Source organism: Oppia nitens, unplaced genomic scaffold (genome assembly GCF_028296485.1).
Source record: "Oppia nitens isolate AA-2021 unplaced genomic scaffold, nextdenovo-longstitch-racon4-pilon3 scaffold3_pilon_pilon_pilon, whole genome shotgun sequence".
NCBI classification, from domain to species: Eukaryota; Metazoa; Arthropoda; class Arachnida; order Sarcoptiformes; family Oppiidae; genus Oppia; species Oppia nitens.
In genome coordinates this window covers 1,181,299-1,251,418 of record NW_026533221.1, presented here as the reverse complement: position 1 = coordinate 1,251,418, position 70,120 = coordinate 1,181,299, and the positions used below count along the sequence as shown (strand labels likewise).

The following is a 70,120-nucleotide window of genomic DNA, read 5'->3' as shown; positions in this document are numbered from 1 at the left end:
TATTATTTAATGTAATAGTAATTATTATTATTATATAAAATGTGATTTTATATTATAATTTTTATAACAAAATTGTTTTATTAATAATTAAAGTTAACATAGTTAACAATAGTTTGTATTAAATAACATTAGATTTTCTTTAACAACATTTATTTTTTTCAGAAATAATAGTATAAGAAATAATGTAAAACTGAAAAAATAATTATTTTAAAGTGCTTATTAAATATTTACATTATTTTATCATATAATCTATTGATATATAAAATATTTGTATTTATGCCAACTATATACCAAATAGTTACTATAGTTGTATTAAATAATAGTATTATAAATAATATAATTTATATACATTAGTAAAAATAAGATTAAATTATTATAAAATTTTACATTTAGTAATAAATAATACAATATTGTTATAAATTATATTTCAATATAAATTTATTAAATATTTAATATTTTTACAATTTCTATAATAATTAACAATTTTATGTAAATATTTATATTAATGAAAAAATATACTCTATATTATAAAAATTTTATTGTAATTTAATAACTAGATTAAATGTATATTATTATTTTATTATATATAACTTAAAAATAACTAAAAATTGTAAAATAGTATTAATTTACGAGATTTAGATAAAATTATACACATACACATACACATACACATACACATACACATACACATACACATACACATACACATACACATACACATACAAATAAATAATTATAATTAATTTTTTACAAATAAATAATTATAATTAATTTTTTACAAATAAATAATTATAATTAATTTTTCACAAATAAATAGTTATAATTAATTTTTTACAAATAAATAATTATAATTAATTTTTCACAAATAAATAGTTATAATTAATTTTTTACAAATAAATAATTATAATTAATTTTTCACAAATAAATAATTATAATTAATTTTTTACAAATAAATAATTATAAATAATTATAATTAATTTTTTACAAATAAATAATTATAAATAATTATAATTAATTTTACCTGGTAATTTATCTGTTTCCTTTATATCTTCTGTTATGCAGACGTTAATAAAACAAATAAATAATAGATATTATATTAAATTTTATTAAAAATTTTCTATTATTTGTTAAATAATTTTAAATCAATATATTTTAGATATTAATAATTTTTATTATGTTTAAATTTATAATCAATTTAATATAATAATTATTAATAGTTTATTAGATTAGCAATAATATTGTAACGGGAATGGTATTATGGGTTTATAAAGGTTGGTCCCGTTAACACGGTCCGAATAACCGGATACCGTGAATATATAAAATAATTCGCGTAATTTATGGAAGGGTAGCTTATATGACACCTCACGGGCGTCACGGTATATATGGATGACCCTCTCGGGGCTCACTGGCTACTGGTCAATGCTTATAGTCTATTGAAAGCCTTTATCGGATCTCCAGGGGGCTCTCCGTGAAAACGGACTACCTTCCCCGTTAATACTCCTAGGCTGTATGCATATAATAATAGTAGACGTTATTTGTGTGTTCAAGTGCAGGCCCGTAGGCCCACAAGTTCAAACTTAACTTATTTTATTATAATATAATGCTTGGGTATCGATAAATCGTAAGTATAACATGTGTGAGTATATAATAACAATTAATTAACATTTAACTAATTTAACATAATTATAATTAATATTTAACCTTATATATTTGTTTAACTTAATATTCTTAATAATAATAATTATAAAAATCGGTATTTAAATATAACATAATTGAGTTATTAATGATAATCATAATTGATAATTACATGTATAATTTAACATAGAATTTTAACATTAGATACAGTATAACAAATAATACAGTATAACTTATTTAAAAATACGTAATAAAGATATTTTTATTATATTTCTCTGGAGGCGTCCGCCATTCTATCACAATATAATTGAATTTATACTATAATATATATTAATAATAATATTAATTATGTTTTAATTTAACTTTAACTACAATTTATAATATAATAAATTCTGTATTAAAATATATTTAAATTAAATTGTTTGTATTATTTGATAAAAATGTATCAAAAATTATGTGGAATAGTTGTTTATCAAATAAATAATATACATAACTATTGTTGGTTTGATTATTAATTATTGTTTTATATACTAAACTGTTTGTCCAAATTGTGGGTTTAGATTCAATTAGACAATTGGGTATATTTGACGACAAATCTCCGATACCTTCCTTACAATAACAGCTATTATTGCCTATCAATACTAACTGTGTATTACATTAATAGTTGTTAACCTTTGTCAATACTGAACTTATATTTGCATTTTAGGGCACTCCTAGTTTGGCCACTCATTGGTAGTTTAGCTACTAATTGGTGTTCATTGCTTGACCACCGATAATGACCAGTCATCAGATATCATGCAATTAATTTGTGTGTATTTCCAATCAATTTATAGTCTGTATTATAGGCTTTAATTATTTGAATTTTGCAAAAACATATATTTAAATTGTTTGCAAACAAAATTGATTTTAAATTATTGCCACTAAATTGTGTTTCATTGTTAATGTATTGATTAGGCATTTATTTTTTTTCATTTTAATATTTATTATTGAATTATTAATTGAGTAATTATTTTATATTATAATTTTTTTAACAAAATTATTTTATTAATAATTTGATACATAGTTACTATAGTTTATATTAAATAACAATTGATTGACTTTTTAAGCAGTTATTTCTTTAATTAGTTTAATAAATATTATAATTTATATATATTCGTAAAAATAATATTAAATTATTATAAAATTTTACATTTATTTATAAATAATTCAATATCGTTATATATTATATATCAGGGTTAAGCAAGGTTTTGGATTTTAGGGGGGGGGTAGACCGGGGTAAAATTTGCAAAATTCTCGAAAAATCTTGGGGGGGTATTGGGTGGGGTAAGATTTTTATTGCATGACCACCGATAATAACCAGTCATCAGATAATTAATTTGTGTGTATTTCCAATCAATTTATAGTCTTTATTATACTTGTATTTAAGTTATTTTAAATAATTGCCACTAAATTGTGTTTTATTTTTAATGTAATGTTTATGCATTATTTTTGTTTTTAATATTTATTATTGAATTTAATAGTTATTATTATTATTATTATTATATAAAATGTGATTTTATATTATAATTTTTATAACAAAATTGTTTTATTAATAATTAAATTAACATAGTTAACAATAGTTTGTATTAAATAACATTAGATTTTCTTTGAAAACATTTATTTTTTCAGAAATAATAGTATAAGAAATAATGTATTAATAAATTTATATTAAATTATTATAAAATATTTAATGCTTTTATTTTACATTAAGTAAAAAAATAATTCAATATTATATGCAATATATTATATATTATATAACAATATATTAAATATCAATATTTTAAATATCTATATTTATTGAATATTTGATATTTTACAATATCTATAATAATTAACAATTTTATGTAAATATGATAAAATAAAAATATTTCTATATTGTATATCATATAAATTTTATTGTAAATTAATAACTAGATTAAATGTATATTATTAGTATTTTATTTCATATTACTTAAAAATAACTAAAAGTTGTAAAAATAGTGATAATTTACGAGATTATAACTTAAATATAATTACATTTATTTATATTTTCGTATTAATATTAATATATATATAGATATCCAGTATATACTGTCTGTTATTATTATAATGTCTTGTTTAACAAATTCAGTCAATAGTATCAAACAATTATTGATTATATGGTATACATTATGTGCTATCATATCATCAATGGATAGTATAATATCACCGGAAGGGTGTGGTGTGGGCCGCGAGTCAGTGCTGATGAACGGCCAGTGTTTCCGCTGGTATGCAAACTATACACAACAACAGGACATACAGTTTGGACGATCGGCCAAACCGGGAGAAGTGCCGTTTGTGGCATATATTTTCAAATATATGAAATTATGGATATTTCCTTACGGGAGAAGGTATGTCAAAATAATATATATATATTTATATATATAATTCACATATTAAATAAATAATGTTTATTAAATGACAATTTATTTTATTTAATACAAATGTATAATTATAGATTATTATTTTGTTATACTAAATCATTTGATACCCCACATGACTATAGTTGTTTATTTTGTCATACTGAATCATTTGATACCATACATTACAATATTTATATTATGTATATTTGACCAGTTTTTAAATTTTTATGTTATTATATAGCCGCTATAATTATATAACTAATAGTTTTCAATGTTATTCAAGTTTTTTTTCTGAAAATGCTTTCTAGCATTCTTAACTGGTTTTTATTTTCGAAATTATATAGTTAATATTATAACTTACAATAACTTAATTTTATGATTTTTTTTGGTTTTAAAAATTTATTAATTTTCTTGACTTTTTGTTATTTGTTAAAAACAATTTATAGGGTGATTCTGGTGGTCCACTGTATCAGTATATTAACGGTAGGGCAGTGCTCATTGGTATCACTTCTGGCAGTGAAAAAAYATCTCAAATCAGTTGTTTGAATCCAAATGATTACAAAAAATTTATATTTTTTGTACGCATTTTACCGCATTTGGATTGGATTACAAACATTATCACTAATAATTAGCYAATTATGTCTGACTTTAACATTAGAAAAATGCAATTAATTAATTAATATTAGTTATAGAGAGCTAAATATTTTTAAAACTTTGTAAAATTATATTTTAAAGTATTAGTATTAAAGTATTAAAAGTGATTTTTTAAAAATATTTATAAGATTTAACTTGTTTAGACTATTTTGGATATACAGTATATCACATTATGATTACTTTCGAGTTAATATTAATTATTTATTATATATATATATATATAATAAAATATGCCATAATTTAGTTTAATTATATATTTAGATATAATAAATTTATTACAGAAGTAAAATATATTGTATAGCATATTGTATACAAAATTTATATTAAAGTATTATAAAATATTTATTGTATTAATATTTTACATTTAGTAATAAATAATTGAATATCTTTATATATATACTGTATATTTGATAATTTACAATATCTATAATTATTAACAATTTTATGTAAATATGATGAAATAAAAATATTTGTATTAATGAAACAATATACTGTATATCATAAAAATTTTATTGCAATTTAATAACTTGATGAAATGTATATTAAAATTATTTTATTATATATAACTTAAAAATAACTAAAAATTGTATAAATAGTGATAATTTACAAGATTATAAATATAATTATAATTATTTATATTTTTGAATAAATATAAATATATATTGATATCCAGTATATGCTGTTTGTTATTATTATAATGTCTTGTTTAACAAATACAGTCAATTGTATCAAACAATTATTGATTATATGKTATAYATTATGTGCTATCATATCATCAATGGATAGTATAATATCACCGGAAGGGTGTGGTGTGGGCCGCGAGTCAGTGCTGATGAACGGCCAGTGTTTCCGCTGGTATGCAAACTATACACAACAACAGGACATACAGTTTGGACGATCGGCCAAACCGGGAGAAGTGCCGTTTGTGGCATATATTTTCAAATATATGAAATTATGGATATTTCCTTACGGGAGAAAGTATGTCAAAATAATTTATATATATCAGGCTAAAGCAAGGTTTTGGATTTTAGGGGGGGTAGACCTGGGTAAAATTTACAAAATTCTCGAAAAATCTTGGTGGTATTGGGTACTTAAAAATAGTTGATAAAAGCTTTTAATGATACAATATTAGTATTTTAGTAATTTTTAACTTTTAAAAGTATTAATTTTAGTTTATAGATATATATTTTTATTTTTTAATGTTATTTTTATATTAATACTGACTGAATACTAATTATAAATTTTATAGTTAAAATTTTAAAAATAATTAATAAAAACCATGTAATTTAAGTATTTATTTTTTTATTAACTTCTTAAACTATCTTAAGCTTATATTTAAATTGTAATATGATTACTCTTTTCAACAAATAAGTAATTTTTAATTTTTTAGTTTAATATTTTAATTAAAATTATGTTATTTTTAGATGAGTTTTAACGTTATTTTAACTTTTTTACTTATTTTTAATCAATAATTAGATTCGTATAAATTTTAAAAACATAAAAACATATACTAAAATAGTTTAAATTAAAATTAAAATTTTTAAAAACTCCTCCTTTCTCCTCCTTTTTAAGCGACAATTTTTCCTATTTGGTCAAAAAAGTCTGGGGGTAAAATCCCAAAATCTCGATCTTAGGGTGGGTATTTTGACCTTACCCCCTTACTTAACCCTGATATATAAATATTCAATAAATATTTTATACTAAATGATAATTTAATTTATTTTATACTAAATGATAATTTAATTTATTTAAAACAAATACTATATAAAATACATTATTATAGTCACTGTTCGGGTTCAATATTAAATGATCGATGGATTATAACAGCAGCACATTGTATATATAAGTATGTAATTTATAAAAATTTATAAAATATACAAATTATAATCAATAATAAAATTTCATTTTTTGTTTGTAACTTGTTTTGTATAAATTTTAACACTTATTATTATATAGTACAGCTATATATATACCGTTATTTGGGTCTGTTCACATAGTACGTTTGCATGTCTTTAACCCTTAACCCCCCCTCCACAACAAAAAATAAAATATTATCTAAATGAGAACGTTTTTAATGTCTCTACCCCTCCCATCCCCTCGTTTGCAAAAATTCGCTTTGGCTAAACCCCCCCCCGCCCCTCAATTGCGAACGTATTATTATGAGAAACACTCATATACTTAAAAAGCAATATATCTGTAGATATGAAGTCTATTAAATTAATGAATGAATGAATGATTGTGTAAAAGATAATAAACAAACAAAAAATAAGTGATTAAAATGTATTTAAATAATTTAATCGATTAATTAAATAATAATTTTGTTTTCATGTAAAGTAATATCTTTGACAACATTTTATATATAACTTAATAAAATTTACAATAAATAATATTATAGTTTATTATAATTTAAGAAATGGTTATTACGATAAATCGGATTTTACTGTATATCCCGGCACACAATCACTCAAACACTTACCACTCGGTTATAGTGTGGACCAGTTGTACGCACATCCAGACTATATAAGTGGTAATGAAACCAAATCTGATATCGGATTAATAAAATTGAAACAATGGATACCACTTCCGACTAAACCAAATACAATCAGTCTTATGAATGCCATTTGTTTGCCCACTAATAGTAGTATTAAAAGTAGTAGTAGTGGTAAATATAAACCGTCTGAAAACCTTAATCAGTTGGCACTGGTAGCTGGTTTCGGTGATTATGGCAATCACTACCATACTATTAATCGGCTACATATTGGTTGGGTATATATTAGATATAATAACGATTTATTATCGTATTATATGAGACGTTATCCCAAATATAGTGGTACATCAATCTGTAATGTAAATATTTATTCATATTTTATATTTATATTTTATTTTAATAATTAGCTATAAAATACTTTAAGCACTCACTATAATATCATTACATATAAAAAATTAAAAAAATATAGAGTAAATAAAATACTAATAATATCGATATATAATATATATATAATTTATTGTATACTACACATACACATACACATACACATACACATACACATACACATACACATACACATACACATACACATACACATACACATACACATACACATACACATACACATACACATACACATACACATACACATACACATACACATACACATACACATACACATACACATACACATACACATACACATACACATACACATACACATACACATACACATACACATACACATACACATACACATACACATACACATACACATACACATACACATACACATACACATACACATACACATACACATACACATACACATACACATACACATACACATACACATACACATACACATACACATACACATACACATACACATACACATACACATACACATACACATACACATACACATACACATACACATACACATACACATACACATACACATACACATACACATACACATACACATACACATACACATACACATACACATACACATACACATACACATACACATACACATACACATACACATACACATACACATACATTTTATTTCATTATCATTTGTTTAAATATTAATTAAAAACAATTTATAGGGTGATTCTGGTGGTCCATTGTATCAGTATATTAACGGTAGGGCAGTGCTCATCGGTATAACCCGAAGCAGTGAAGCTATTGATTCTTGTTTGGATCCAAAAGATTATAAAGCAATGATGACTTTTGTACGCATTTTACCGCATTTGGATTGGATTACAAACATTGTATCTAATAATTAGCTTATTATATATGATTTTAACATTAGATAAATATATTGAGTAAAATTCTTAAAAATTAATTATAAAAAGCAAAATATTTTTATAACTGTTTTTTAATTTTTTAATCAATATTTTAAAGTGTTTTTTAAAAATTAACATTACTATATTTATATAATATATAAAATATATAAAGTATTTGTATTTATTCTAACTATAATTATTAAATACCTTATGTTTGTAAATTTGATTTTATTTATATATTAAAATAAAACAAAATAATAAACAAAATTGTTAAAAAACACAAATAACAATATTAAAGATTAATATCCATTTGACCGGAAGTTTACGTTTTTGATTATCACTTTTGTAATAATCTTTATAAAACAAATCCCTCGATAAACCAAAGTCTGCTATTTTGACTAATAATTTATCGTCGATAAGACAGTTACGTGCGGCCAAATCCCGGTGAATGATATGATGTTCCGATAGATAAGCCATACCTATTGTACATATAATAAATTTTAAATAATTTTAAATTAATTTTATTATATCTTTAGATAAAATAAATATTAGCAAAAAGTATTTACCTTTTGCTATATCGATGGCAAACATGAGTAGCATTCTTACGGTTAGATAATTGTTATCATTTCTAATATATGATAACAAATCTCCGTTTGCCATAAAAGGTAAAACAATTATCGGTTCACCGGTTGTTTCAAAGCAGACACCTATAAGTGTTAAGACATTCAAATGGTTGAAGTCTTTCATTATAAGGCCTTCCTTTAGAAATGCTTCGATAGTATTGACATCACTTATCTTTGCTATAAAAATATTTTAAAAACATTTAAAATTATATATTTTTTATACTATATATATATTACATACACTTTTTTATAGTTTTTGCGGCCACTTGTATCTCATTATGTATTTGTTGATCAAATAGTAATGCTTTATAAACTTTGCCGAACTCTCCCATTCCTAATACGGATTCAAGTTTTTTTATTTTTTCTTTCGATATAAATATTTTGAATCCGTATTGAATCCATAATTTCATCACTTATTTGGTATTTATTATCATTTGATGTCAGCATAATGTCTATAAATTAACGAATAAAATAATATTAATTTTATGTTTTAATTATATAATTTTAATAAAATATTACTTAATAGAATAAAAATAATTTAATTAGTTATTAATGAAATAAACTTATTATTATTTATAATAATTTTAAATAAATACCATTTGTTAACACTTGTCTATTGTTATCGTTAACATTGGACTCCTTTTTATAGATGACTTTAATTGATTTAACAGTATTTTTCTTATTATTTATATTTTTCCTAACTTTTATTATATGAATAATTCCACAAATAATTATTGCAAACAAACCAATAATCGCTATTTCTATAATTAAAAAATATTATAATTAATTTTTTACAAATAAATAATTATAATTAATTATAATTAAACTTACCTGGTAATTTATCTTTTGTTATTCAGACGTTAATAAAACAAATAAATAATAGATATTATATTAAATTTTATTAAAAATTTTCTATTATTTGTTAAATAATTTTAAATCAATATATTTTAGATATTAATAATTTTTATTATGTTTAAATTTATAATCAATTTAATATAATAATTATTAATAGTTGAATTTGTATAATCAATAATTGAATTTATACTATAATATATATTAATAATAATATTAATTATGTTTTAATTTAACTTTAACTACAATTTATAATATAATAAATTCTGTATTAAAATATATTTAAATTAAATTGTTTGTATTATTTGATAAAAATGTATCAAAAATTATGTGGAATAGTTGTTTATCAAATAAATAATATACATAACTATTGTTGGTTTGATTATTAATTATTGTTTTATATACTAAACTGTTTGTCCAAATTGTGTGTTTAGATTCAATTAGACATTTGGGTATATTTGACGACAAATCTCCGATACCTTCCTTACAATTTTACATTTATTTATAAATAATTCAATATCGTTATATATTATATATCTATATAAATTTAATAAATATTTGATATTTTTACAATACCTTTAATAATTAACAATTTTATGTAAATATGATAAACTAAAAATATCTGTAATAATGAAACATTATACTGTATATTACAAAAAAAAATTATTGTAATTTAATAACTAGATTAAATGTATAATATTATTATTTTATTATATATAACTTTAAAATAACTAAAAATTGTAAAAATAGTGTTAATTTACGATATTATAGCTTAAATTATAATCATTTATATTTTCGTTTATATATATACTGTATTTGATTATTATAATGTTTTGTTTAATAAATTCAGTCAATTGTATCAAACCATTAGTGATTATATGGTATATATTATGTGCTATCATATCATCAATGGATAGTATAATATCACCGGAAGGGTGTGGTGTGGGCCGCGAGTCAGTGTTGATGAACGGCCAGTGTTTCCGCTGGTATGCAAACTATACACAACAACAGGACATACAGTTTGGACGATCGGCCAAACCGGGAGAAGTGCCGTTTGCGGTATATATTCACAAATATAAGAAACTATGGATATTTCCTTACGGGGAAAGGTATATCAATATAATAATATTTATTAATAATTTTATAAATACTGTATATTTGATGACAATTTATATTATTTAAAACAAATAATATAAAAAATAAATTATTTTAGTATGTGTTCGGGTTCAATATTAAATGATCGATGGATTATAACAGCAGCACATTGTATATATAAGTATGTAATTTATAAAAATAAAAAATTATATACAAATTATAGTCAATATTTAAATTTCATGTTTTAGCCATTGTTTTTATTACAGTATATACCGTTTATATACACTTAGCAAACATTAATAATAATATTGATAAGTATAAAACTACTTAAAGTAAATAATTGTTTAAAAAAGATAAATCAAACAGATATTTTATGAAAGTTTCCAGAAAAGTTATTTGATAGTTAAACGAAAATATTTTTATAATTAAATAATAACCGTTGTTTACATATAAAGTAACGATTAAAACACTTTATATTATATTCTCGGAAAAAATCTAGTAATTAATTAACACCAAATCTAATACCTTTCATATGATTTTTATCCAATTGACATCATTTTATATATAACTTCATATAATAAATTATATTATATTTTATTATAATTTAAGAAATGGTTATTACGACAAATCGGCATTTACTGTATATCCTGGCGCTCAATCAATCAAACACTTACCACTCGGTTATAGTGTGGACCAGTTGTACGCACATCCAGACTATATAAGTGGTAATGAAACCAAATCTGATATCGGATTAATTAAATTGAAACAATGGATACCACTTCCAACTAAACGACAACCAATCAGTCGTATGAATGCCATTTGTTTGCCCACTAATAGTAGTATTAAAAGTAGTAATAGTATATATAAACCGTCTGAAAACCTTAATCAGTTGGCACTGGTAGCTGGTTTCGGTGATTATGGCAATCACTTGCATACTATTAATCGGCTACATTTTGGTTGGGTATATATTAAATATAATAACGATTTATTATCGTATTATATGAGACGTTATCCCAGATATAGTGGTACATCAATATGTAGTGTAAATTTCTATTTATTTTTTATAAATTAAAGAGAAAATTAAATATTAATTTTTTAAATATATTTAATTTATTGCTAATTGAATATAATATTCATTCATATTCTGTAAATCTCATTACTGTACACATGATTACACTACACTAACAAATATTTTTACACTATTATTAACTAACATGCACACACACACACACACACATACATACATACACACACACACACACACATACACACACACACACATACACACACATACATACATACACACACACACACACACATACACACACATACACACACATACACACACATACACACACATACACACACATACACACACATACACACACATACACACACATACACACACATACACACACATACACACACATACACACACATACACACACATACACACACATACACACACATACACACACATACACACACATACACACACATACACACACATACACACACATACACACACATACTACTGCATTACCATTTATTTAAATTTTAATTAAAAACAATTTATAGGGTGATTCTGGTGGTCCATTGTATCAGTATATTAACGGTAGGGCAGTGCTCATTGGTATCACACGAAGCAGTCAAGCTATTGATTCTTGTTTAGATCCAAAAGATTATAAATATCTAATATTTTTTGTACGCATTTTACCGCATTTGGATTGGATTACAAACATTGTATCTAATAATTAGCTAATTATATCTGACTTTAACATTAGAAAAATGCAATTAATTAATTATTTTAAATATTAGTTATAAAGAGCAAAATATTTTTAAAACTTTAAATTTTTATTCAATATTATATGCAATATATTGTATATTAAATATCAATATAATAAATATCCATATTTAGTGAATATTTGATATTTTACAATATATATAATAATTAACCATTTTATGTAAATATAATAAACTGAAAATATTCATATTAATGTAACAATATATATATATATATATATATATATATCAATATTACAAAAATTTATTGTAATTTAATAATCTGATTAAAGTTATATTATTATTTTATTAATTAATAATACTTTAAATAACTAAAAACATATATCTTAAACCAATTTTTATATTTTTATATATATAATAAATTGTTTAACAAATTCAGTCAATTGTTTGTAAAAAATTTATTGTAATTTAATAATTTGATTCAAAATAAAAATATTATTAACAATCGTAGTTTACTGCAGGGGGTAGACATTGGGGGTTTAGATTCAATTAGACAATAATTGCCAATAAATTGTGTTTTATTGTTAATGTATAGTTTAGACATTAATTTTGTTTTTAATATTTATTATTGAATGTAATAGTAATTATTATTATAAAAAATGTGATTTTATATTCTAATTTTTATAATAAAATTTTATTTTAAAGTGATTTTTAAAAATTGACATTATTTTATCATATAATCTATTGATATTTAAAGCATTTGAATTTATGCCCACAATAATTACTATGACTTTATGTTTGTAATTTTGATTTTATTTATATATTAAAATAATAAATAAAATTGTTAAAAAAACACAAATAACAATATTAAAAATTAATATAATTTAATTATTAGTTATATCGCTGCTATGGGGAAAGGTATATTAATATAATAATATTTATTAATAATTTTATAAATACTGTATATTAAATGACAATTTATTTAAAACAAATACTATGAATAATGTATTATTATAGTCACTGTTCGGGTTCAATATTAAATGATCGATGGATTATAACAGCAGCACATTGTATATATAAGTATGTAATTTATAAAAATAAAAAATTTTATACATATTATAATCAATACTTAAATATTAAGTTTTACCGATTATTATTATTAGATATACACCGTCTACTGGTATATATAAATCGTCTAAAAATCTTAATCAGTTGGCACTGGTAGCTGGTTTTGGTGATTATGGCAATCACTTGTATACTATTAATCGGCTACATATTGGTTGGATATATATTAAATATAATAACAATTTATTATACTATTATATGACACGTTATCCCAGATATAGTGGTACATCAATATGTAGTGTAAGTTTCTATTAATTTTTATTATAAATTTAAGAGAAAATAAAATATTAATTTTTTTTAAATATATATACAATTTTTTGTAAATTGAATATAATATTCATTTACCGGTATTTACTGTAAATCTCATTACTATACACTTGATTACACTAACCTAACAAATATTTTTAATTCCTATAAAAAAATTGCATTGAATTTACAATATTGTATATATTGTTAATATATTAACTTATAAACTAGTATCCCATAAATACCAGGGATAAGCAAGGGGGTCAAGCCACACATACACACATACACATACACATACACATACACATACACATACACATACACATACACATACACATACACATACACATACACATACACATACACATACACATACACATACACATACACATACACATACACATACACATACACATACACATACACATACACATACACATACACATACACATACACATACACATACACATACACATACACATACACATACACATACACATACACATACACATACACATACACATACACATACACATACACATACATATACACATAGAAAATTGATATTCATATAATCTATTGATATATAAAGTATTGTAATTATTCAAACTATAATTACTAAATACTAAAGAATAAGTTTGTAATTTTGATTTTATTTATTTATTAAAATACAAAATTAAAAACAAAAATAACAATATTAAATATTAATATAATTTAATTATTAGTTATAAATGAGTTATCAATTGGATAATTGATGTAAATATTGTCTACATTTTCTTGTGCATCGTTTACTAATTTTTCAATTATTGATTCAATTTCTACAACTAATTCATCAAATGTTGGTCTCAATTGCGAATCATAAGACCAACAGCGCATCAATACATTTGTATAAACAATTTGTGGACAATGGTATGGTTTTAGCAAACGTTGTCCTTGTTTTAAATATTTATCAATCTTACTGTTGGACACATTAGGATATGGTTTAACTCCGCGGGTCATCAGTTCCCATACGAGTACACCATAAGACCAGACATCAGTTTTGGTATCGTATACACCTCTTTCCAGACTCTCGGGTGACATCCATTTGACCGGAAGTTTACATTTTTGATTAATACTTTTGTAATAATCTTTATTAAACAAATCTCTTGATAAACCAAAGTCTGCTATTTTGACTAATAATTTATCGTCGATAAGACAGTTACGAGCGGCCAAATCCCGGTGAATGAAATGATGTTCCGATAGATAAGACATACCTATTGTATATAACATATAATATAAATAATTTTAAATTAATTTTATTATATTTTTAGATAAAATAAATATTAGTAAAAAGTATTTACCTTTTGCTATATCGATGGCAAACATGAGTAGCATTCTTGCTGTTAGATAATTGTTATCATTTCTAATATATGATAACAAATCTCCGTTTGACATAAAAGGTAAAACAATTATCGGTTCACCGGTTGTTTCAAAACAGACACCAATAAGTGTTAAGACATTCAAATGGTTGAAGTCTTTCATTATAAGGCCTTCCATTAGAAATGCTTCGATAGTATTGACATCATTTATTTTTGCTATAAAAATGTTTTAAAAATATTCAAAATTATATATTTTTGTTGTACTATATATTACATACACTTTTTTAAAGTTTTTGCGGCCACTTCTCTCTCATTATTTAACTGATTGTCAAATAGTAATGCTTTATAAACTTTGCCGAACTCTCCCATTCCTAATACGGATTCAAGTTTTATGTATTTTCTTTCGATATAAATATTTTGAATCCGTATTGAATCCATAATTTCATCACTTATTTTGTGTTTATTATCATTTGATGTCAACATAATGTCTATAAATGAAAGAATAAAATAATATTAATTTTACGTTTTCATTATATAATATTAATAAAATATTATGTAATACAAAAAAAAATAGTTATTAATGAGATAAACATATTATGATTTATAATGTAATTTTAAATAAATACCATTTATTATCACTTGTCTATTGTCTTCGTTAACATTGGACTCCTTTTTATAGATGACTTCAATTGATTTAACAGTATTTTTCTTACTGTTTTTATTAACTTTTATTATATAAATAATTCCACAAATAATTACTGCAAACATACCAACAATTGCTATTTCTATAATTAAAAAATATAATTAATTTTTTACAAATAAATAATATTAATTAATTATAATTAATTTTACCTGGTAATTTATCTTTATCCTTTCCTCTTTCTGAAATGCATACATTAATAAAACAAACAAATTAATTAGTTATTAAATTAATGTTAAAAAAAATTTATTGTTTATAATAATATTATATCATTAGTTAATTTTAGTAATAAAGTAGTAATAAACGATATAATAATGTTAATGATATTAATGGCTAATAATAATGTTGATTAATGTTTAAATTTAAATACAATTTAATATAATAATTATTAATAGCTTACCATTTGGTATACATTCCGATTGCATTGTTGTCCACTCATTATTTGTTACACAAATTATTGCTTTATTTCCATTTAAATGATAATTTTCCTTACATTTAAATTTTGCAATTGAATAATACATATTTGATTCAATATTAACAAAACCATTTGATGGCACATCAGGTGTTCCGCAGTTATTATTGTTTGATAACAATATTTGTATTTCACAAATATTTAATTGGAAATTGTTTTTAAAAAATATACTCAAATAATCTCCAGAAATATAATAATCGTTTTGAATGTATTGATAAACATTTACATAATTTTTGAAACTTTTTGTTAGTAAATGTAGTTTTGAAAAATTATTTTGATTTTTTAGACCATATTTTAAGTGATAATGTGGTAAATCTAGTTCACTGTTATCCATACTTACTAATTGAACGCCTTTAACATTAACTGTTGAATTAAAATATATTTCAATTAAATTGTTTGTTTGATTGGATGAAAATGTGTCCAAACATCTCGAGTAGTTGTTATCAAATAAATACTTAACATAACTATTGTTAGTTTGATTATTAATTACTGTTTTATTGATAAACTGTTTATCCAATTGTTTGAGACATTGAGGTACAGGTGAAGACCAACCATTGATGTCAGTATTGCAATAACGGCTAGCATTGCCTAACAGTATTGATTGTGTATTACATGAATATTGAACAATATTTTTTGATTTAAAACTAATAAATCCATTAAACGGCACACCTGGCTCTGCACAGGGGCTTACATTTGATTGATAAAATAAAATAAAATTTACAATTAAAATAAATTTACTTAAATAGTTAAACATTTTTATCACTTAATATAATAATCACTTTATCATTTAATATAAAAAAATTAATATTTTATAACTTTTTAATTTAATAGTTATCAATTAAGATTTTTTTGAAAAATAATATACTTATAAAAAATCTTATAATAATTTTTTTTGTATATTACTGTATTTTTTTGAAAAATTTATAACTTATATTTAAAATATTATGTATTATTTTATACTGTATATTTCATTTTAATATTTCATATATAATAAATTTTTTTGAAACAAAAATTAAACAATTATTTTTGATATCACAGTTTCAAATAATCTCAAATAATAAATATATCTCAATATATAAATAATTTTTCTAAACTTAACAGTCAGTATATATTGATATATATATATGATTTCAATTTACAATGATTTTGTGTCCAGGAAACTTATATATTTACATATGAATTTATTCTGTGTATAAATATTGTCATTTGTTTTTTAATTTTGAACTACAAAAACATATATTTATAAACATATTTATATAATATTGACATTTTTCAAAGATAAATCACAAACAGTTTTTCTATTAATCATATGTTATTGAATATATATATATATCTATTGTGTATTAAAAAATATCAATTATTTATGAATTGACTATCAAATTGATATTTTATAAAAAAAATTGTTATTGTTTTTAAAAAAAAATTATTAAATGTTATTGTTATTGGTTATTGTAATGGTAATAGTTATTGAAAATTGCAATTATATATATATATATTTGTGTAAAAATTGCAATCTTTAATAACATATAATAGATTAATGTATATATATATATATACAATAGTATATATTATTTTTTAAAAGTATTTTTAATTAAATTATAAACTAAACATTTATTCTGATTATTGAATTACAGTTAATGTTTTTTTAGTTTAACATATTTACATAAAACATTTAGTAAATATCATATATACTGGTTATACTGTATAAATAATAAAATAATAAAAACTTTCAATATATTGATATTATTGACATTTTTAAAGATAAATCAATATTTAGCAATTTAATTTTAATTAAAATCACGCAAACAATTTTTTTGTATTAATCTTATTGAATATATGATCCAAAAAATATTTTATAATAAAAAAAATAAATTTATTATAACTTTATCTTTTTATTATTGAAGTACATTATTTTGTATTAGTATTAATCTATAAATTATTATAATTTTATTTATTTTTTACTTACATTTACATAATTTTGCGGCTACTTTTTTGATGGTATATTTAATAATGAAAAATATTAATATAAGATTTCAGTTATAGCAAAAATAAAATATTTAAATATATTTTTTATTATTGTTATTTATTTATAAAAATAATAATTTACTCTACATTTTCTCAGATTATTGAATTACAGTTAAAAAATTTTGTTTAGTGTTTATTATATTTGCATAAAACTGTTATTCAGTTAGATATCAAATATACTGTTTATATAAATTTATTTAAATAATTAATAATAGATATTAAAATTTATTTATTGTATATTAATTGTATTAAAGTAGTTTTTCTAATTTTTATTTATCATTATTTTAAAAAAATAAAAATTACTAAATAATTAAATATCATTATTTTATTATCAAAACAAATATAATTTTTTATTATGTTTTAAACAAAAAAACAGATAATATTACTAATTTTATAGATTTAATTTTAATTCAATACTATATTTTTAATTAATAATTTTTTAAGAAAAATACTACTCTAAAAACAATTACTATTTAATATTATATATAACTATTTTAGTTGTATTTTAATTAAATATAAATATTTATTATATTACTATGATTTAAAATTTTACAAAACTGTTTATTGTTTATACTATAGATATAGATATGGGTATCAACAATAAAGTTAAATTTCTTTAGAAAATTTCCTGAAAATTTTTCTATTAACTTTATTATTGAAATTTATTATTGAAACTTTCTATTTGCTCATCTCTTACTGTAATTCAATAATCAGAAAAAAATGTATAAAATTATTATTTATCAATGACTGTATATTGTTTAATAAATGCTAATTCAAACATTTACAATACAAAATTTTAATATAGGATTATAGTTATTGCAAAAATAAAATATTTAAATATATTTTTTATTATTGTTATTTATTTATAAAAAAATAATATACTCTACACTCTCTCAGATTATTGAATTACAGTTAAAATTTTTTTATTGTTTATTATATCTAAATAAAACTGTTATTCAGTTAGATATCAAATATACTGTTATTTAAATAATTTATAATTTTTATATTTTAATTAATTAATATTTTAAGATATAAAAATAAATTTATTGTAAATTAATTGTATTAAAGTAGTTTTTTCTAATTATTATTATTTATATTATCATTTAGTTAAAAAAATTAAAATTATTACTAATTATTTAAATAACAATTTTTTTTATTTTCAAAACAAAAATAATTGTGTATTATGTTTTAAACAAAAAAAAACAGTTAATAATATTATTACCAATTTTATAGATTTAATTGTAATTTAATAATCCTAAATGTATAATATATTTTTTTAAATAATTTTTTTTAGAAAAAATACTACTCTAAAAACAATTAGTATTTAATATTATATATATATATAACTATTTTAGTAGTATTTTAATTAAATATAAATATTTATTATATTACTATGATTTAAAATTTTACAAAACTGTTTATTGTTTATACTATTATATGTATCCTATTTTGTATAGTAGTGTAAAACTGTAAATGTATTATGTTTCACCAATAATACTATTTCAATAGTTATAGATATGGGTATCAACAATAAAGTTAAATTTCTATAGTAAATTTCCTGAAATATTTTCTATAAACTTTTTCATTGAAATTTATTATTGTAACTTTTACTGTAACAAACTCTTAATGTAATTCAATAATCAGAAAAAATGTATAAAATTATTTTTATCAATGACTGTATATTGTTTAATAAATGCTAATTTAAATAAAAATAATAATCAAACATTTTATCATTAAAATGTGAAATGATATAATAATATATATAAACATTATATAATTTTAAAGATCTCAATAAATATTTATAATATTTAATTTGTTTAGACTATTTTGAACATACAGTATATTACATTATGATTACTTTCGAGTTGAAAATTAATTATTTATTATATATAAATAATAAAATATGCTAAAATTTAGTTTAATTTTCATTAAATTGTCAAATTAGAGATTTAGATACAATTAGATATTAGGATACTTATAATAGATTTATTATAGAAGTATATACAGTATACAAAATTTATATTAAAGTAATATTAAATATTTATTGTATTAATATTTTACATTTAGTAATAAATAATTTAATATCTTTATATATATATAGTGAATATTTGATATTTTAGCAATATTTATAAGAATTAACAATTTTATGTAAATAGGATAAACTAAAAAAATTTGTATTAATTGAAACAATATACTGTATATTACAAAAATTTTTATTGTAATTTAATAACTAGATTAAATGTATATTATTATAATTATTATTATTATTTTATTTTATATAACTTAAAAATAACTAAAAAATTGTAAAAATAGTGATAATTTACGAGATTATAGATATAATTATAATTATTTATATTTTCGTATAAATATTAATATATATTGATATCCAGTATATATGGTCTGTGTTTATTATAATGAATTGTTTAACAAATTCAGACAATTGTATCAAACAATTATTGATTATATGGTATACATTATGTGCTATCATATCATCAATGGATAGTATAATATCGCCGGAAGGGTGTGGTGTGGGCCGCGAGTCAGTGCTGATGAACGGCCAGTGTTTCCGCTGGTATGCAAACTATACACAACAACAGGACATACAGTTTGGACGATCGGCCAAACCGGGAGAAGTGCCGTTTGCTGTATATATTCACAAATATAAGAAACTATGGATATTTCCTTACGGGGAAAGGTATATCAATATAATAATATTTATTAATAATTTTATAAATACTTTATATTTGATTACAATTTATATTATTTAAAACAAATACTATGAAAAATAAATTATTTTAGTATGTGTTCGGGTTCAATATTAAATGATCGATGGATTATAACAGCAGCACATTGTATATATAAGTATGTAATTTATAAAAACAAAAAATTTAATATAAAATTTTCTCTTGACCCCCCCCTTGATTTTGGATTTTTTTAAAAAAATGCCGTTTAAAAATGCAATAAAAATCTTACCCCGCCCAATACACCCTCCCCAAGATTTTTCGAGAATTTTTGTTAATTTTCATCCCGGTCTACCCACCCCCTAAAATACAAAACCTTGCTTAACCCTGATTGTATTATAATTTAAGAAATGGTTATTACGACAAATCGGATTTTACTGTATATCCCGGCACTCAATCACGCAAACACTTACCACTCGGTTATAATGTGGACCAGTTGTACGCACATCCAGACTATATAAGTGGTAATGAAACCAAATCTGATATCGGATTAATTAAATTGAAACAATGGATACCACTTCCAACTAAACGACAACCAATAAGTCTTATGAATGCCATTTGTTTGCCCACTAATAGTAGTATTAAAAGTAGTAGTAGTGGTAGATATACACCGTCTACTGGTATATATACACCGTCTGAAAATCTTAATCAGTTGGCACTGGTAGCTGGTTTCGGTGCTTATGGCAATCACTTGCATACTGTTAATCGTCTACATATTGGTTGGGTATATATTAAATATAATAACGATTTATTATGGTATTATATGACACGTTATCCCAGATATAGTGGTACATCAATATGTAGTGTAAGTTTTTACTTATTTTTCAAAAATTTTTATTAATGCCTTTATTATAAATTAGCTATTAATTACCTTAATATTATAATTATACAATCAAAATAATATTACTGCAGATAATAAAATACTAAATTTTATATACATTGAATATAATATTCATCTACTTTACTTTTAAGTACACTAATCTAACAAAAATTTTTAAATTTCTATAAAAACATTTATTCCTATTGTATAATACAATAACTTATAAACTGGTATTACATGAATACATACTAATTTATAGGGTGATTCTGGTGGTCCACTGTATCAGTATATTAACGGTAGGGCAGTGCTCATTGGTATAGCTCAAGGCACTCATAAAACTCATACCTCGTGTTTGAATACAAAAGATTACAAAAATTATATGTTTTTTGTACGCATTTTACCGCATTTGGATTGGATTACAAACATTGTATCTAATAATTAGCTAATTATATATGACTTTAACATTAGAAAAATGCATTTAATCAATTTTTTTAAACTGAAAAAATAATTATTTTAAAGTGCTTATTAAATATTTACATTATTTTATCATATAATCTATTGATATATAAAATATTTGTATTTATGCCAACTATATACCAAATAGTTACTATAGTTGTATTAAATAATAGTATTATAAATAATATAATTTATATACATTAGTAAAAATAAGATTAAATTATTATAAAATTTTACATTTAGTAATAAATAATACAATATTGTTATAAATTATATTTCTATATAAATTTATTAAATATTTAATATTTTTACAATTTCTATAATAATTAACAATTTTATGTAAATATTTATATTAATGAAACAATATACTCTATATTATAAAAATTTTAGTATAATTTAATAACTAGATTAAATGTATATTATTATTTTATTATATATAACTTAAAAATAACTAAAAATTGTAAAATAGTGTTAATTTACGAGATTTAGATAAAATTATAATCATTTATATTTTCGTATATATATATATATATATATATGAATTGATATACAGTATACTATATATATATATTTTATTATAATGTCTTGTTTAACAAATTCAGACAATTGTATCAAACAATTATTGATTATATGGTATACATTATATGCTATCATATCATCAATGGATAGTATAATATCACCGGAAGGGTGTGGTTAGACTGACCAATTCTTAAATATCGATCTTAGATGGGTATTTTAACTTTACCCCCCCCCGTACTTAACTTTGATATGTATAGATAGAAATTTATTATTTTTTAGTTCGTGTTCGGGTTCAATATTAAATGATCGATGGATTATAACAGCAGCACATTGTATATATAAGTATGTGATTTGATAATAATATTTTAATACAATTATACAATTACAAGTTAAATAATTTAAAAAATACTTATAAATATAATATTACATTATATTTTAAGGAATGGCCACTACATTGATAAGTCATTTATTACTGTATATCCCGGCACACAATCACTCAAATACTTACCAATCGGTTATAGTGTGGACCAGTTGTACGCCTATCCAGACTATATCAGTGGTAAAGAACTTAAATCTGATATCGGATTAATTAAATTGAAACAATGGATACCACTTCCGACTAAACCAAATACAATCATATTTATGAATGCCATTTGTTTGCCCACTAATAATAGTATTAAAAGTAGTAATAGTATATACAAACCGTCTGAAAAGCTTAATCAGTTGGCACTGGTAGCTGGTTTCGGTGATTATGATAATGACGGGCATACTGTCGATCTGTTACATATGGGTTGGGTATATCTATTATACAATAATGATGAATTATGGTATTATATGAGACGTTATCCCAGATATAATGGTACACTAATATGTAGTGTAAGTTTTAATAACATTTTTTCAATGTTGCTAATGGTTTAATGGGGGACTCAAAAAAGATAATAAAATATTTACATTATTTTTTTTAATTAAAGAGAACATTTTAATAAACTATTCTTATAATTATTGTATTTAAAAAAAGTATAAGTATTTTATAAAACTATTAATTTACATATCTGTATGATTAGTATATATATATATATTAAAATAAGTATATATATATATTAAAATAAGTATATATATATATATATTAAAATAAGTATATATATATATATTAAAATAAGTATATATATATATATTAAAATAAGCATATATATATATATTAAAATAAGTATATATATATTAAAATAAGTATATATATATATATTAAAATAAGTATATATAGAATAATTTCTAGTTTATAAATAATTAATAAAATTTTTTTATAATAATAAAATTAATAAATTAAATAATTTAAATATTTGTTTTAAAAAACAATATATAGGGTGATTCTGGTGGTCCATTGTATCAGTATCTTAACGGTAGGGCAGTGCTTATTGGTATAACACAAGGCAGTCAAAGATCTGCTGATAAAAAATGTTTGGATCCAAACGATTACAATAATATTATATCTTTTGTACGCATTTTACCGCATTTGGTTTGGATTACAAATATTGTATCTAATAATTTAGATAATTATGAGTTTTTTTTTGGTTAATTAGAAATAGAAAACAAAATATTATTAAAACTTTAAATAGACAATATTTTTTTAAATTTATTATTATTTTGTTTACTGTATATCAATAAATTTAATAATATTTAGGATCTAATAACTAAATTATAATAACAAAAAAAACAATTTGTTTGCAATTTTGTTAATATTTATGATGTTAAAAACAATAACTGCTTAAAAATAAATTTTTACTGAACAAACAATATAAACAAACAAATAAAAATATAATATAATGAAATATAAATAGTTAATAAATATTAATTAATTAATTAATAGTTAAATCTCTGCTATCAATGGGATTATTAATATATATAAGTGTTGTCAATATCTACGATAATTCTTGTGAATTATTTACCAAATTTTTCTATTATTGTTTAAAAAACCAACGACTAGTTCCGGCAAATGTTGGTCTCAATTGCCGATTATCAGACCAATAGCTCAACAATACATTTGTATATAAACTATTTGCGGACAATTTTCAGTGGTTTTCGGCAAACGGTAGCCATGTTTTTATATAGTTTGCAACTTTCTATTAATAGTTCACAACTTTTTTTTTGGGTTTAGTGGATACAATTGGTGTGCATTTCGGTACCACCGATAATGACCAGTCAGTCATCAGATATCATGCAATTAATTTGTGTGTATTTCCAATCAATTTCATAGTCTTTATTATACTTGTATTTAATGTAATAATTGTCGAATTAATGTTAGAATAATTAGATAGACTAACGGTTCCATCAATTGGTAGATCAGTTGTATCACATGTTCGGCCATTTTTGTTGATTAGCTTTAATTACCTGTATTTTGCAAAAAACTTTTATTTAATTTTTTTTGCAAACAAAATGTTTTTAATAATTGTCTCTAATTTCTGTATATTAATTAGAAATTAATTTTGTTATTGATATTTATAATTGAATGCAATAATAATTATTTAATATTTTAATTTTTAAAACCAAATTGTTTTATTGATAATTTGATACAGAGTTTCAATAGTTTGTATTAAATAACATTTGTTTGTCTTTTAACACATTTATATTTTACTGAAATAATAGTAAAATAATTATTATTAATAGATTTATATACTGTATTCAAAATTAATATTAAGTATTAGAAAATATTTATTGCATTTATTTTACATTTAATAATAAATAATTTAATATCTTTTTATATATAATTTTACTGAATATTTGATATTTTACAATATCTATAATAATTAACAATTTTATGTAAATATGATAAACTAAAAAAATTGTATAATGAAACAATATACTATATATTACAAAAATTTTGTTGTAATTTAATTATCTGATTAAATGTATAATATTATTTTATTTTATAAAACTTAAAATAACTAAAAACATATTTTAATTTTATTGTAAAATAATGTTAATTTATAAGATTATAAATATAATTAAAATTATTTCTATTTTTTTATAATTATATAAATATAGGTATACTATATTTGTTTATTATAATGTCATGTTTAACAAATTCAGTCAATTATATCAAACAATTAGTGATTATATGGTATATATTATGTGCTATCATATCATCAATGGATAGTATAATATCACCGGAAGGGTGTGGTGTGGGCCGCGAGTCAGTGCTGATGAACGGCCAGTGTTTCCGCTGGTATGCAAACTATACACAACAACAGGACATACAGTTTGGACGATCGGCCAAACCGGGAGAAGTGCCGTTTGTGGCATATATTTACATTATAGAAAAAATTTGGATATTTGATAATGATTACAGGTTAGTCTATAAATTTTTATATTGTCTAATACTATATTCAGTATATATATATATACATGATATCATAAATATCAAAATCTATACTAAAATATATAATATATTTAGAAAATAAAAATCATATCAAACGTTGTATTAACAAACTATGCAATTACGGGTTTTTTTACAATTCATGAAGATTTCTATGTTTTAAAATATTATATATATATATATATATATATATAAAGAGGTCTTTCATTAATCTATAAAATGCGGTTTTTTATTAAAATTCAAAATTAAACAAAGTGAGTTTTGAGATATATTAATTTTTATAAAAGGAGTATTAATTTTTTAATTATTATAATTTATAAATTTATATATAATTATGAATTATTTATTTTTTTTAGTCAATGTTCGGGTTCAATATTAAATGATCGATGGATTATAACAGCAGCACATTGTATATATGAGTATGTAATTTGATAATAAAAAAATCATAACACAATTATATAATTTAACAATACTTAATAAATGTAATATTACATTACATTTTAAGGAATGGCCACTACATTGATAAGTCATTTATTACTGTATATCCCGGCACTCAATCACTCAAACACTTACCACTCGGTTATAGTGTGGACCAGTTGTACGCCTATCCAGACTATATGAGTGGTAAAGAACTTAAATCTGATATCGGATTAATAAAATTGAAACAATGGATACCACTTCCGACTAAACCAAATACAATCATATTTATGAATGCCATTTGTTTGCCAACTAATAATAGTATTAAAAGTAGTAATAGTATATACAAACCGTCTGAAAAGCTTAATCAGTTGGCACTGGTAGCTGGTTTCGGTGCTTATGATAATGACGGGCGTACTGTTGATCTGTTACATATGGGTTGGGTATATATAATATACAATAATGATGAATTATGGTATTATATGACACGTTATCCCAGAAATAATGGTACACTAATATGTAGTGTAAGTATAATAATTAGTTATTTATCAGTTTTGATAATGGTTTACGATTTCATGGGCGGGGGGGTGGAGGGGAGGATATGTGTGGTCCAAAATGTAAAAATCTCGAAAAAAAAACTTGAGTGTATAGTTTTGGTGAACTATTATTATTGTATTTTTTAGCAAAAATTTTTACCAAATTTTATTCTAATCATTAGTAATTTACTATAAATACACTATGAATTCTCTATAAATTCTCTATAAATTTTCTATAAATTTTCTATAAATTCTCTATAAATTCCCTATAAATTCTCTATAAATTCCCTATAAATACCCTATAAATTCTCTATAAATTCCCTATAAATTCTCTATAAATTCCCTATAAATTCTCTATAAATTCCCTATAAATTCTCTATAAATTCCCTATAAATTCTCTATAAATTCCATATAAATTCTCTATAAATTCAATATAAATTCTCTATAAATTCCATATAAATTCTCTATAAATTCCCTATAAATTCTCTATAAATTCCATATAAATTCTCTATAAATTCCATATAAATTCTCTATAAATTCCATATAAATTCTCTATAAATTCCATATAAATTCTCTATATATATTCCCTATAAATTCCATTTAACTCCCTATAAATTCCTTATAAATTTTCAAAAACTTCATGAACTTAAATATCCTATTAATTAATTAAAAAAATCTTTACTTGATTGCTCAATACTTCAAAATGAATTTGTCAAGCTATTAAAATTTCTATTATAAATAATAGTTTAGAAAAATGAAGTTTTTTGTAAAAATATATATAATCTCTCTCTTTCTCTCTCTCTCTCTCTCTCTCTCTCTCTCTCTCTCTCTCTCTCTCTCTCTCTCTCTCTCTCTCTCTCTCTCTCTCTCTCTGTATATACTGTATATATATTATATAATATATAATTGTTTCAAAAATTTGTTAAAAACAATTTATAGGGTGATTCTGGTGGTCCACTGTATCAGTATATTAACGGTAGGGCAGTGCTCATTGGTATCACTCAGGGCACTCAAAGATCTGATGATAAAAAATGTTTGGATCCAAAAGATAACTATAATACTATAACTTTTGTACGCATTTTACCGCATTTGGATTGGATTACAAACATTGTATCTAATAATTAGCTAATTATGATTTTTTTGTTGTAAATTTTTTGGTTAATTAGAAATAGAAAACAAAACTTTATTAAAACTTTAAATAGACAATAATTATTTTAAAATTCAATTTATTATTATATTAAATAATTATTATGCTAACAATTAAATTATAATTTGTATGTAATTTTGATTTTTTTACTTATAGTTTTTTTTGATATTATATTAATAAATTTATTTTTTTTTCATTTATATTTAGTCTAATAATTAAATTATAATTATAAAAAAACAATTTATTTACAATTTTGATTATATTTATGAAGCTATATTAATTAATTAATAGTTAAATCGCTGCTATCAATGGGATAATTAATATAAGTGTTGTCGATATTTACTGATTCTTGTGAATTATTTACCAATATTTCTATTATTCTTTCAAAACCAACGACTAGTTCAGCAAATGTTGGTCTCAGTAGCGGATCATCAGACCAACAGCTCAACAATACATTTGTATAAACTATTTGCGGACAATTCGGTGGTTTCGGCAAACGGTAGCCATGTTTTAAATAGTTTGCGATTTCCCAATTGGAAACATTAGGATATGGTGTCAGTCCTCGGGTTAACAGTTCCCATACGAGTACACCATAAGACCAGACATCAGTTTTGCTATCGTATATACCTTTTTCAAGACTCTCGGGTGACATCCATTTGACCGGAAGTTTACATTTTTGATTATTACTTCTGTAATAATCTTTATTAAACAAATCTCTTGATAAACCGAAATCTGCTATTTTAATCAATTGTTTATCATCAACAACACAGTTACGTGCGGCTAAATCCCGGTGCACGAAATGATGTTCCGATAGATAAGCCATTCCTATTGTATATAACATACAATATAAACAATTTTAAATTAGTTTATTATATTTTTTAAAAAAAGTATTTACCTTTTGCTGCGTCGATGGCAAACATCAGTAACAGTCTTACTGTTGGAGAAATGCTATCATTTCTAATATATGTTAACAGATCTCCATTTGCCATAAATGGTAATATAATAATTGGTTCACCGTTTGGTTCAAATGAGACACCAATAAGTGTTAAGACATTCAAATGATTGAAGTCTTTCATTATAAGGCCTTCTTTGAGAAAGGTTTCGATAGCATTAACATCGCTTATCTTAGCTATAAAATTGCAAAAATTAAAAGTTATATATATACAGTATATATATATATATATATATATATATATATATATATATATATACTGTATATATAGTTAAATAAATTTCTAAATTTTCCAAATAAATTATTAATAACATTTTATTTAGATTAAAAAAAAAGTTTTGTATTAATAATATGTTATTGAATATTTAATCTATTGGTAGTTAAAAAAAATAACAATTACTTATTAATTGATTATCAAATATTTTTCTAAACATAAATTATTTTATTTAATATTAATATTATTAAACATTAATCAATGCAAATCTGATTACATAATCTTATGGTTACTTATTTGATGGTATCTAATGAAACAATTTTTTTTATTTAAGATTACAATTATTACACAAAAAAAATATTTTTATTATTATTATTCTATAAATTATTTTATAATAAAATCTATTTAATTATACATTTAGTTTGAATATTGAATTACAGTTAATGTTTTTTTTGTACAGTTTAACATATTTACATAAAACTATTATTCATTAATATATCATATAGTATATATTGTTTATATAATAAATAATTAATAATCTCAACTAATATAGATTTATAATAATTTAATTGTTTTTAATGTAGTTTTTTTATTGCTGAACAGTACTGCTATTATTATTATTTTTAAAATAGTTAAAATAATTACCAATTAATTAAGTAACATTTTTTTAGGTAAAAAAATAATTTCGTAATAAATATTTTTTAAATTTATTGATTAACAGTGAAAATTAGTGATTTTATAGATTTAATTATATTTTGTAATATGTATTGAAGTTTTATTTGATTAATAATTAATTTATTATTTTTTTACATTAAAAACAATTAATATTTAATAAATTTTATTTTAGTATAAATATATTAATTGTATACAAAATATTTTACTGATTCACAGTTTTAAATAAATATAATATATATAATTTATATATATTACTAATTAAATAACTTTTGCATTAATACAACTATAATATATATATATATATTGTGTTTTAATATATTATATTTATTTTTATATATATTTATATAAATATACAAATTTTTAAAAACATATTTTGATGTCTCTAATAATTATCATTAAAACAAGAAAAATATTAATAATTTTATAGATTTTATTGTAATTGAATAATCATAAATGTATTATATATTTTTAGGTAATGTAGAAATATTTTTAGAAAAAATACTACTCTAAAAACAATTAGTGTTTAATAATATATAACTTTTTTAGTAGTATTTTAATTAAATATAAATATTTATTATACAGTATTACTATGATTTAAAATATTTACAAAACTTATTTTTGTTTATACTGTTGTATGTATCCTATTTTGTATAGTAGTGTAAAACTGTATATGTATTATGTTTCATTAATAATAGTATTACAATAGCTATAGAAATGGGGATCCAATAGTTTAACAAATAAAATTAAATTTCTTTAGAAAATTTCCTGAAAATTTTTCTATTAACTTTATTATTGAAATTTATTATTGAAACTTTCTATTTGCTCATCTCTTACTGTAATTCAATAATCAGAAAAATATGTATAAAATTATTTTTTATCAATGACTTTATATTGTTTAATAAATGCTAATTCAAACATTTTATAATTAAAGTGTGAAATGATTTATATATATATAAACATTATGTAATTTGAAAGATCTCAATATATATTTATAATATTTAATTTAATTTGTTTAGACTATGTTGGATATAAAGTATATCACATTATGATTACTTTGAGTTTAAATTAATTATTTATTATATATAAATAAAATATGTCAAAATTTAGTTTTATTATTATTAAATTTTCAAATTATATTAAAGTATTATAAAAATATTTTACATTTAGTAATAAATAATTTAATATCTTTATATACATATGCATATACTTTATATTTGATATTTTAACAATATCTATAATAATTAACCATTTTATGTAAATATGATAAACTAAAAATATTTGTATTAATGAAACAATATACTGTATATTACAAAAAAGTTAATTGTAATTTAATAACTAGATTAAATGTATATTGTTATTATTTTATTTAATATAACTTAAAAATAACTAAAAATTGTAAAAATAGTAATAATTAACGAGATTATAGATATAATTATAAATATATATTGATAACCAGTATATACTGTCTGTGTTTATTATAATGAATTGTTTAACAAATACAGTCAATTGTATAAAACAATTATTGATTATATGGTATACATTATATGCTATCATATCATCAATGGATAGTATAATATCACCGGAAGGGTGTGGTGTGGGCCGCGAGTCAGTGCTGATGAACGGCCAGTGTTTCCGCTGGTATGCAAACTATACACAACAACAGGACATACAGTTTGGACGATCGGCCAAACCGGGAGAAGTGCCGTTTGTGGCATATATTTTCAAATATATAAAATTATGGATAATTCCTTACGGGAGAAGGTATATCAAAATATTAATAGTATTAATAGTATTTAATAAATACTATATATTAAATGACAATTTATTTTATTTAATAAAAATACTATTAAAAAAATACATTATTATAGTATGTGTTCGGGTTCAATATTAAATGATCGATGGATTATAACAGCAGCACATTGTATATATAAGTAAGTAATTTATAAAAACAAAAAATTACATAAAAATTAAAATCAATACTAAAATTTTATTATTGTTAAACAATTTTTGATATTGTTAAATCATAAAATAATATAGATATAGATAAATCACTTAATAGTGAATAATTGTTTAAAAAATAATAATCTAAACCAAACAAAAAATAAGTTGATAGCAATTACAACACTTAATATTATATTCTTGTGATTGAAATCTAGTAATTAATTAACACAAAAAAAACAATATCTTTTATAAGATTTTTATCTAATTTGACACTATTTTATATATAACTTAATTATATTTACTTAATTAAATAAATTAAATTATATTGTATTATAATTTAAGAAATGGTTATTACGACAAATCGGATATTACTGTATATCCCGGCACTCAAACACTTACCACTCGGTTATAGTGTGGACCAGTTGTACGCACATCCAGACTATATCAGTGGTGAGGAAACTAAATCTGATATCGGATTAATTAAATTGAAACAATGGAAACCACTTCCGACTAAACCAAATACAATCAATCTTATGAATGCAATTTGTTTGCCCACTAATAGTAGTATTAAAAGTAGTAGTAGTGGTAGATATACACCGTCTAGTGATAGATATAAACCGTCTGAAAATCTTAATCAGTTGGCACTGGTAGCTGGTTTCGGTGATTATGATAATGACGGACCTACTGTTGATCTGTTACATATGGGTTGGGTATATCTAGTATACAATAATGATGAATTAAACTATTATATAAGACGTTATCCCAAATATAATGGTACATCAATATGTAGTGTAAGTTTAATACATTAATTAGTTATTTGTATATATATATATACATTCCTTATGTGAATAAATACACGATTTTACGGTAATGTAATTATAAAACTCATTTATTTTAAATGACCTATTATTGTACCGCTACAATATTATGCTATTATATATATATAATATTTATTATTATTATCACTTATAATTTAGTATTATATGAATACATTTACATTTATAGGGTGATTCTGGTGGTCCATTGTATCAGTATATTAACGGTAGGGCAGTGCTCATTGGTATAGCTCAAGGCACTCATAAAACTCATACCTCGTGTTTGAATACAAATGATTACAATAAACTAATATTATTTGTACGCATTTTACCGCATTTGGATTGGATTACAAACATTGTATCTAATAATTAGCTAATTATATGTTTTTATTTTGTTTTTAATTAGAAATAGAAGTTTTAATAATATTTTTTTATATAATAATAAAAAAAACAAAATATTATTAAAACTTTAAACTAAAAATTATTATTTTTAAATTCAATTTTACTATTCTATTATTTAATTATTATGCTAACAATTAAATTATAATTACAAAATAATAATAATAATAATTTGTTTGCAATTTTGATTATATTTATAAAGTTATTTAGAAAACATTAATTATTTAATTTTTACTTGTTTTACAAATACTTTAAACAAACAATCAATATTATAGAATATAATTAAATATAAATATTAATTAATTAACAGTTAAATCGCTGCTATCAATGGGATAATTAATATAAGTGTTGTCGATATTTACTGATTCTTGTGAATTATTTACCAATATTTCTATTATTGTTTCAAAACTAACGACTAGTTCAGCAAATGTTGGTCTCAGTAGCGGATCATCAGACCAACAGCGCATCAATACATTTGTATAAACTATTTGCGGACAATTCGGTGGTTTCGGCAAACGGTAGCCATGTTTTAAATAGTTTGTAATTTCCCAATTGGAAACATTAGGATATGGTGTCAGTCCTCGGGTTAACAGTTCCCATACGAGTACACCATAAGACCAGTGTTGTATTAATCTGACTACTTTGAGCCTATTGATTGATATTATAATAAAAAATTATATTTGAGTATATTCTGAGACAATAATATTCAACTCGATTTCAAATATAACATTCTTATAAGATTTTTAAATATAAATATGATACAATTTTTAGTTATTTTTAGTTATAAACATGAATTCTAACGGAAATGATATTTGTAATTGTTTGGAAAATTATAATTGTAGATTAAAATCTTATAAAGATTTTAAATGGACTGAAAGTATAACATTAAATAACTACCATCGATTTGCAGAAGCCGGATTTTACTCAATTGGGTTAGAAGATTATTTGAAATGTTTTAAATGCAAAGGAGGACTTTGTTTATGGTTACCAGGTGATGACCCATGGATAGAACATGCTAAATATTATCCACAATGTAGTTATTTAAAAGAAAAAGAAGTACTGTTTTTATTAATGAATGTGTTAAAATACAAAATGAAAAACTTTATTCTGAGAAATTAAAATGTTTTGAAATGAAAAATGTAATAAATGAAAAAATAGAAAGTAATTTATTGTGTAAAATTTGCTATACAAACGATTTTAATATTGTATTTTTACCATGTTCTCATTTATTAACTTGTTATTTATGTTCATTAAAAGTAGCTAATTGTCCAATATGTAATGCAGTTATAGTAATAAAACAAAAAATTTTTGTTTGTTAAAAAATAACTTTATTGTAAAATAAAAAATTATTACAAATTATTATTAAAACGTTCATTAAATATTTTTTCTCTAAATTTTTTTCTAAAACATGAAATATTTTCTCCAATAAGTTTACATTTAGTTTCATAAATAAGTCTTTCCCATATTATCCAATGCCAATTAGAAATTCTTGCTTGTTTTGAAGCATATGACCAAACATACATCGTTTTAACGTGTACATTTTCATCAAATGTTACTGACTTCATTTTTTAGTTTTTTAAATAATTTTATAATAATTTTATCATTTAATAATCTATTACTTAGAAAAAAATTAAAAATATTTTTTCTAGTATAATTTTTTATTCGCATTAATATATAAAAAATACAATAATATCCACAAGTAGTAGAAAAATAATGTTGTAGTGGAATTTGATTAAATATAAATTTGTTACCATTTAATTTAAAGAAAGAATATATTTCTTTATGATATGGTTTTCTACCAAAAGAATCAAAATATTCTATAGGTCCAGTGAGTGGTAAATAGATAGCAAACCAATGCTCACCAGGCTGAAATGATTTGTGTGTGTTAACAATAAATGCACAAGGCTTTTTAGTTTTTAAATAAGTTATTTGATTTAAAGCTATACACCACAAAACTGATTTTTAACTATTTTATCTCGTTTTATATAATTTAATATCTGATAAGTATTCATGTTTAGTAATCAGTTGTTATATTTCTATTTTCATCAATTTCAATAGTATTATCAAAAACAGCATAACAAATTAATTTAATAGCGTTAGCTAAATTTTCTGAAAATTTTAAATAAACATTAATATATCCACTTTTAGGTAAATTTATGTATTTGTCACTAAAACTAAAATCATTATTCAAGTTAAACGCATATAAACATAATCCATTTTTATAATTTTTAACATCTATAGGAGATGGATTATTAACAAAGCTATAGCCCAAATTTAACAATACCTAATATAATTTTACTAGGCAATTGACCAAGAAATAAATTATCTATATTAAAAGATGACTGTCCTTGTGTTAAGTTAATTACTTTAATATTAGGTCGTTTTACTGGATATAATGCATTAGATATTCGTAATGCTTGTGCATGTGCATTAAGTAAACTTGGAGTTACTTTTACTTTTCGAGCAAAAATACTCATATCAGTAATTTTTAATAATGGATATTGATCTGCTGTCATTGCTGCTTGTTGTGAAACTGTTGGCCATCTTTCATTTGCTTTTGTAAATTCTAATTTTATAGGAACACCACTTATAAGTAATTTGTTTGAAGTAAATATTGGTCCATGTAATCTCCCATAAAATTGCATTACTTTACTAGAATTACATAAAGTAACTAAATGTTCATTTGGATTTTCATAATTATAAGCAGGTGTCCAAAATGTTGTAACAAATCCCGATGGAGTAACACTACCGTTTGAAAAATTCGATTGTTTAGTAACAGCCTCAATAAATGCCATGTAATTATAATTTTGAGCAGCCTGACTAACTAAAGTCGATCCTAAATAAATAGCTAGTTGATCAAAAGATGTGTTCAAAATGTAATTAGTAGGTGCAAAATTATTTATTGCTGCAGCAAAATTTGTTCCATCTCTATTTGTTACTTTACATGTTAGCATTAAATAAATATTTTGCATATCAATATATTCGTCAGCTGATGCTTGAATTTCAAAATCAATTGTATTTGATTCAAGAACATTTGATTTTGGTTGGTATTCAAGTAATTGTTGACTTTCAATAGCTCCTTGAAATTTAACTTTTTCAAACAAATTTAATTCTTCTTTTAAAATTTCTGTTGCCATTTTTAATTAAAAATATTTAGTTTCCGCGTTTTCTTACGTTTTGTAAATTTTTTCTTTAATTTTCTTTGTGGTCGTTTTTGTATTGATTTACGATTTTTTTTATTTAAACGAAATTTATTAATGAATTTTTTATTTTTAACTTTTTTTATTTTTGAGGTAAAAAATCAATATTAGATGGTTCAATTTGATTAACACCTTGTATTGGTATTCCTTCACCTTTTTGATTACTTTTTGCTTGAGCACAATAATAAGAATTATAATCCATTATTTTAAACGTGTAATCATATTGAAGGCATGAACACAACTAAATCATATATAATAGTGTGGTCTAATAATAAGTGTACCAAAAAATTTTCCTTTTCTAAAAATTAAATCATTATTTTCTTCATCAGTAATTTTCAAATTTATAGTATTAAATTGATTATATTTCAAAGGAATAAAATTTTTAACATTAAAATCAAATTTTATAACTTCATCTTTTTCTGTATTATTTGTTGGAATTATTTTCAATATATTTGTTTTTTTATTTTGAAAATGTGAATCAATAATTAAATTACAATATACTATAAAATAATTTATATTTTTTGTAATACTTAAAGGCCGAATGTCACTTATTATTTCTTTTCTATCACTAAACAACTAAATTATGATACAAGTCAAATAGGATTCAACATAGTCTCCGGCGCTCCTTATATCAGGATATCAGGATGTTGTTGTATTAATCTGACTACTTTGAGCCTATTGATTGATTTTATAATAAATTGTTAATAATTTTAAAAAATAATTTTAAAAATAATTTTAAAAATAATTTAAAAAATAGCTTACCTATTTTAGAGATAATGGTTGAAAAAACCATATTTTTTCAATATATTTGGATATATTATTTAAAAAAACTTTTTTTTATGAACAATATTTATGTGTTCTAATAAAACCATATCATTTTCGTTTTTTTTAAAACACAATTTACACATGTAATATTTTTTATTATATACATGCCTCTTATCTGACCAAGTTAGTTTCTCCCGGTCCAATTTTTTTAACTTTGAAAAATATGGTTTACTTTTCATTTTTCAATTAAATAAATAAAAAAATTTAATAAAAATTAAATTAATACAACTTTTTGTATACAATATTTAGTTTTCAAGAGAGAGAGAGAGAGAGAGAGAGAGAGAGAGAGAGAGAGAGAGAGAGAGAGAGAAAACCAAATAAAATATACTTTTGTTTATTTATTATATTTTTAATTAATATTTTATTTTAATTTATTTTCTAATTATTTTATATAATGTCCTTAATTATATATATATATATATACTATATAAAAAAATAGAGAGATTAAGTGAAAGATACAGAGAGAGAGAGAGAGATAACAGAAATAAATTTTTTTGAATTTATTTTTAATAATAATTAGTTTAAATTATGAATAATATATATATATATATATATATATATTTACAGTAGAGAGAGAGAGAGAGAGAGAGAGATAAGAATAATAAAATATTTTATTTTTTAAAAATTAATTTTAATTTTTTTAAATATATATATATATATAACAAATATATAGTAAAAGAAAGAGATAGTGAGTGGTAGAGAGAGAGAGAGAGAGAGAGAGAGAGAGAGAGAGAGAGAGAGAGAGAGAGAGAGAGAGAGAGAGAGAGAGAGAGAGTCAGAGAGAGTTAACCCAAATAAAAATAATTTTTGATAATTTTTTTTAATTTTAATTACTTTATGTTAATTAAAATTATAGTAAAAGAGAAAGAGAGAGAGAGAAAAAAGAGAGAGAGAGATAGAGAGAGATAAAAATAATTAAATATTTTTATCTCTCTCTATGTTCCTTATATCAGGATTGATATCATGAGCGATCCTTATAGCAGTCTACATCAGTTTTGTTATCGTATATACCTTTTTCCAGACTCTCGGGTGACATCCATTTAACGGGTAATTTAGTCTTTTGATTATCACTTTTGTAATAATCTTTATTAAACAAATCCCTCGATAAACCAAAGTCTGCTATTTTGACTAATAATTTATCGTCGATAAGACAGTTACGAGCGGCCAAATCCCGGTGAATGATATGATGTTCCGATAGATAAGACATACCTATTATATTTAATATATGATAAATAATTTTTACATAAAAATTATTATTAATAAAAATTATGGACCTTTTGCTGCGTCGATGGCAAACATGAGTAACATTCTTACTGTTGGAGAAATGCTATCATTTCTAATATGAGTTAAAATTAATTATTTATTATATATAAATAATAAAAATGCCAAAATTTAGTTTAATTTTCATAAAATTGTCAAATTGGGGATTTATATAAAATTAGACATTAGGATACTTATAATAGATTTATTATAGAAGTTGCATACTGTTTACAAAATTTATATTAAATTTTTATAAAATATTAATGTTTTACATTTAGTAATAAATAATTTAATATCTGTATAAACTATACAGCATATTTGATATTTTACAATATCTATTATAATTATCAATTTTATGCAAATATGATAAAATAAAAATATTTGTATTAATGAAACAATATACATTATATCAAAAATTTTTTATTGTAAATTGATAACTAGAATAAATGTATATTATAATTATATTTTATAAAACTTAAAAATAACTAATAATTGTAAAAATATTGTTAATTTACAAGATTATTGATAAAATTATGATTATTATAATGTCTTGTTTAACAAATTCAGTCAATAATATCAAACAGTTTGTGATTATATTGTATACATTATGTGCTATCATATCATCAATGGATAGTATAATATCACCGGAAGGGTGTGGTGTGGGCCGCGAGTCAGTGCTGATGAACGGCCAGTGTTTCCGCTGGTATGCAAACTATACACAACAACAGGACATACAGTTTGGACGATCGGCCAAACCGGGAGAAGTGCCGTTTGTGGCATATATTTACAAAAGAAAAAAATGGTGGATATTTGATAATAGTTACAGGTTAGTTAATAAATTATTATATTGTCTAATAATATATTCAGTATATATACTGTATAATTAGAGAATAAAATAAATTTATAATATATATATATATATATAGAAAATATTTATAAATAATATATATATAGAAATTTTTTAGTTACTGTTCGGGTTCAATATTAAATGATCGATGGATTATAACAGCAGCACATTGTATATATATGTATGTAATTTGATAATAAAAAAATTATAATACAAAAGTTAAATATTTTTTTAAAAATACTTATAAATATAATAATTACATTACATTTTTTTTAAAGCAATGGCTACTACATTGACAAATCAGATATTACTGTATATCCCGGCATACAATCCATCCAACAATTACCGCGCGGTTATAGTGTGGACCAGTTGTACGCCTATCCAGACTATATGAGTGGCAAAGAAGTTAATTCTGATATCGGATTAATTAAATTGAAACAATGGATACCACTTTCAACCACAACTAGCCATACGTTGTTTAGACCTATTAATGCCATTTGTTTGCCCAGTAATAGTAGGAATAGTAGTAACGATAGATATTCAGGAAAATCTGTTATTATTAATCAGTTGGCACTGGTAGCTGGTTTCGGTGCTTATGATAATGACGGCCATATAGCGGTTGATCGGTTACATATGGGTTGGGTATATCTAGTCAACAATAATAATAATAATGATGATTTAAACTATTATGTGACACGTTATCCCAGATATAATGGTACAGTAATATGCAGTGTAAGTTATTAATTATTTTTATTATTATTATTTTAAAAAAATTAATATTTTTAATTTTTTTGTTTAATTAGAAATTAGCTAAAACTATCTTAATTTTTTTCAATATAATATCACTGAAAAATAATAAAATACAAGATTTTTAAAAAAAATAAAATATATATATTGAATATAATATTCATTCATGAAAATCACATCTACTGTACACTTAATTACACTAATCTAACAAACATTTTAAAATTTCTATTAAAAACAAGTGCTTTTAAATTGAATTTAAAATACAATAACTTATTATTATTACTAGTATAACATGATTGCATAGACATACATATTTATAGGATAATTTAAGGTTGTATTTAATTTTTAATTATTTTTATTATCAAAATTATCTAGTTAATATACTATACTGATACTAGTATTTTTATATTGATTCAGTATTAGATTCAGTCATATAATTTTTAATTTAAAAAATTTAATTTATATTAATATTAGACAATAAAATTTTATTATATGAAAGTTTAGTTTCGTTGGCAATGCTTTACAGTATTTTCATTGCAGGAAATTTTTACTGTACTATAAATGGCTCAATAATAATAATAATAAAATATTTATATTAATTTTTTTTAATTGGAGATAATATTTTAATAAACTATTCTTATAATTATTATATTTTAAAAAAATAGTATAAATATTTTATGAAACAATTAACAATTATATAGAATAATTTAAATATTAATTAAAAACAATTTATAGGGTGATTCTGGTGGTCCACTGTATCAGTATATTAACGGTAGGGCAGTGCTCATTGGTATAGCTCAAGGCACTGACAAACCTTATACCACTTGTTTGGATCCAAATGATAACAATAATATTATGTCTTTTGTACGCATTTTACCGCATTTGGATTGGATTACAAACATTGTATCTAATAATTAGCTAATTATATGTTGTTTTTTAAAAAATAATTTTTTGGTTAATTAGATATAGATAACAAAATATTATTAAAACTTTAAATAGACAATATTTTTTTTTAAAATTTAATTTATTATTATTATATAATTATTATTCTAACAATTAAACTATAATTACTAGATTAGAATTTGTTTATAATTTTATAATTTTGTTTACCGTATAACAATAAATTTAATTATATATATTTAGTCTAATAACTAAATAATAATATCAACAACAAAAAATACAATTTGTTTCAATTTTGATTATATTTATGAACTTTTGTTATAAAACAAAATTAATATATCCTTAATTAATACAAATAAATTTTTACTAATTAAATAATATAAATAAACACCAAATATAATATAATGAAATATAAATTGATTTAGATATTAATTAATTAATTAATAGTTAAATCGTTGCTATCAATGGTATAATTAATATGTCAAGTGTTGTCGATATCTACTGATTCTTGTGAATTATTTACCAAATTTTTCAAATTATTGTTTCAAAAAACCAACCACTAGTTCAGCAAAATGTTGGTCTCAGTTGTCCCGATTGTCAGACCAACAGCGCAACAATACATTTACGTATAGAGACTATTTGCGGACAATTTGCGGTAGTTTAGGCAAACGGTAGGTTTGCGATCTCCTAATTGGAAACATTAGGATATGGTGTCCATTCCTCGGGTAAACAGTTAACCCATACGATTACACCATAAGACTAGACATCAGTTTTGGTATCGTATATATCTTTTTCCAGACTCTCGGGTGACATCCATTTAACCGGTAGTTTACTCTTTTGATTATGACTTTTGTTTTTAATCCTTATTAAAATAAATCTATCGATAAACCAAAGTCACTGCTATTTTGACTAATAATTTATCGTCGATAAGACAGTTACGTAAAATAATAATTATTATTAAAAAAAATTAGATAATACTAATAAGTTATGATTAAATCAAAACAGTTAATACAAAAGATACAAAATGCTGATAATTGATTATTTTATTTTTATACTATATTACAAACTTTTTTTTAAAAAAATAGTTTTAATAAAAAAAACTTAATATTAATTTATAAACAAAAACATATCCAATACAAATTTGGATTTAATAATTAACATCATTATTATCAGTACATTATAATGTTCTACATTTAAATACATAATTTTTATCGAAAATTAATTAATTTAAAATAATAATAATATATTAAAATATAACCATTTTTTGTATAATCAAGTTTTTGAAATAACAGCAGCCTATAGAAATAAAATTAAATAATTAATAACTAAATTTAAATAAATAATTTATACCCCATATCCATAAAATTTATCCGGCATTGATTGTGTATAATACCATATATTTGAATTATAATCATATACTTCAACAGTTTCCGTAAAATTAGTTACTAAATTGATATTAAATATAATACCAAAAAAAAAAATAAATAAATAATAATAATGTTAATACACTGATGATATTAAAGTAATAAATTTTAATAATTAATTTTACAATACCAGTTCCTCCACCCAAAGCATATAATATATCATTGAAAACAATTAGCTTAAAAAATCGTCTACCAGTTATCATTGATGCTAAATTAATTAAGTTATTAAAATTATTTTTGTTGTCGATTTGTTTAGTTAAATATTTAAAAATATTTTGCTAAACCAATTGTTGTCCATTGATTTGTTTTGGGATCATATGTTTCGCACGATTCATATGTTGTAACATTTATATCCTCACCGCCGCAAACATATATATTGCCCATAAATGATGCCGAACCAAACATATATCTAGGTTAATTATTTTTTGTTTTTTTTTGTAAAAAATTAATACTAATAAAACCAATAATATATATATAAGGGTTAAGCTAGGTTTTGAATTTTAGGGTGGTAGGGGATAAGGCCAAATCAGGGTAAAATTAACAAAATACTCAAAAAAATCTTGGGGGGGGAGTATTGGGTGAGGTTAGATTTTTATAGCATTTATAAACAGCAATTTTTTCAAAAATCCAGAGTTAAGAGTGGGGTAAAGAGAAAATTCCCGAATATTCCAATGTAAATTCCATAAATTTCCCATAAGTTCACGTATAAATTCCCAGGAAAATAGGTAAAATTACTAAAAATATAAAAAAATAAGAGTTATAAAAATTATTACCTTTTTCTAAGCATAGGTTTTATTTGTGTCCATTTATTCGAATATGTATCATATCTTTCCACTGAATTTAAATAGTAATCCCTATCATTATAACCGCCGATAGCATATAATAAGCCTTCGTGTGCTACCAGTGCCAGACCACGCCTTTCCGTATTCATTGATACCATTTCATACCATTGATCGTTAATCGGTGAATAATATTCACAAAATTTAGAAACGTTTACTAAATTTAGAATTTAAAATTAGATTTTAATAATTATAAATATACTATTTATCAAATTATATTATTTATTTAAAATAATAATAATATGCTATAAAAAACTAATATAATGCCCAATAATTGTTAAATAAATTTAATTACCATTTAATCCTCCACATGCATAAATTGAATTATTCATTACTGTTGCATCAAATTGCCTATATAATTGTAAATATATAAAGTATAAAAAGTTAAAAACAATAATTCATACTTTAGATTAAAGATATAAATTTTAAAAAATTAAAGTAAAAATTTTTGTATACTCGCGTATTATTATCATCGATGCAACCGATTTCCATGTATTTGTTTGCATATCATACGCTTCAACGCTATTAAGCCTTCCGTGAATCTTCAATTAAGGTTTTTTTTTTAAAAAAAAATAATAAATCAATATATTTGTTAGATAACTTTAATTTCAATATTAAAACTAACAATTATATACATATACTGAATATATATATATATAATTTTAACTAAATTATTTGTATAATATTTAGATAGAATCTTAAACAGCATGACGATTCTATTAATTACAACAAACTTATCAACAATATGTTGACTTAAAAAATGACCAAGTGGCAAAGTGGTAGATAATTTTAATATGAATAAAATTGTAATTAGTCATTTATTAATTAATTGTATGATTTGTTAGTCTGATTGCAGTCGTCAAATGATTAATCAAATTTTTGTATATACATTTTGCAATTGCAAAATGTTGCATATACTACAATTAATTAAAAATAAATGACCAATTACAACTTTATTCAGATTTTATAAATTATCTACAACACTGCCATCACTTTTTTTTAATTCAAACGTATTGTTGACCAGATAATTGTAATTAATAGCATCGCCGCTATCATCGCCGCCGACGCCGCCGCTGTTTAAGACTCATTCTCTCAAATATTTACATACATTATAGCCGCCCATTGCATACAATTTTGAATCGTATGAAACTAAACCATAATAGTTGCGTTCAGTGGACATGGATTGTATGGTTTGCCAGACACTGGTGTGTTGGTTGTATTTATAACAATTTAATCTAATATTTGTACCATTATATCCCCCACATATATAGATTGAATTATCCGATAAATTAACGGTTTGCTAATTAACAAAAATAAATGTATTAAAATGTATTTATAATTAACTATTAATTTTAAAATAAAAACAATAATTAATTTACATTAAATGATTCAGTTAAGTTATTAGTTATAATTGATATGATTAGAATTGAATTGAGCAATATCAATTTATATATTAGATACATTTTTATTCAACAACAAAAAACAATTAATTATTTAAAATAATAGTAATTATAAATATATAAATAATTCAATTTGTGTTTTTAACTTAAAACTAACTTAATTAACTTTGAAAATATAATAAAAATTAAAATAAACTATTTATATACAGTATATATACTATTATTAAAGTAATTAAATATACAATGTTCAAGTATTTATTAATTAATTAATTAAAAATCTTGTTTGAAGTATTGATAAAATAATATTTCATTATTTTTTAAGTACTTTATCAAACATTTATAAGTGTTTTTTTTTGCATTATATTGTTATAATTATCTAATAATAATTATTATTATTTATAGTTTCAATAAAAGAAATTAATAATTATTAATTAAAAATATTAAAAATATATATTAATTAATTTTTTTTAAAAAGTTAAGCCTATTAAAGTTAAAATTTCCTATCTTTAAATACATTTTTTTGTTTGTTGAAGACATCCAACTGTCCTCAAATACCGATTATTTAGATTATAATTTTATATTTAATTCCTATTTTAATATCTATTTCATTGTAATTCACTAATCCTTATATTTACATTTGATATTACTTTTGACCGATTGTTAACCATTTACCTGTATATCCTGGTCAGTGACACCAATCACTGGCACCTCACTGTCCAACATATCACATACTCAACCGTTTTATATTCAAATAGTCCAATGACTACCTTTCCCTCCAATCCATTACCTGTATATTCACTCCACTATAAATACAGTACAACTACTGTATTCATTAGTCAGTACACTTCACAGTCTGTCAGTCAGTACATTTCATACCTCACAGTCAGTCACAGTCACTGCCACTGTATCTCATACCTGAGCCCAGTCTCATAGTCACTACTAATGTACATTATAACCTCTTTTACCGATTCATATACCGATTTATATCCATATCTTATACCATTGTTTAATTGATACCGTTTTGTAATAAAAGTCTTTAACTTAAACTTGTGTTCAACTTCATTGGCAATCTCTACCATCGTGTGCAAGGATTTGGATCATAATTGGCCACCACTTGGTTACCACAGCTGCACAGTGATCACACCTATCATCCGAGAAGTCCTCTAAAGACCTATTGGGTAATCTCACTCCGTGTATCGGGTATTAACAGTCAAGTATTGGTCTCATACTGACCCACGCTGCATACCTGACCGGCTAATCAGTACCGTGTATTGATTTACCGATAATTAATTAACGGTACACAACAACAACAGGCACAGACAATAGGATCAGCATCAGATCCCTGATCGTGTCACATGTTAATTATTTTTTTTAATTTAAATTATATTTTAAATATTGCAGTTTATAAAAAAATATTTATTTATTTTAGTTTTTAGTTTACAGGTAAATAAATTATTGGTTGAAAAAATGAATAATTTCTAATCAAATTGTTTCCATAATAAATAAATTCAAATGTTATATATATCGATATATATAAATGTACCTTGAACTTATTAATTAATAACTTTTAACGTTAAACAACATTTATCTAATTATTCTATTAATATCTGAATAAGCTATTTAGTACTTAATTTAATAATATATTGATAAAAATTATTTATAATTATTTTATTGATATAAATTCAATGCAGTTATTTTTTCTTTTATTAAATTGATAATTAACAACAACAAAATTATTTAATTATTATTTAACTATAATTATATATATAACTATACAGTTCTAAATTATAATACTATTTAAAGTTTTATTATCAAATATATTTAAGAATCATTTAATATTATTTAAGAAATATTATTTTTTTTWAAATTAATATTAGTTATTTATAACTTTGAAATTAAATTCTAAAATATAAAACTATAAAAATACCTTGAACATATGAAAAATGACAATAAAATTTATTATCTTTTATTATTAGTATTTTCAGCATTAAAATATTATATATTTGTTTTTTATCATCATGAATATAAAGCTATTAAATATTTCAATATGAAAACAAAATATTTATATACAATATATATAACAGAAGAAAATAAAAACTATTTTTTTAAAAATTATTTTTAATATTTTTTAACTTTATACACAATATTATCAAATAAAATAGCGTTAAACAAATTTTGCAAGTATTTATCGAAATTTTATAATATAGTTAAAATTAGTAATTTTTAAACATAAATAATTTTGTATTAAATTTTAAACAAAATATTGAATACCAGTTAATATTACAAATTTTATAGATTTAATTGTAATTGAATAATCCTAAATAAATACAGTAATATATTTTTTTAATTAATTAGTATTTAATATTATATATAACTATTCCAAACATAAATAAATTAAAAACATCCAATACAAATTTGATTTAATAATTAACATAGCTGATATCATTATTATTAATAACATAGTTAGTAGATAATTTTACTAAATTTTAACAAATGTCATGCATTTTTATTTTATTTTATATCTTAATAAACTTAATTTAAATACATTTTTTTGAAAAATAATTAATTTAATTAATAATAATATAGTAAAATATAACGATTTTTTTATATAATCAAATTTTTGTAATAACAGCAGCCTATAGAAATAAAATTAAATATTTAATAACTAAATTTAAATAAATAGTAATTATTACTCCATATCCCCAAAGTTTATCCGGCAATGATTGTGTATAATACCATTTATTTGAATTATAATCATAAACTTCAACAGTTTCCGTAATATTAGTTTCTAAATTTATATTAAAAATAATAATAATGTTAATACACTGATGATATTTAAGTAAATAATTAAATAATTAATTTTAACAATACCTGATATTAGTCCACCCAAAGCATACAATATATCATTGAAAACAATTAGTTTAAAATATCGTCTACCAGTTAACATTGATGCTAAATTAATTAAATTTAATTAATTAATTTTTTATTTGTTAAGTTTAGATATAATAAGTTTAGAATAGATATAAATTAAAAAATATTTTGCTAAACCAATTGTTGTCCATTGATTTGTTTTGGGATCATATGTTTCACACGATTCATATATTGTTGTATTTATACCCTCACCACCGCAAACATATATATTGCCCATAAATGAAGCCGAACCAAACATATATCTAGGTTAATTATTTTATTTGTTTGTTTGTAAAAAATTTAAAAAAAATTAATACTAATAAAGCCAATAAATAACCTATATATATATATATACTGTACTTTTAATTCTAATTAAGAACATTAAAAATTATTTTTTTAAATAAAAATAAATTATATTATTTAACAATTTTCGAAAAGTTTCTTAAATCTATCAAAAGTTTTTTACTACTTTATATATATATATATATATATATTTTTATGTGTGTTCATTGAGCACCGATAGGTATTTTTTTWAAAAAATAGAAACTATTACCTTGGTATAAGCATAGGTTTTATTTGTGTCCATTTATTTGAATATGTATCATATCTTTCTACTGAATTTAAATAGTAATCCCTATCATTATAACCGCCGATAGCATATAATAAGCCTTCGTGTGCTACCAGTGCCAGACCACGCCTTTCCGTATTCATTGATACCATTTCATACCATTGATCGTTAATCGTTGAATAATATTCACAAAATTTGAAAACGTTTACTAAATTAATAAATTATATATTAAATATATTATTTATTATTATTATTTATTTTTAAAAAAACCTAATAAATGCCTACTAATTATTAATCAAATTTAATTACCATTTAATCCTCCRCAWGCATAAATTGAATTATTCATTACTGTTGCATCAAATTGTCTTTATAATTAGATAGATATATACAATATATAAGAAGGCGGTCAATCGATCATGAGCGGCGTATTTTTTGAATAACTTTTAAACGGTTAGAGATAATTTAATTCTGTAAAATACATTTAAGAATATCATATCGACCACACTTAATATATACACAATCACAAAACTAGGATGACCAGATATACAAAATATCGGGACCAATGAAAGACACTATGCTACAGGTCAAACTACAACAGACTAATTTTTTATGACAATGTAAATTTGTAGTCAAGAAATAATAGTTTAATATAAAAAAAGAATCATCAAAATCGGATTGGTACTTTTATTTTTATACCTTGTTAAATTTGTCATAAATCACATTGTATAAAATTGTCTAAAATAAAATTGACGTTATTTGTAAATATTATATACTTATTAAATGAAGATTCTAATCACTATCACTAAATCTAAAAACAAAATTTTAATATGTCGACTAGTTTTCGAAATAATCGACTTTGAATATAAATTATAATATCAAATTACAATAGTGTAATTTATATTGAAAGTCGATTATTTCGTAAACTAGTCGACATAATAAAATTTTGTTTTTAGAAATAATAATATAATTGAAAATTTAATCTTCTAAATATATAATAGTCATAAATAACGTCAATTTTATTTTAGACAATTTTATACAATGTGATTTATGACAAATTTAACAAGGTATAAAAATAAAAGTATCAATCCGATTTTGATGATTCTTTTTTATATTAAACTATTATTTCTTGACTACAAATTTACATTGTCATAAAAAATTAGTCTGTTATAGTTTGACCTGTAGCATAGTGTCTTGCGTTGGTCCCGATATTTTGTATATCTAGTCATCTTAGTTTTGTGATTTCGTGTATATTAAGTGTGGTCGATATGATATTTTTAAATGTATTTTACAGATTTAAATTATGTCTTACCGTTCAAAAGTTATTCAAAAAATACGCCGCTCAAGATCGATTGACCGCCTTCTTATATATATATATATATATATATATATATATATATATAGTATATATATTAAGTTAAAAACAAAAAAAACAATTTAGATTTTTATTAAAGATATTTTTTTAAATACAGTAACAATATCTGTATACTCGCGTATTATTATCATCGATGCAACCGATTTCCATGTATTTGTTTGCGTATCATATGTTTCAACACTATTAAGACTTCCATGAATCTTAAATTATTGTATTTTTAAAAAATCATAAATTAATATGTAATTTAAAATTTTAAAAACAACAATTATTTACTAGATATATATAATTTTTTACTTAATTATTTGTATAATATTTAGATTGAATCTTAAACAATGGCGGCGGCGGGGGTGCTATTGATTACTATTATCTGGTTAAAAATACGTTGAATTAAAAAAAATGACAAAGGTGACAATGGTTGTAGATAATTTTAATCTGGATAAAATTGTAATTAGTCATTTTTTAATCAATTGTATGATTTGTTAGTTAATTGCAGTCGACTATCATTTTTATAAATTCATTTATAAACAGTCGACTGTAAATTATCTTGCATATAATACAATTAATTGATTAAAAAAATGACCTATTACAACTATCTATACAAAAAATTATCTACAACATTCCCCTTGGTCACTTTTTTTTTAATTCAAACGTATTGTTGACCAGATAATTGTAATTAATAGTATCGCCGCTATTATCGCCGTTTAAGACTCTCTCTCTCTCTCTCACAAATATTTACATACATTATTGCCGGCCATTGCATACAATCTTGAATCCAATGAAATTAAGCCATAAGTATTGCGTTCAGTGGACATGGATTCAATGGTTTGCCATACACTGGTGTGTTGGTTGTATTTATAACAATTTAATCTAATACCTGTACCATCACATCCACCACATATATAGATTGAATTATCAGATAAATTAACGGTTTGCTTTAAATTAACAAAAACAAATGTATTAAAATGTAATTTTAATTTATAAATTAACTATTAATTTTTTAAAATTAATAAAACAATTAAATTACATTAAATGATTCAGCTAAGTTATTAGTGGTTATAATTGATATGATTAGAATTAAATTGAGCAATAACAATTTATATATTAGATACATTTTTATTTAACAAAAAATAAAATTAGTTATTAATTATACTAATTATAAAACTTTATAAATAATTCAATTTGTGTTTTTTAAAAAAATAAATAAAATTAACTTTCTAAATATAATAAAAATTAAATAAGCTATTTATTTATATAAACCATTATTAAATATAAAATGTTCAAGTATTTATTAATTAATAATCTTATTTTAAGTATTGATAAAATAATATTTCATTATTTTTTAATTACTTTATCAAACATTTTATAAGTGTTTTTTTGCATTATATTGTTATCATTATCTATTATAATAATAATAATTGGTTTCAATAAAAAAAATTGATAATTATTTAGTAAAAATATTAACAATATTTATTTATTATTTAATTTTTTTAAAAAAAGTTATATTCAGGTAAGTTAAAAATTTCTACCTTTATCTAAATACTTTTTTTTGTTTATTATTTTTYTTATTTTAAATTATAATTTAAATATTGCAGTGTATAAAAAAATATTTAATCTAATTGTTACAATAATAATTAAATTAAAATGTTATTTATATCCAATAAATGTACCTTRAACTTATTAATTAATAACTTCTAACATTTTAATATTTATCTAATTATTCTATTAATATTGGTATATGTTATTTAGTACTTAATTAAATAATAATATATTAATAAAAAAATTTAATTAATTTATTGATAATTGATACACTGATACAAATTCAATGCAGTTATTTTTTCATTTATTAAATTATATAATAAACAAAAACAACAACAAAATTATTTAATTATTATTTATTAATATATTCAATATTAGTAATGTTTTATTACTATGTAATAAAACTTTTAAAATATAATCCAAAATATTATAAATCTTTAAATATACCTTCAACAAATTAAAAACCACAATAAATGTTATTATCATTTATTATTAGTATTTTCAGCATTAAAATATTACACATTTTTATTTTTTATCTTCATGAATATATAACTATTAAATATTTCAATATAAAAATAAAATATTTATATATATATATATATATTAAAGTAAAAAATAAAAACTTATTTTTATTAATTTTTAACTTTATACACATTATCATCAAATAAAATAGCGCTAAACAAATTTCGGAAATATCTATAGTGACTTTATTTATAAAGTTAAACTTAGTAATTAGTTTTTATTTTATAACAAAATAAACTAAATTTAAATACATTATTTTTCGATAAAAAATAATTAACTTAATTAATAATAATAATAATATAGTAAAATATAACCACATTTTTTGTATAATCAAGTTTTTGTAATGACAGCAGCCTAAAAAAATAAAATCCAATAATTAATAAATAAATTTCAATTAATAATTATTACCCCATATCCCCAAAGTTTATCCGGCAATGATTGTGTGTAATACCATTTATTTGAATTATAATCATATACTTCAACAGTTTCCGTAATATTAGTTGCTAAATTGAAATTAAAAATAATACCCCCCCCCCAAAATAAATAAATATATAAATATAATGTTAATACACTAATGATATTTATTAATTAATTAATTTTAATAATTAATTTTTATAATACCAGATATTTGTCCACCCAAAGCATACAATATATCATTGAAAACAATCAGTTTAAAATATCGTCTACCAGTTATCATTGATGCTAAATTAATTTTTTGATTTGTTAGGTTAAATATGTATATATATATAAATAATTTTAATTATTTGTTTTAAAAATAGTTTACTAAACCAATTGGTGTCCATTGGTTTGTTTTGGGATTATATGTTTCGCACGATTCATATACCACTGAACCATTTATACCCTCACCACCGCAAACATATATATTGCCCATAAATGATGCCGAACCAAACATATATCTAGGTTAATTAATTTTGATTTTTTTGTTTATAAAAAATTTTAAAAATTTAATACTAATAAAACCAATAATAAGTATATATATATATATATATATATATATATACTTTTAATTATAATTAAGAACATTAAAAATTATTTTTTTAAAAGAAAAACAAATTATACTATTTAGCAATGTTTCAAAAATCTATCAAATGTTACTACTGTATGTATAAATGATAGACAAAAGTGCTTGACACGTTTTTTTATATAGTTGCTCTTACTTTAAAAAGAATAAAATTAGTTAAAATAGTATAGATTTATTTTTTTTAGATTATCCAATACTGAGCATCCCTGACCCCGGAAACCCGGAGCCGTAATATACATAATGTGTAATTTATATAATGTGCTAATGCTATATCATCCGTCTCACGATTCTATAGTACCCACAAATATACTACTTTTACTTTTAAAGTTAGAGCCAACAAAAAACCGTGTCAAGGATTTTTTTTATAAATATTTATTGAGCACCGTTAGGTTTTAAAAAACTATTACCTTGTTTTAAGCATAGGTTTTATTTCTGTCCATTTATTTGAATATGTATCATATCTTTCTACTGAATTTAAATAACCATTTTTATCATTATAACCGCCGATAGCATATAATAAGCCTTCGTGTGCTACCAGTGCCAGACCACGCCTTTCCGTATTCATTGATACCATTTCATACCATTGATCGTTAAATGAATAATATTCACAAAATTTGAAAACGTTTACTAAATTTTGAATTTAAAATTAGATTTTAATATTATATATATATATATATATATTAAATATACTATTTATAAATTTATATTATTTATAATAATTATTAATCAAATTTAATTACCATTTATTCCTCCGCACGCATAAATTGAATTATTCATTAGTGCTGCATCAAATTGACTATATAATTATAAATATATAAAGTATAAAAAGTTAAAATCACAAATAACATAATTTATATTAAAGATATTTTTTTAAATATAGTAACAATATTTGTATACTCGCGTATTATTATCATCGATGCAACCGATTTCCATGTATTTGTTTGCGTATCATATGTTTCAGCGCTATTAAGTCTTCCATGAATCTTAAATAATTTATTTTTTTTTTGAAAAAATCACAAATCAATATATTTGTTAAATAACTTTAATTTGAATTTTAAAACTAACAATTATATACATATACTGAATATATATATATATATATATATATATATATATAACTAAATTATTTGAACAATATTTAGAGAGAATCTGAAATAGCGGCGGCGGCGATGCTGTCAATTACAATTATCTGATCAACAATACGTTGAATTAAAAAGTGACCATGGGCAATGTTGTAGATAATTACAGTCGTCTATCATCAATAATTTTTTTTAAACAGTCGACTATAAATTATCTTGGATATAATTAAATTGCAATTAATTTAAAAAAATGACCAATTACAACTTTATCCAAATTTTATAAAAATTATCTACATTTCAATTATTGGTCAMCTTTTAATTCAAACGTATTGTTGACCAGATAATTGTAATTAATAACATCGCCGCCGCCGCCGCTGTTTAAGACTCTCTCTATTTCTCTTTCAAATATTTACATACATTATAGCCGCCCATTGCATACAATTTTGAATCGTATGTTATTAAACCATAACTAACGCGTTCAGTGGACATGGATGGTATGGTTTGCCAGACACTGGTGTGTTGGTTGTATTTATAACAATTTAATCTAATATTTGTACCATTATATCCACCACATATATAGATTGAATTATCCGATAAATTTTCTGATAACTATAATTAAAAACAAAATAAATAAATAATTGTATTAAAATGTAATTATTATTTATAATTAAAACTATTAATTTTAAAAAAATAAATAAACAATTAATTTACATTAAATGATTCAGTTAAGTTATTAGTGATTATACTAGTAATTAGAATTGAATTGAGCAATAACAATTTATATATTAGATACATTTTTATTTAACAAAAAATTAAATTAGTTATTTATTATAGTAAATATAAATATATAAATAATTCAATTTGTGTTTTTTTTAAATATAATAAAATAAAAAATAAACTATTTATATAGACTATATATACTATTATTAAAGTTAATTAAATATACATTTTTCAAGTATTAGTTAATTAATTAATTAATAATTTTATTTGAAGTATTTATTAAATAATATTTCTTTATTTTTTAAGTACTTTATCAAACATTTTATAAGTGTTTTTTTATTATATTGTTATCATTATCTAATAATAATAATTAGTTTCAATAAAAGAAATTGATAATTATTTAGTAAAAATATTAAMAATATTTATTATTATTTAATTTTTTTAAAWGTTAWATTTAKKTAAGTTAAAAWTTTCTATCTTTAAATATTAATTAAATCTTTAATTACAAATTAAATATTGCAGTGTATAAAAAAATTAATCAAATTGTTTCTATAATAAATAAATTTAAATGGTATATACTATATATATTATATATATATATATATATATATATATATATATATATATWTAYATATATATATATATATATATGTACCTTKAACTTATTAATTAATAATTTTTAACATTTTAATGTTAAACAACATTAATCTAATTATTCTATTATAATCTGAATAAGTTATTTAGTACTTAATTTAATAATAATATATTGATAAAAAAAATTAATTAATTAATTGATAACTAAATATATATTGATATAAATTCAATGCAGTTATTAAATCGATAATCAACAACAAAAAACAACAAAATTATTTAATTATTATTTATTGATATATAATCAATATTAATACAGTTCTAAGTTTATAAAACTATTTAATGATTTTTATCAAATATATTTAGGAATTATTAATTATTATTTAAGAAATATTATTGAAAATAAATTATAACTTATTATTGGCTTTTATATATTAATATATATTTGTAATTTTGTAATTAAATTTTTAAAATAAAATCCGAAATATGATAAATCTATTATACAAAATGCTAGCTATATATTGATACCCTAAATAAAAATTATTGTATTTATTTAAAAAAAAATCAATATTAAATAAATATTTAAAAGTTTTCTCAATTAATTAGATTAATTAAAAATATATTTTTAGTTTAAAATATAAAAGTACTGTGTAAATAGTTAAATTATTAAATAAAAAAATAATCAATTTTATAATCAATTTGTTATTATAATAAATAAATTCTTATGTTATAAATTATAATGTACCTTGAACTTATTAATTAATAATTATCACAACAATTAAATAATTATTCTATTAATATCTAATAAATTATTTTTTAGTTAAAATATAATAACTTTTTTTATAACAAAATTTATTAATATAATTTCAATGCATATTTTTTTAATTTTTAATTAAATTCAATATGATTATATTGATAAAGTAAAATTAAAAAAAATTCAATTATAATTTATTTATTTATAAATCTAATAATACAGTATAATAATTATAATAATAATATAGTTTACACAACTATTGTATTTTAAATACTATATGACACACAAACAATCAAAAATTGCTTACAATACTAGAAAAAATAATAATTTAAAAATTAAAAAAAATTAATTTTTAATAGACATAGACTTCGCACAGAATAGCGCTAAACAAATGTCGCGAATGTTTGTCGACACCGAAGCCAATGATATAGACATATCGGGCGACAGCGTGTGTATCGCAGGTCACGTGAATACGAGACGATCGGCGCAATTGGTCGGCACCGATACGGGCGCATGTCTTTAGCGAATGATGGCCACCACCGCCACCACCACCACCAATACCTGTCGCCGATAGAGTCTGATTGACGGCACCGCCGCCGCCGCCGCCGGCAGTAGTAGTGGTGGTGGTTATAAATTTGGCGCTCTTATCGTAGGCAATGGTCAACCGTTCGATATTGTTATCAATGTAGTGGTGTGGCCACGAAACTATGACTACACCGTGAATCGGAACCGTTTCGGCCAAGTCGACCATCCAGACGGGTGTCTCAACAAAATAGTTGTCCAAAAGGGCACACTTTTGCATAGTTGTTGACTGTTGTTGGTGTTGTTGATCGTAGTCATCGGCGGAGGTGTCGGCGCCTCCACTGTTGCCGCTGATACCATCCACTGCATAGTTAGAGTTACCGAACTCCCAGTGCGTCCACGAGTGACGTTTATCATTGATCCAAGTGCTACGATGATAGGCCAAGTTGGGCACTGGTAGTTAGGAGCAGATAAATATATAGGATAGATATTACTGATCAATAAAACTATTTGTTTCATTGATTGATTGATTGATAGTATACCGCATTCGCTATAGTTGTTAACACGGAAAAACCCGTCGGGACACTGGCCGTCAAACAGACAGCCAATCACACCGACACGCATTGCTATACGCGTCCTCCATGTCAGTACATTGAAGCGAACATAGCGGGCAACAAACGGCTGACCAAAATAGTGCCACCGTTTGGTTTCCTTATCCATATTGGCGTCAAATTTCTTGGCGTTGCTGGTTGTAGTGGTCGTCAAATTGATGGTATCGGTATCATCCTTATAGTACGTCCAGCGTAACGAGTCATTGGAATAGGAGATAGAATAGGAGGTAACCCAATGTCGGCGAAACGGTGCACCAGTACCGCGGGTGACAACGCCTACGATTTTGGTCGGCGGTCCCAAATCGACGGCCAGCCACTGGTTCTGATTGTTCCATTTGGCGCACCAGCCGACCGATCCGTCGATGTAGGCATTTTCTGGCGCACAGTAGGCATCCTGAGGCCAGGTTCGGGAACTCGAAGCCTTATAGACAGTACGGGGCGGATAGTTGATGACAGTATCACATCGACGGCAACCGAGTAGTTCCACTCGCAGGCCCGGGTAGTTACTGTGCCACGTAAGGACTTCCAGGCGGACAAATCGGGTAACCTGTAGATCGGCCAACAAGTAATACTGTAGCGAATGCGAGTCCCTGTTGGCCAACACTGTCTGCTTCTGGTTATAGTAATGCCATTGGTTGGCATCGGTACTGAACATCAGCCTATAGGACCGGATCCACGATTTACCGTCGGCCCGGCCCTGAGTGACCAGACCGTTGATGGCCGTTTCGTAGCCCAAATCGATTTGCAAATAGTTGTATGTACTGTTCGGATTCGGACACCAGCCACGGCCGGGCCACTGATGAATGCGGGCGTAACGGGTATTACAGTTGGGATCTTTTTGATGGTGATTATTGCTGGAGCTGTCGCTCAGTTGCCAGTCGTGAATGCGGCCATCGATTAGACCCAGTGGTCGATTGCAGTCTATTTAGAGATATATAGTCGGGAATTGTTTCCCGTAATTTTCGGGACCAATCATTTAACTTTGATTTTTCAACAACAACAAAAATTATTTAAATAATTACATGCCTTTCAATTGAGACCAGTCATCATAGTAGCCTCTCTGAGCTTGGATTAGATTATTGATGGCCAACAGTTCAGCTACCAGTGCTATGATTAGCAATAGTATAGTATTTGCTAAAAAATTGATGAGTTTTATGATTATGTTTTTCATTGATGATAATTATATTTGAATAAATAATTTTTTTATAATAAATTAATTTTTTAATTTCAATGTTAAAACTGATTAATTAATTAATTTTTTTGGTTTTGTTTTTACATAATTTTGTTTTTGACAATACATAAGCTTATTATCACTGTTTTTATTATTATTATTATTATTACTATCATCTCATTTATTATTTATAATTATTGATGTTTTTTTGTATGTGTGTCTATAGATATAGATGTCTATGTGTTTTGTGTGTGTATGTGGTTTGGCATACAATAGATGATCAAAAAAAAAATTAAATATATATATTTTAAAAATAATAAAAAATGATTATTAAATCACATAATATCTTTTAGACTGAAAAAATTAATTATAATAATATAATAAATTTATCAAATATTTCAATAATTTATTGTTTTTAAGTAATTTTAGTATTGATTTTTTTTTTGGGTCTCTCTTTCTAATGTTAATTCAATTCAATTTTTCCAATTTACATATAATTATTTTTCTATATTTTTAAACAAAATAAAATAACAATAAAATTCATTCATTATAATTAGTATTAATTATAATAGTTTTATAATTTCATAGCATATATAATGTTTAAGTATTGTATAAATATATTTATATATATAAATATTTTATCACTTTTTTAAAAAAAAAATCATATAAATATAAATTTTATAATTTTTAATAAATATACACTTTTCTTATAAATTTAAATTTGTAATATATTTTTTTGTTTTGTTAAGTTTAAATAGTTATAATGTAATAATAATAATAATAATATAATTATAATATATATGATTATAACATTAAATTGCTAAAAGGGTTGTTTTACCGTAAATTTTTAAATAAAAATTAAACATTAAAAAAAATATATATATATATATATATATAGAAACTATAAATATATAATTATGTAAATAATATAGATATTTAAATATCAGATATACAATATATATATATATATGTATATATACAGTATATATGTATATATACAGTATATATGTATATATACAGTATATATGTATATATACAGTATATATGTATATATACAGTATATATGTATATATACAGTATATATGTATATATACAGTATATATGTATATATATATAAGTATATATATATGTATTGTTTAATAATGTTGTTTATGATGTTGTTGTTTAGGCAGTGATCGCCAATTGGTGTCCGACCGGTGGCTATTGTTGTGTTGCTGTTGGCTATCATCATACGATCGACGACTAGTGTTGTTGGACTCAGATCGCGGTGTCCACGATTTGCGACTATCATCGCCGCGTGTGATGGCGGCGCCAGCGACGGCGGTGGACGAGGAAGTGCTTGTAGTTGTGGAGGACATGTAGTTATTTCTAGGCGATGATGATGACGAAGACGACGACATATCGGTAGTCGTGGTGGTGTTGGCACCTCCTCTGGGCAAACGGCTATCGGCCGCCGTCGCAGTGGACACTACTTGACCGGCAGCGGTGTCGTCGACCTCTTTACTACGATAATACTTGCCATCATTTTTGTTGTTATTATAATTATTACTATAATAGTTATTATCATAACTATTATTATTATTATTATAACCTCCTCTTCCGTTATGTTGGTAATGATGATAACTACCGGTACTCTTGTTATTAAACTTATTATTATAATTACTACTACTATTGTAATGATTACTACTATTACTATTACTACTACTAGTGTTGTTATAGTTATAATTATTGTTGTATTGTTTTCTCGGCTGAAACGGTTGTCTTCGCTGCTGTTGCTGTGGCGGCGATCGGTATTGATTGTAATGATTATTCTGATGATGACTACCAGTAGTAGGTTTGCTATAATAATGGCTATCTTGTTGTTGTTCTTGTTGTTGTCGTCGTTGATGGTGATTATGTTGCTGTTGATGGTTGTGGTGCTGTTCCGACCAAATCCTATTGAACGCAGCCTTTCTGTTCAGTTCTTCTAAATATTTTTCGTTCGGTCCGGAAATCTGTGCCATATATGACAACATTTTCAGATAAATACCTAACAATACGTAGACATCGTAGGCGGCGTAATAGATCATCTCTTCGGTTAGCGGACGCGAACACCAGTAGTTACTGTTACCGACGTAACGTTTTTTGACCACCGCTTTCAACGGATTGCAACCGTAGCCGCCGTACAGTTCGAACAGTCCGTTCAGACCGATTGCCTCCGATGACGATTGTTGGCCACAACTACCGCCGCCACCACCACTGACTACCATATCTTTGCTAATCTCAGTGCTGCTGCTGATGACAGTGTGAACAGCTTGAGTATCGATAAAGTTATTCAAAACGACACCAAAATCCCGGTGCAGTGCATAGCTATCGTCTTCGCAGCCGTGAAACACTTTCTTAATACTGTTGGACTCTAGCAATCGTTTTAGACAATAGTCGACTAAATTAGGATTAGACCAGACATCGAATATGAAGATTTGCGGATAAACTTTACCACCGATACCACTACTGTCGCCACCATTGTTCAGGTCGACAGCGGTTGCGGCAGTCATCAGATGTTTGGGCAGATAAGCCAATTGAATTAGTGTAACAGTTCCGCGAACAGAGCCCAAGTTAACACCCTCTAAGTCAACGGTAACTACATCGGCCATTGAAAATATCTGGTCGACAATCTGTTTGCCGTGATATGTGTTGACAATAATACGAGTGTTTCGGTAGACTTCGGTGTCCAGTTCAATGGGTGCATCAATACGTGTGATAGTATGACCATTAATGGCCGCACGTTTCAGATGTTCGCTGAGTGCTACACAACCGTCTTCGGTAATGGAAAATCGATCCGAATGTGACCTCAGAAATTCGGTCAACTGATCCAGTGATTGGGCACAAACGGAGCGGACAGCGTTGGCCGCCTGCGAGCGCATATCGTAGAGACGTTGCAATGGTACCAAATAGGCGCCCAATCGACGCAATTGAAACTCATAGAAATCAATGGCCACAGCTATGCGCTGATGTGATCGGCGGTCATCATCAGCGTCGCTGTCGGCGTACAGATCGCTGGCAGCCGTCATCGATACCATACCCGATGCGACCGTAAAAATGGATGGATATTGCCATAAGAAGACTAAAATACCCTATTGTTTAATAAAAGAAAGAGAGAGACAGAGAGAGAGAGAGAGAGAGAGAGAGAGGTTAGTGATCGGCAGAGGTTGTGGTAATTGTGTGCACACAAAACATACGGGAAGACCGTCGACGCCGCGTCCAGTAATACGTCTGAGGCCACGGCTGACAGTACTATATTCGCTATAGAGACCCAATTTGCTGACCAACTCTTTCAGTGTTACCGGCTGTTCGCCGCTGGCGGTCAGTATGTCCAGCAAAAGCATTACAACATTGTGTCGAAGACTTTCGTCGTCCATGACTTCTTCGGGAACTGTTGTTTTCGGGAGAGAGAGAGAGAGAGAGATGTCGCGCGCGCGGACAGACTTTTGTTTTCTCTGTGGATCAGATGACTGACTGACTGATGAAGAAGAAGTTGTTGCTGTGAATGACTGAATGAATGAAGAAATATTGTCGTAGTCCGTAGTCTATCGGATGTGCTGTTGTTGTGGTTATCTTGAAATCTGGTGAATGTCTTCACCAAAAAAAAAACATCGGTTAATATAATAATAATAATAATAATAATGTGTTTTTATATACAGTATAAGTGTTTATGTGTTAAGTGTTTTTTGAAACCCTGTATTACACACACACACAGTGTGTATGTACTGTATGTATGTATGTGTGTATAACATAACGTATTTTGTGCGCACACGCAGTCAAAACATTTAAATCAAATCAACAAAAAAAATATAGTGAGAGACGATATTGTTGCGCTGCACGTGCATCAACTTATTATTATTATAACACACACATGCATGCACGTGATAAGTGCGTGCATACAAATTATTATAAAATTAATATACAATTAAACAATAATTATTAAATGATTAAATTAATTATTATTAATAAAAACAATATTAGAAATTTAATCTAGATTAAATTGTAATTATTATTTTTAACAAAAATTGTTATTTTAAAAGTTATAATTAAACACACACACACACACACACACATTGTATAGTCCAAAATAGACCCAAAATGTTTATGTTGATAATACCAAGATAATTTGGTACTATTTATAACTATAACGTACAGTATATTGTATACTAATGTTAGGCTAAACAGTATTAATGATTGTTTTTAGTGCATCAGTTCAATAGATATGAGACGCCCTCTCAACACACAAAACACACACACATTGTATAACTGATTGATTGACTGAAAAACTATAACTATTTAGTGATTATTAACTAATTATTAACTAAAATATTGTTAATAATAATAATAATTATTAACTAATAATAATAATAATAACCCGATTTCCCGACACAATGGCCGACCAAATCGGCGATCGTAATCCATTGATAACTCTGGTCTACTATTCGATAGCAATGGTCACCTGTCCTATCGGCGGCTATTTCCTGTCGCGGCCACTGTTCGAGTTGGTCACCAGCGGTCAATCGGTTAACATTTATTCGGCCATTACGGCCGTAATCATAGTCCACATTATATTGTTTATGTTTGTCTATATTGCCTACAACGAGGACAAAAAGTTGGCCACCACTACTAGCAGTATGCAGCCGACGGTTAAAGTGTCCAAAACTATGGCCCAGAAAGTCGACTAAAAAACGGCGATTAAATTTAGCCCAAAAAAAATTTTTTTTTTTGTTTTATTTGTTTTGATATTTATATGTATAATATTTAACTACAATATATATATATAACATTTGATTAATATGTGTATATAATTTATATTTTAATTAAATTAATTAATTATCGTATTTATATATATATATAAATATTTATGATAATAATAATTATTATTAATTAATTAATTACTAGTAATTAATTGATTTACAGGTATATATATATATATATAGGAGTGATATTTTATCATTTAAAAAAAATTTTAGTAGTAATTAGTAGTTTAATCAATAGTTATGATTTAATTTTTTTTAGATTTATAAATTATTAACTAAGTGACCCACCTCCAATAATTATATATATATATATATATATATATATATTGATTGATCTCAATTGATTGAATTGAGTTGACGAGGGTCACTTTATTTTTTTTTTGTATATTATAGTATTAATATATACAGTATATATGTAATATAAACAAGACACACACACATACATAAAATGTACTAGATTATTTTTGTTATTGTAGTAAATTATACATATAATTATTTATATATATATATATATATATATTATGATTCATAATCAAGTTTCACAAATTTCATTTGTTTTGTTTTTTTGTGATAAAACATTTTTTATACATATATTTTCGGTAATAATGTATGACTTTTTTTGTGCAAATATATTTTTTTTTGATAATGAAATAAAACTAAAAAAATAGGAAATTTTTTTCAAAAAAATAAAATTTTGCAATTGTTTATCAACAACAAAATTATTATATGATATATAAAAAAAATAGATTAGTAAACAATTTTACTTATAAAACTTAAAACTTAATTTTAAAATTATTAATAGTATTGAATATATTATTAGATTAATAATAATTGATAATCCATACAAAACATGATAAATCATCGAAAAATTATTTATAATTTAGTGTACAGGTAGTTTTTAAAACAAACAAACAAACATTCAAACCTACCCTATCCAGGCCTGTATAGGTCCAGTACAGTGGGTCAGTACAGTTGATAGCCACTGGTTAGTTATATATATATATACAGGTATACTACAGGTTGTACCACAATCTATACAGGTATATACCGGTGCAGTACAACCAACCACCCATTATATATGGTGTGCTTAACACTTAACACACACACACTTTTGCAGACTAACTAACCAACCAACAAAAAAATATCACATTTATTTGTTACACACTATTTGTGCCATCAATTATCATACACACACACACCATCCCATCCCATCCCATCCCATCCCATCAGCAATGACTAAGACTAGGAGTGGTCTGTGTACTGCATCCATGTCCACGGCTATCACTACCGGTAGCCGGTCGGCAAAGACAACACCGTCGGCAGTTGGCCGCAAACTACTGTTGCGCGACGGCGATGACGATACCATCAAACGTTCGCAGACTGACCACAAACAGCAGCAGCGGCAGTCGTCGGTAGCCGTCGACAGTCGCTGGACAGCTCAGAAGCGTATGCTGAAGACAATGTCGTCGTCGACGACGACCAGAAAAAAACTGAAACTTAGCGACGAAAACCTGGAAGACACAGATGAATGGACTGATGTAAAGACATTATCGTCGAAAGTGGCCATCAAGTTGTTGTTCGGTGACGACGACAACGACGGCGAAACTCAAGAGTCAGATAAAGAGCTATTACTACTACTAAATGGTGATCCGTCTGATGATAATAATAATACGTCTGGCAGTCATACGGGTGGTGGTGGTAGCGTAGGACAACCCCAGACCACCACAGGCGGCCGGTCCGTATCGGTTGGTCGCATGTTGTGGTTGGCATTGGTGGTCATAGTCGTGCCGGCTATGATCGGCAGTCTCTGGCTATGTTTGACAACGACTGATGACTATTACTACTACTACTACACCAAAAACATTGGTCCGATTGTCGATAGTTTACCGAAAGTTTTCGGCAATTTTTTCCAGTCAGTCACCGATTTTGCCGATAATTATAATAATATTACCATTGATTATATTAGTCTGTATTTTGCTAATGTATTTAATAATACTAATAATGTGATCAACAAATTGATGACATTTTTATCTAAAATCAATATTTTTAGTTTCTAAATAATAATTATGACAAAAATAGTAATAATAATAAATTATTGGATTTTTTTAAGCAATTTGTTTTTATTTATTAATAATAAATATTATTTATTTAGACGATTCAAAAAAAAATATTTTATATAATCATAAAATTAATACTAATATAAAAAAATTAATTGATGACAAACAAAATTATTCAGTGTAATTTTTGTTTTAAATTCAATGTTTTTATTTTTTATATACCGGTATATATCATATATATTCATTTAATTTATTTTATTTTAATTACAATTTATCAATATTTATCAATAGTTGCATACAATAATTAATTGAATGACATTATAGACAACGATAGTTGAAATTAAGATAAAATAATAGCAATTATCTAAAGTCGATATTTAACATAATTATTTTTGTTACTGAAAATTGAAAATTAGATAAAATTAGGTAATTTATATACTCATACACTATTATATAATTTATTTTTTAAAAAACTATAGTTAATCTGCACTAAAAATGGATTTTTTAAATAATTTAATAAAAATAATAATAATATGACAATAAAAAATATAATACTAGTAATAATTTTTATTTAAAAAAAATACTTTATATGTTTAATCTCAAATATATTTTTTTTTAATTTTTATGTAGATATTTAAAAAAATTATCTTAATAAATAATTAAAAATAAATTCTATTAATTATACTTAACATATAGTACAGTATATTAAACATTTAAAAAATACATAATTTTTTAATGTATTTATTTTAATTTAACTATTTTAAAAAAAACTATTAAATAAATTTAGTTTAAACATTTCTATTCAAATAATAATAATAATAATAACAACGACAACAAAAAATAATTATTTTATTCAAAAAAAATCTTGATAATAAAAAAACAATCATTAAGTCAATCATTGAGATTTAAATTTCAAAAAATTAAAGTTTCAATAAATTATAATTATTTTTAATTAATTAATTAATTAGTCAATCAATCAATTAATAGAAAAAATAACATAAAAATTAATGATTGAATATGGTATAGTATAATGTATATTAAATATTATTTTTAAAAATAACAAAATAATTTTTATTATTATTATTAAAATACTGTATTATATAATAATTAGTAGAAATATTATAACAATTATAAAATAAAAATTAATTAAAACAAAAAAAAACTGTTGAAATGTTTATGATTATTAATTAACCTTGATGCATTTATTATTATTAATTTGTTGTTGTTGATAATTATGACTTGATGGTGACAATGATGGTGATGATGATGACGATAATAATGATGTCGATGCTGATGATGGCGCTGATGATGGTGATAATGTTGATGATAATAGTTTACCATTACTACTACTACTACTACTATAGCAACAATTGATTGGTGCCGTCGGGACCACAACAGATCGGCGCTTATGATTAGGATGATTGTGGCCACTGGTCTCAGCCGATGTTACCGATGACCCGCATTTGTACGACAATTGTTTTTGTTTTTGTTGTTTCTTAACCAATAGATAGGTACGGATGAAAAAGTTGACAAACAATAGGAAAAACACATAGTATAGTACTAGACCAGTGGTAACTACCGATACGGACAGATCGCACGGCAGACCGTTTAGTTTGAACTGAAAGGCACGCAAATTGATGTATAAGCCGAACATCATTTGCAGTATCTGTAGTGATGTAATAAATTTGGCCACCAGTGGCGGTACGGCCAGCCGTACGGCTTTCATGGCGTAGTAGGTATACATGAGCGAATGGACCAGGAAGTTCATGTTGACCATCCAGCGGGCAGTGGCCGGTATGTCGGCGTAGACATACCACGAGTAGCACAGTGTTAGACAGTGGTGTATCCAGTGAAGTTTGATTAGGCGCTGCCGGCGCAATATGATGAATAGGGTGTCGCCCAGTTCGACCACTTTCGATATGACAAACAGCCAGTACCAGAATACTAGACGGATGTCCTTATTATTTAATATTTATAAAAAAAAATAAAAATATTTTAGTTTTTTTGTGTTAAATTTTGATAATAATGGTTTACCCAATAAATATATTAAATTAAAATATGTATGATAAAAAATAATTAAATTAAATAGGTTAGTTAATCAATAAACAAACAAACAAACATAAAAAATCAATTAAAGATATTTAGTTTAGTTTTATTTGTTTGTTTGTTTGCTATCTAATATCAATATTATTACTGTATATTAGATGTGTGTGTATTTAATTTATTTTACTAAATAATCATTTATTTTTTTTAACCTAATATATTAATTTTAATTTCGTATTTTTTTAAATAATTTAATTTATATTATTATTACTGTATTTGAGTGTATATATATATATATACAGTATTAGTTAATTTAATTTTTATAAATTTCAATATATATATATATATATATATATATAATTGACTTTTTTATACTCTATATATTGTATTACAGTAATTTAATATATAATTTAATAATTTATGAGTTAATAAATATAATTTGTTTATTTATTTATTTTTTTTGGTGGAGGTTTTAAATTTAATTATTACAACTAAAACTAATAGCACTTGTAATTTGATTTATAATTTGAAAAATATTAGTAATATTTACATTTAAACTATTCATTCAGTAATTAAAATATTTAGTTACAGCAAAGTTATTATTACATTATTACTTATATATCAATATATTGTTATATAATATTTATTTATTATTATAATTATAAAATATAACAAATTTTTTATTATGATAAAAATAATCATTATTTTTTTTGTCTATAAAACAGTATTACATATAACTTAAATATCTTAATTACCGGAAGGCAATACACACTACACTATAAAAAATAAATAAATAAATCGTATCATAAGTTATGATAAGTAAAATAGTAAAAAAAATAAATAAAATAAAAAACATTAAAAAACAACTTTAACTAATTTAAAAATATTTTGTATATATATATATTATAAATTATATACAAAAAAAAATAATAATAAATAAAGTCATTCAATATACTGTGTATATAAGTTTGAAAAAACAAGATTTTTTTGCCATCAATTTAACTATAACTAAAACGATTCATAACATGTGTGCCATTTTATATAAATTATATTTTATAATATATAGTATATATATACTTATATATTTATATAAATGAAAAACATTAAAATATATTTATTATTGTATGTGAAATCTTAATTAAATTTATTTTTAAAAAATGCGGTTAAGTTTTTATTTTTTTATTTTCTTCAGTGAAAACACATAATTTTTATATATATATTATATATTAATGTTATAAATATTATATTATTGCAAAATAAAAAATTATATGACTAGGATTAACAACTACTAGCATACTTGTATTATTATTATTATTATGAATATAAATACTCAAAAAATTTTAAATATAATAATAATAATAAACTTATAGATATTATTTGGCACAATTATTATATGCATATACAGTATATACATTATATAACATATATATATATATATAAATAATTTACTATATCTCTAGCTATATAGTTAGCAAATAAAAAACAAAACAAAAAAACTAAATTTAAAATTAAATTAAGCTAATTGTATAATTTATTGCATTTGTGTTTTTTGTTGGGTAATAAATAAAAAGCAATGTAATGTAAAATTAAAATTAAATTAATTTTTTTTTAAATACTAAAAGTTTACTATAAGTTATAACACACACACTATATGCAGATTAAAAAAACATAGTAACCACTAGTATATTATCTACCAAAAAAAACATATTAAAAATAAATTAAATTAATTTTTAAAAAAAAACCGTATGATATCATAATACTGTATATGATTATATAATATACAGTAAACTTTTTTTTAAAATCAAAAAAAATTTGTACTGTATATACTGTATAATTACACACTTTTTTTATGAAAAAATACATTATAAAATAATTTTTAAAAATAAATTAATTAAAAATAAATTAATTAAAAATAAATTAATTAATAATAAATAAAATCATAACAAACTTCATAATAACACGACTCGCAAAACGAGGCATAAATGCCTTTAGTTAGCAAAATGGCTATAAATTCCGGTAAACACTTGATTGTACCGCAAATTGAAAATAAGGCCAAACATGTACTCCATAGGGCCAGCGGTAGCCGTAAATTGAATGGCTTGTCGCGGGTGTTCATCCATGTTTGCAGTACATGTACAATGGTTACATAGACTATGCTTATGTAGATTGAATAGTGCCAGTGATCCCGGAGCCATTCCTGTTTGTATTCGTGTGTACGGCGAAAGTTATCTTCAAATTTAAAGGCAAACGGAAATCCCGAAAACTGGTGCCAATTGGTTGACCATTGTTTTGAACCGATTTTGGCTATTATATGATGATTATTATAGCGTGTATCGTTGAATAGCATGTTGTGTTGTGTTGTTATATGGTGTGTATAATGATAAATATATAGATGTTTGCTGTGTATGTATGTGTATGGATGAGGAACTGGATGTGATGGTGTTGAGGATGGAGTTGAGGCTGGAGTTGAGGAACGGTTGTTATTATTAATTTTTGGACAGTCGGGTCAGCTAATAGTTTTGATCATCAATGACTGTAATAACATTTTTTTCTCTGGTAATACTGATAATTATTATTAATATTATTATTATTATTATTACACTTCATTTACGGGGCACTAAAAAAAATATTTATCAAAAAATATTTATTTTCAAATTTTAAAA

At 23.2% G+C, this 70,120-nt stretch overlaps 15 protein-coding genes across 16 annotated transcripts; 4 read left to right on the top strand and 11 right to left on the bottom strand.

Annotated features, from left to right (window-relative positions):
* The first annotated feature begins 5,487 nt into the window (after positions 1-5,487).
* On the top strand, positions 5,488-8,495 carry LOC128957384 (clotting factor B-like). Its single transcript, XM_054303129.1, has 3 exons — positions 5,488-5,687; positions 7,121-7,556; positions 8,316-8,495. The coding sequence occupies exons 1-3, from the start codon at positions 5,488-5,490 to the stop codon at positions 8,493-8,495; spliced, it is 816 nt and encodes a 271-aa protein (XP_054159104.1).
* A 199-nt stretch (positions 8,496-8,694) lies between these two features.
* On the bottom strand, positions 8,695-9,450 carry LOC128957383 (hepatocyte growth factor receptor-like). The gene is made up of 4 exons (XM_054303128.1): positions 9,360-9,450; positions 9,062-9,295; positions 8,822-8,974; positions 8,695-8,702 (listed from the first exon to the last, which is right to left on the bottom strand). Exons 1-4 carry the CDS (start codon positions 9,448-9,450, stop codon positions 8,695-8,697), a joined length of 486 nt encoding a protein of 161 aa, XP_054159103.1.
* A 5,443-nt stretch (positions 9,451-14,893) lies between these two features.
* Positions 14,894-16,020, bottom strand: LOC128957381 (hepatocyte growth factor receptor-like). Its single transcript, XM_054303126.1, has 3 exons — positions 15,816-16,020; positions 15,520-15,753; positions 14,894-15,432 (listed from the first exon to the last, which is right to left on the bottom strand). Exons 1-3 carry the CDS (start codon positions 16,018-16,020, stop codon positions 14,894-14,896), a joined length of 978 nt encoding a protein of 325 aa, XP_054159101.1.
* Positions 16,021-29,020: 13,000 nt separating this feature from the next.
* LOC128957378 (hepatocyte growth factor receptor-like) lies at positions 29,021-29,816 on the bottom strand. The gene is made up of 2 exons (XM_054303124.1): positions 29,636-29,816; positions 29,021-29,565 (listed from the first exon to the last, which is right to left on the bottom strand). The coding sequence occupies exons 1-2, from the start codon at positions 29,814-29,816 to the stop codon at positions 29,021-29,023; spliced, it is 726 nt and encodes a 241-aa protein (XP_054159099.1).
* A 2,326-nt stretch (positions 29,817-32,142) lies between these two features.
* Positions 32,143-33,710, top strand: LOC128957377 (clotting factor B-like). The gene is made up of 3 exons (XM_054303123.1): positions 32,143-32,285; positions 32,935-33,313; positions 33,528-33,710. The coding sequence occupies exons 1-3, from the start codon at positions 32,143-32,145 to the stop codon at positions 33,708-33,710; spliced, it is 705 nt and encodes a 234-aa protein (XP_054159098.1).
* A 325-nt stretch (positions 33,711-34,035) lies between these two features.
* On the bottom strand, positions 34,036-35,301 carry LOC128957376 (tyrosine-protein kinase Src42A-like). The gene is made up of 2 exons (XM_054303122.1): positions 35,258-35,301; positions 34,036-34,384 (listed from the first exon to the last, which is right to left on the bottom strand). The coding sequence occupies exons 1-2, from the start codon at positions 35,299-35,301 to the stop codon at positions 34,036-34,038; spliced, it is 393 nt and encodes a 130-aa protein (XP_054159097.1).
* Positions 35,302-39,647: 4,346 nt separating this feature from the next.
* LOC128957375 (transmembrane protease serine 11D-like) lies at positions 39,648-41,533 on the top strand. Its single transcript, XM_054303121.1, has 3 exons — positions 39,648-39,790; positions 40,147-40,600; positions 41,351-41,533. The coding sequence occupies exons 1-3, from the start codon at positions 39,648-39,650 to the stop codon at positions 41,531-41,533; spliced, it is 780 nt and encodes a 259-aa protein (XP_054159096.1).
* Positions 41,534-42,202: 669 nt separating this feature from the next.
* LOC128957371 (kelch-like protein 12) lies at positions 42,203-45,960 on the bottom strand. The gene is made up of 9 exons (XM_054303117.1): positions 45,851-45,960; positions 44,887-45,078; positions 44,235-44,320; positions 44,074-44,129; positions 43,713-43,935; positions 43,224-43,348; positions 43,070-43,147; positions 42,866-42,960; positions 42,203-42,274 (listed from the first exon to the last, which is right to left on the bottom strand). The coding sequence occupies exons 1-9, from the start codon at positions 45,899-45,901 to the stop codon at positions 42,203-42,205; spliced, it is 978 nt and encodes a 325-aa protein (XP_054159092.1). The 5' UTR covers positions 45,902-45,960.
* A 277-nt stretch (positions 45,961-46,237) lies between these two features.
* Positions 46,238-51,073, bottom strand: LOC128957370 (kelch-like protein 8). The gene is made up of 10 exons (XM_054303116.1): positions 51,053-51,073; positions 50,769-50,960; positions 50,143-50,228; positions 48,966-49,021; positions 48,642-48,864; positions 48,227-48,351; positions 48,050-48,130; positions 47,872-47,966; positions 46,425-46,432; positions 46,238-46,349 (listed from the first exon to the last, which is right to left on the bottom strand). The coding sequence occupies exons 2-10, from the start codon at positions 50,838-50,840 to the stop codon at positions 46,238-46,240; spliced, it is 858 nt and encodes a 285-aa protein (XP_054159091.1). The 5' UTR covers positions 50,841-50,960; positions 51,053-51,073.
* A 1,297-nt stretch (positions 51,074-52,370) lies between these two features.
* LOC128958005 (kelch-like protein 17) lies at positions 52,371-54,995 on the bottom strand. The gene is made up of 9 exons (XM_054303819.1): positions 54,919-54,995; positions 54,625-54,816; positions 54,026-54,111; positions 53,869-53,924; positions 53,536-53,755; positions 52,876-53,003; positions 52,708-52,788; positions 52,495-52,589; positions 52,371-52,440 (listed from the first exon to the last, which is right to left on the bottom strand). Exons 2-9 carry the CDS (start codon positions 54,694-54,696, stop codon positions 52,417-52,419), a joined length of 762 nt encoding a protein of 253 aa, XP_054159794.1. The 5' UTR covers positions 54,697-54,816; positions 54,919-54,995; the 3' UTR covers positions 52,371-52,416.
* Positions 54,996-56,624: 1,629 nt separating this feature from the next.
* LOC128957369 (uncharacterized) lies at positions 56,625-57,514 on the bottom strand. The gene is made up of 2 exons (XM_054303115.1): positions 57,337-57,514; positions 56,625-57,247 (listed from the first exon to the last, which is right to left on the bottom strand). The coding sequence occupies exons 1-2, from the start codon at positions 57,512-57,514 to the stop codon at positions 56,625-56,627; spliced, it is 801 nt and encodes a 266-aa protein (XP_054159090.1).
* A 7-nt stretch (positions 57,515-57,521) lies between these two features.
* Positions 57,522-58,576, bottom strand: LOC128957367 (neuropilin-2-like). The gene is made up of 3 exons (XM_054303113.1): positions 58,432-58,576; positions 57,638-58,326; positions 57,522-57,539 (listed from the first exon to the last, which is right to left on the bottom strand). The coding sequence occupies exons 1-3, from the start codon at positions 58,574-58,576 to the stop codon at positions 57,522-57,524; spliced, it is 852 nt and encodes a 283-aa protein (XP_054159088.1).
* Positions 58,577-59,692: 1,116 nt separating this feature from the next.
* Positions 59,693-62,353, bottom strand: LOC128957995 (uncharacterized). Of its 2 annotated transcripts, XM_054303807.1 has the most exons (3): positions 62,255-62,353; positions 61,795-62,189; positions 59,693-61,689 (listed from the first exon to the last, which is right to left on the bottom strand). In XM_054303807.1, the coding sequence occupies exons 2-3, from the start codon at positions 61,972-61,974 to the stop codon at positions 59,713-59,715; spliced, it is 2,157 nt and encodes a 718-aa protein (XP_054159782.1). In that variant the 5' UTR covers positions 61,975-62,189; positions 62,255-62,353; the 3' UTR covers positions 59,693-59,712. The 2 variants fall into 2 exon arrangements, with proteins under 2 accessions (XP_054159782.1, XP_054159783.1); XM_054303808.1 differs by lacking the exon at positions 62,255-62,353 and having other exon boundaries at positions 61,795-62,213.
* Positions 62,354-62,832: 479 nt separating this feature from the next.
* LOC128958017 (vacuolar ATPase assembly integral membrane protein vma21-like) lies at positions 62,833-63,367 on the top strand. Its single transcript, XM_054303831.1, has one exon. The coding sequence runs from the start codon at positions 62,989-62,991 to the stop codon at positions 63,280-63,282; it is 294 nt and encodes a 97-aa protein (XP_054159806.1). The 5' UTR covers positions 62,833-62,988; the 3' UTR covers positions 63,283-63,367.
* A 2,407-nt stretch (positions 63,368-65,774) lies between these two features.
* On the bottom strand, positions 65,775-69,804 carry LOC128957366 (elongation of very long chain fatty acids protein 6-like). The gene is made up of 3 exons (XM_054303112.1): positions 69,406-69,804; positions 66,665-67,371; positions 65,775-65,778 (listed from the first exon to the last, which is right to left on the bottom strand). Exons 1-3 carry the CDS (start codon positions 69,802-69,804, stop codon positions 65,775-65,777), a joined length of 1,110 nt encoding a protein of 369 aa, XP_054159087.1.
* Positions 69,805-70,120: the final 316 nt, after the last annotated feature.

Coding starts and splice junctions, on each gene's coding strand:
- LOC128957384 (XM_054303129.1), top strand. CDS start 5,488: ATGGATAGTATAATATCACCGGAAGGGTGTGGTGTGGGCCGCGAGTCA. Junction 5,688..7,120: donor ATATTTCCTTACGGGAGAAA/GTATGTCAAAAT, acceptor TTATAATTTAAG/AAATGGTTATTACGATAAAT. Junction 7,557..8,315: donor GTGGTACATCAATCTGTAAT/GTAAATATTTAT, acceptor AACAATTTATAG/GGTGATTCTGGTGGTCCATT.
- LOC128957383 (XM_054303128.1), bottom strand. CDS start 9,450: ATGGGAGAGTTCGGCAAAGTTTATAAAGCATTACTATTTGATCAACAA. Junction 9,296..9,359: donor CGCAAAAACTATAAAAAAGT/GTATGTAATATA, acceptor ATATTTTTATAG/CAAAGATAAGTGATGTCAAT. Junction 8,975..9,061: donor TGCCATCGATATAGCAAAAG/GTAAATACTTTT, acceptor TATGTACAATAG/GTATGGCTTATCTATCGGAA.
- LOC128957381 (XM_054303126.1), bottom strand. CDS start 16,020: ATGTTGACATCAAATGATAATAAACACAAAATAAGTGATGAAATTATG. Junction 15,754..15,815: donor CGCAAAAACTTTAAAAAAGT/GTATGTAATATA, acceptor ACATTTTTATAG/CAAAAATAAATGATGTCAAT. Junction 15,433..15,519: donor TGCCATCGATATAGCAAAAG/GTAAATACTTTT, acceptor TATATACAATAG/GTATGTCTTATCTATCGGAA.
- LOC128957378 (XM_054303124.1), bottom strand. CDS start 29,816: ATGAAAGACTTCAATCATTTGAATGTCTTAACACTTATTGGTGTCTCA. Junction 29,566..29,635: donor TGCCATCGACGCAGCAAAAG/GTAAATACTTTT, acceptor TATATACAATAG/GAATGGCTTATCTATCGGAA.
- LOC128957377 (XM_054303123.1), top strand. CDS start 32,143: ATGGATAGTATAATATCACCGGAAGGGTGTGGTGTGGGCCGCGAGTCA. Junction 32,286..32,934: donor GCCAAACCGGGAGAAGTGCC/GTTTGTGGCATA, acceptor ACTCGGTTATAG/TGTGGACCAGTTGTACGCAC. Junction 33,314..33,527: donor ATGGTACATCAATATGTAGT/GTAAGTTTAATA, acceptor TTACATTTATAG/GGTGATTCTGGTGGTCCATT.
- LOC128957376 (XM_054303122.1), bottom strand. CDS start 35,301: ATGAAGTCAGTAACATTTGATGAAAATGTACACGTTAAAACGAT. Junction 34,385..35,257: donor AATGTACACGTTAAAACGAT/GTATGTTTGGTC, acceptor ATCAATCAATAG/GCTCAAAGTAGTCAGATTAA.
- LOC128957375 (XM_054303121.1), top strand. CDS start 39,648: ATGGATAGTATAATATCACCGGAAGGGTGTGGTGTGGGCCGCGAGTCA. Junction 39,791..40,146: donor GCCAAACCGGGAGAAGTGCC/GTTTGTGGCATA, acceptor TTTTTTTTAAAG/CAATGGCTACTACATTGACA. Junction 40,601..41,350: donor ATGGTACAGTAATATGCAGT/GTAAGTTATTAA, acceptor AACAATTTATAG/GGTGATTCTGGTGGTCCACT.
- LOC128957371 (XM_054303117.1), bottom strand. CDS start 45,901: ATGTTGGACAGTGAGGTGCCAGTGATTGGTGTCACTGACCAGGATATA. Junction 43,349..43,712: donor AAACCTATGCTTAGAAAAAG/GTAATAATTTTT, acceptor TAATTAACCTAG/ATATATGTTTGGTTCGGCAT. Junction 42,961..43,069: donor TGCTTTGGGTGGAGGAACTG/GTATTGTAAAAT, acceptor ATATCAATTTAG/TAACTAATTTTACGGAAACT.
- LOC128958005 (XM_054303819.1), bottom strand. CDS start 54,696: ATGTCCACTGAACGCGTTAGTTATGGTTTAATAACATACGATTCAAAA. Junction 53,004..53,535: donor AAACCTATGCTTAAAACAAG/GTAATAGTTTTT, acceptor TAATTAACCTAG/ATATATGTTTGGTTCGGCAT. Junction 52,590..52,707: donor TTTGGGTGGACAAATATCTG/GTATTATAAAAA, acceptor ATTTCAATTTAG/CAACTAATATTACGGAAACT.
- LOC128957369 (XM_054303115.1), bottom strand. CDS start 57,514: ATGGATAAGGAAACCAAACGGTGGCACTATTTTGGTCAGCCGTTTGTT. Junction 57,248..57,336: donor TAACAACTATAGCGAATGCG/GTATACTATCAA, acceptor CCTAACTACCAG/TGCCCAACTTGGCCTATCAT.
- LOC128957367 (XM_054303113.1), bottom strand. CDS start 58,576: ATGAAAAACATAATCATAAAACTCATCAATTTTTTAGCAAATACTATA. Junction 58,327..58,431: donor TGACTGGTCTCAATTGAAAG/GCATGTAATTAT, acceptor ATCTCTAAATAG/ACTGCAATCGACCACTGGGT.
- LOC128957995 (XM_054303807.1), bottom strand. CDS start 61,974: ATGGACGACGAAAGTCTTCGACACAATGTTGTAATGCTTTTGCTGGAC. Junction 61,690..61,794: donor GCGGCGTCGACGGTCTTCCC/GTATGTTTTGTG, acceptor ATTAAACAATAG/GGTATTTTAGTCTTCTTATG.
- LOC128958017 (XM_054303831.1), top strand. CDS start 62,989: ATGGCCGACCAAATCGGCGATCGTAATCCATTGATAACTCTGGTCTAC.
- LOC128957366 (XM_054303112.1), bottom strand. CDS start 69,804: ATGCTATTCAACGATACACGCTATAATAATCATCATATAATAGCCAAA. Junction 67,372..69,405: donor GCGAGTCGTGTTATTATGAA/GTTTGTTATGAT, acceptor TTAAATAATAAG/GACATCCGTCTAGTATTCTG.